Below are 71,734 nucleotides of genomic sequence, written 5' to 3'. Positions count from 1 at the left end.
ATAACCTTAGGGAATCCATGTACTCAATGTTATTCTAAAAAAAGCTATTTTTTCCTTAAGGTTGACTCACATTCACATTTAGTCACTTGAAATTACCATTACAGTAACTTAAGTATATATTTGTTTTCCACAATTCAATGATGTTTCTCTGAAGGCTCCTCTTTTGATTCTCAACATGATAAAGCACATTGCTCTTCACACATTAATAGACTTATTCTCAACACTTGTGCAAAAGATAGGAACTTACTGTAATATGTTTGGAACTGCAAAAATTTTGTAAATACAGAGAAAACAAATAATGTTGGTTCAGAGTAAACCACATTCATTGCACTTTTGTCAGATTTAATCCTTTTCTTCTTCTTTCCTGAAATTGCCTGCCATCAGGATGTAATAAACAGAAGCCTTTTGGATTCTGAAAATTCTTATGAACAAACCTAACTTCCAGTGCAATGGTACTTCTTAAAATATTTGGCTATTTACATACTTGCAAAATGAAACTTAAAACACAAACTTTTTTTTTTTAATCACCTTTTCAAAAATCATTAATGGCACAAAGACCTCTCTGATTTGCCCTAAACTTTTGACCCATCTCCTCCTTCAAATCTGGCAACATAGGTCCAGAAAGGCTATTGATGATCCTAACAATAATTTTGCTCTTCCAGCCCTTCCCTACTTACTTGATCCTTCCGTTATGCTACCATAAAGGCTGATAGGCAAAATAATCAACTAGATGAAAGAATTAATTCAGACTATAAATAGTCTTTATTTTTGCTGGGATGATGATGCAGTGTCTGGTCTCTGGGAGAAATCTCTTTCTGGCTGGCTCACTTCCTCCCCTGGAACCATGCCACCAAGTGGCCACTCTCTGCCCAGTCACCGACCCACACGGGCAGCGGTGCAGCTGGGGGCTGATCCCGACAGCGCACAGTTGGCTAGTGGCGCCAAGGGTTGAGGTAAAGGAGCAAAAGGGGTCCTTTGTGTGAGTCTTTAAGTGGGGTTATTCTCCGAAGGTGGTCAGGAACAAAGAAACACCTTTGGTACCTGTGCAACAACTTGTAAAGGCAGGAGGTCTTAGAGAAGGATACAATACATCAACCAATCAAGGGAACTAGGGGGTGGAGTACAGGGCAGGAATACATAATCTTGCAACCAATGAGGAGTATGAGGGGAGAAGAACATTTTCCAACAACCAATGGGAACTCAGGGATTACATAAATGACAGAGAGGGTTCTGGAAGGAGAGGTCAGATTTACATTAACATCAGATTTACATTTACATTTACATTTACATTGACGGGGAGAGGGGCAGGGTTACAGTGACAGGCATGGAAAGGTCAGGAACAAGGGGTAGTTACTTGGACTAACACGCAGGGAAAGGGGGAGGAAACAATGGTGGACGAAACCAACTGCATGGGGGTAGGTAGGATCAAACCATTTAAAACATGTTGAATACAACACAACAGCAACTGAAAGAACATTAGAACAAAAATGCACCACCACAGGATGACTTGAAAAAAAATCTAAATTTTAAAATTCAGGTTTTACTCACGCTGTTTTCCTGACCTAGGCAGCCAATCTTAAAGCCTTCAAACATACTACACCTCAGAAGGTGGGTGAAAGAGAGACACAAGGGACAAATGAAATCAGGATTGCCTCAGTTTCAAAGAGGTAGAGAGAGCCTCCCAATCTGTGGTTGGGAGTTTCAGATCAAAACATGCAGGGAAGGACTGTTTGTTTCACACTCCCAGAACTGAGAGGAGAGAGAGGTGAAGTCTAATGGATCTGGAGATAAGACTCCCACTGGGAAGCCACTGGATTCATGCTCATTTTGAGGGATGTCAAGAACTGATGCAGCTTCTCACAGAGTTCCTCAATGGTTGCCCTATTTTCTCATATTTCTCTTTTCTAATTTTTCTATTTGCAGATAGTCATGGATACCATGGAAACCTTCACTGTAGTCAGGTGATCCCTGCGGCTTTTGTTCTTCATTCCAGTCTCAGGCTGCTGGGAAGCCCGGCTAGCACTGCCCTTTGTGAGACCGAAGTAGCCGCGTGCACGGAGGCTCTAGCGCTGAGCCTCCAGTGTGGGCTTGCTGCTTTTGCAGCCGTACACTGAGAGGAGACAAAGGGATGAGGAAGGCACACCTTGCCTACGTGGCTGGAGAAAGTTTATTTCCTGCGTGGCCGCTGTGGTGGCTGGGGCGGCTGTCCCCAAGCGTGCAGGTGGACAAAATGGCGATTGAACAAAGGAGGCACAGGGTTAAATAGGGGGCGGGCAGACAGGGGCGGAAGCCCCCCTTGCCCAATGGGGACAGGCAACAGGGGAGTGACGTGGACCACGGCAGCCTACGGGAACATAACAGGGGTGGGTACAGGGTTCTGGGACAAATGGGATTGCAGGGATGGGGTGACTGGCACGGAAGTTTCAGGAATGAACAGGGAGTGGCTACAGGACTGACATGGGAAAGCTCCAATGGCAGACAACCTGGAGCGAACCATTGTGAGGGGAAAATGAGGGTACATAGATACGACTAACTAACATTTATTAAAACCCCTAACTGACCAGCCCGGCATGCAACAGATCCCTTCTTTCAAAAAAGTGTGTTACAGCATTATGGAAGACCATCAGGTTGCTTCAGCATGATTTATTTTTTGATAAATCTATGCTGACTCTTACTTACGAACTTGTACTGCAGAATTGTCATAAAGAAAATATTACCCTTTATCATTACAAAGTGGCTGAATATAAAATGATGCTATGAAAGTAGTGAGATTAAGGACGATTGTTTCCTGAAGTTTTCATCTATCTGTATTTTGAACTCTCAGTATAAAGGATCAAAAGTACATAGAATTAAAAAAAAAAAAGTTTTCTTGTTTCTCAACATGTAGTAAGGATTTTTAACAAGATCCATATAATTTTTAATAAAATCTGTATTCATAGAGAGCAAAATGCAAAAAAGACCTCATGCCCGGTAAGCAATTAGTGTATAGACACAGTTTATTGGTATTCCATTGTCATGTACCTGGGAATTTTTTCAGACTTACCCTGAGAGTCATGAAAAATAGACAATTTCACTTAAATAGAGAAGAAGAAAAAATATTCTTCTTTGGTTTTAAAATCCTTGCAGGTTGCTGCATTCAGGAACAAAACCTTTAAAAATACATAAAACATTGCAAGAGGCTTGATAACCTTATGAGTATTTCTAAAAACACAGGTACACATTTATGGTTCTTACTGCTAAACACATGTCTGGAATGGAGATATGCATTACCAGCAGAGTTCAAACATCCAGCCATCTTGTAAAAATAATTGTTATACATATTTATTATGTACCTGGTCACTACAAACTTGAAAGACTGTAAGATCACAGCACTACTACACTTATAAGAGAGAACATATGCTTTGCAATTCAAAGATCTGCCAATTGGTATCAAAAGGCAGACTTCTACAGATTTGAGCATAGAGTTTGGATGTTTTTTCAAACAACATAGCAAACAACCTGCATTAGCACTTCTCGCCCCTCTTTCTGACCTACAGCTGGTTACAAAACTTCTCCTTAACAGCTCAGTTGTTGAGAAGCAATTTTTCCTTGTGAGTTTACCTAGAATGTCAGTGAAAGGCACAGTGACTTCTTACTAAATATATTTAGCTGTATAGTGTTGCTTGGTCCTTATTGTGTCAAACTAAGCACATATCTCTGAAATTATGCTATTCATTCATCTGGTCATCCCAGGCAGCCAGATAACTAACTATACAAAAGGACATAAATATCAAATGGCAGGAAAAAGTTCAATGCAAAATTAGGATGTCACATCATCCTTAATAATATCAAGAAAATTTTTAAGTGAAAAATTGCTATTAATAAAATAGTGAACACTACTACATTAAAGATGGATAGCTTATAATATGCTGGACCACTGGAGCTCCAAATCTTTCAGATTTTTAATCCTGACCAAGGGAAAAAAAAAAAAAAAGTAGTATTAGTGAGGATGAGGATTTTTCATGTCTCATTTAACTTGTAATTTGACAAGTAGTTCAGTTATGAGAAGCTTTAAACATATTGCTCCTCCAAGGCTTAAATACAAAATCTTTAAGTATATGGAAAATTGAGCCAATATAACTAAATACTTGGAAACCCCCACTTAAAATTTATTAATATTCCTGATTTTTGGAAAGCCTTTTACTTTCAGAAGTCTGCACTTACAGCATTCAACATTTGATATTTGGTGCAAATTCAACATTCAACATTCAATATTTGGTGCAAAAAAAAAAAAATCAGTCCTGGTATTTTGCTATTTTTATAGAGACATCTGAGGAGAACTAATTTATACCAATTTCCTTTAACTTGTGTTTGGGAACTGTGATATGAAGACAAATTTTTTAGCAAGAAAATACAATAAGTGTTTTAGCAATAAGTGTTCCATCTTAAGAAATAAGAAAAACTTAAGGAGGAAGTCACAAGAGAACACAGGAAGAACCAGGTACAAGACAAGTGTCTGGTTGTGTCAGCAGTAAAGGACTTATGCTGCCAGCATGACAGAGAAAGAGAAGTTTACATGACAGAAAAAAGCAGAAAACCTACTTTAGAAGGATGGACAACATGACTCCGAAAGAACACAGAAGTCTGTAAGAGAATGGATATTTTTTATACTTTGTGTGTAACATGCATTTTTATTATCTAAATTCCAACTCAGATTGTAAAATATGTATCTCTGCTTTTATTATACATTAACAGGTAACTTGTAAAGCATGGCTTTCAAAATGAAATTGTAGACCTACATTAGCAAAAGATATTGCAGAATACAGTATGCACAAGGAACTGGATATCTACTACACTTCTATCACCTCAGAGGACAATGCCAAGACAAGCAGGCTGGTGTGGATGGAGGCAATAGCTATGTTCTGCATGACTGCAGAAGGATTACGAAGAAAGTAATCAAAAATTTAATACAAAAGAGCTAATCTTGCAATTGTGCTTAAATAAATTTTATTTACTCTCTCAAAGCACAGTTACTGTAAATACTGAGCTTTTAAACATGTTTACATCCTGACTAAAGCAAGTTAAAAGGTCATCTGTGTTTATGGAAGTATGGTTACATTCACAGGGAGTACTTGTGTCGTAAGACTTACCTAATTAGACACAGGACAAACTACCATTATGGTCATTTGCTGGAAACAGCAAGAAAAATTAAAATTCTGTGAATAAGTAGCTCTAATGTGTCCTGAAATAATTACCAGGAGATTAGGATGTGAGGTTCTGAGTTTTTTCTTAGACAACACAAGTTCCTTTCTCAGATTGGGCCTTTTCTTATTTTCTACCCTGTTCATCACAAAAGAACTTTCAACTTTCAAAATCTCAGATTGTTCTGATTTTATGGTTGATTGTGGTTTGCCTTTAGGTGGTTTTTTGTTTTGTTTGTTTTTGGTTTTGGGTTTTTGTTTTTCGTTTTTCCCTAGATGGAGAGTTATACACAGTTCTGTTCTGAACCAAAAGAGGAACGGAACCTGCCTGACATCACCTCTTTTTAAATCTGGATAGTAATGACACTTTAAAAGGATAATGGAAAATTTCTTGTAGTTATTTTCTTGGAAAGACTATATCAAATAGTAATTTGTCTCTCATATTATAGAAATGAATTTTTTCTATGATGAAACAATACACATGTCCTAAGTCCTCATATGTTATGTCAGCTAAATGGCAAAACAGGAAAATGTGTCTGCCTCATAATTTCAAAATACAGGTGCATTAGGGATCTTTCCTTGTACTATTTTCTACAGAAAAAAAAAAAATCTAGGAACTACTTTAGAGTTTGATCTATGCTCTCCTTTATTCTTCTTTCTCAGTTTCTTTATGCTTTTAGCAGGAAAAGTGCTCAAAATTGTTTTTGGAAAGATTTTCTCAATTATAGTTTCCCTTCACTTTCACAGTCATTTTACCAAAGCCTAGGAACCCGATGAAATTCTCATTAGAGCCAGCTGGAAGATTTCAACTGACTTCACTAAGCACTAGAAGGGGCTTCCTGTTTTCCAGATGAAAGTAAGCACCCTTTGCCAAGATGTGTAACAGCTATTCCTTTTGGCCACAATACATACTGCCTCAACCCCACTGGATCCTCCAAACCTGTAGAGTTCCTACCAGTATGCCTTGATGGCCAAAGTGTGTAGCTAATTCAAAACTTCACATAGCTGTTTTCACACTGGCTTTGAAAGAAACATATTTCACAGTGAAAATAATCTGTTTCCTTTCTACCTTGATTCCCCCTACCTCACCTTTCTCAAAGAAAAAAAAAAAGTACTGTTTTCCTAAATATACTCATTAAAGGGACAGACACTACAAGATGTTTCTTTTTATAAAAAACGAAATTAAAAAGAAACTACTGAAGGACAAAAAAGCCAATTTTTTTCAGAGCTTATTAAGCACTAACAAATGTTTTCACTTTTCTTACATGGCAGGCCTATTGCTGCAGGAGTCCACTCATTAAAACTATTTTACTCCTCCTATTTTTATGTTTCCAGATCAGAAAGTTTGTTATTGTACACTATGTGCTTGAGAGGTATTCCATATGAAAGTAACATCACAGCAAGACCTTGGCGAACAGAATCAAATTACTCACAAATCTGGCTTGTATTCTGTGGTTTCTTGAATGGTAAGATATGGGGCATACTGCTGTATAGTGCATACCATTTTTAGTTTTGGTATTCTTCTCCAAAAAGAAGATAAATATTCTACACTTTCCAAGATTTTGCTGCTAGGCCAGAGATTGAAGGTCATCTCCTCTTTCAAAATGTGAGGATTGCAGCTGTAGGTTGTAACCAGTGAAAGATTATGATGTAAAGCAAAAAACACTTAATATATACAAAAGAAATTACTAAAGTGTTTAAAAAACACATGGCCTTTACAATTTTGTATGACACATCAACTCTTGATGAGACATGGACAAAATTATGTCATATTAGTTAATAATGCCCTAGCTTTTTTCCTAAATTCTGATGCTGTCTAGTATTATATCCCACATTGTCCACTGGGTTATAATACATACTTACATTACACTTGCAAGGCTAAGAGATTTAATAGTACTAATATCTCATTATTTTCCCTTTAAATACCTGTGAGTCAAGTAATTTGCTGGAATAACTCCAGTGAGCTAGCAGACTTATGCCACCAAAGCATTTGGCCTAATTACTCTGTTACTCCTGCCATAGCTGACAGAACAAAGTAATCTGAGGTTTGATTACATCTGAAAGTAGATGTGGGAATACTTTTGAGTTAAGATTTGTAAATATTCTGAAGACAAAAGGTATGGAATAATGTCACAGCTGAAGTAAAAGAAGCTGTTTGCCTAGTAAGATGAATCTCCAGTGCTTTCTGATTGCTACAATCAGGAAAAGTTTCAATTTCAAATTACACTTCTATTCAGTAGATGGGAACACTGTGGAAAATATAACTATATAGTAGAGACCATGACTGGACTCTTGATGGTCCAGAATCCAAACATCTGAAAGCAAAGCAAAAAACCATCTTGTTAAACAACTTGATGCATCAGGGTAATACGAACACCAAAAACGTGAATGGAAGTTCTCTGTTGAAAAGAAAAAAAAAAAAAAAAAAAAAGAAGGAAGAGAAATTAGTTTAACTTAACTATTTGTTCCCAAATTTTCATTAATAGTTCTATCTAGAACTCTGATTGGCTTAATGTTCTCTTCTAGATGTTTTAGAAAGTAAAACAATGCAGGCATATAGATCTGAAAATTAACAAACAGTCCTGTCTCAAGAAGGTCAAGGTTTGTTTGCCACTTAGAAAATATCTGTAGAAAGAATGCAGTCAGAAAACAAAGCATTATTCCCATACTAAACCCCATTATACTAGCGGCTAGGAAGAAGCTTAACCAGGGCAAAGTATAGGTGTATGGGATAGAAGTTTGTGGCTGCGTTCTTCTCCCCAGTCCCGGGCGGCTCTGGAGCCCAGCTAGTGGCACTGCCCCTTGGCCTGACCGGGGTTGCCGCATGTTTGCGGAGCTCTGGGGTTCAGCCTCTGCGTGGGCTGTCTGTAACCGACACTGAGAGGAGGTAAATAGGTGAAGGAGGCACACCTTGCCCTGCGTGGCTGGAGAAAGTTTATTCCCACGTGGTGGCCGTGGTGGAGGGTGGCATCCATCCCCCCGCGCCAGCGTGGACAAGAGGGCGGTGAGACAAAGGGAGCATGGGGTTATATAGGGGGCGGGCAGACAGGGGTGGGAGCCCCCCTTGCCCAATGGGGACAGGCAACAGGGGAGTGACGTGGACCACGGCAGCCTACGGGAATGTAACAGAGGTGGGTACAGTGTTCTGGGACAAATGGGATTGCAGGGATGGGGTGACTGGCACAGAAGTTTCAGGAATGAACAGGGAGTGGCTACAGGACTGACATGGGAAAGCTCCAATGGCAGACAACCTGGAGCAGACCATTGTGAGAGGAAAATGGGGGTACATAGAACCGACTAACTAACATTTATCAGAACCCCTAACTGACCCAACCCAGGATGCAACAGAAGTTTAGAGATTAAGAAGGAAATATAGTCTATTAAACAACAACCAAAAAAAGCCATTTTATGCTCTTTCTGATACAAGTAATGTTAATAGCCAAAATTTAAATGTATATACATTTCCCACAATATAGCAAAATAGCTACATGATGTCACCTACATTGTCAATTCTTAAAAAAATCTTTTGAAGTTCATTGAGAGGATATTATAAATACATAGGTTTAAGTTTGGCTACTACAATGAAATAAACTTAACCTTGAAGCCCAGTTTAGAATGATTCCATTTTTTCAAAATTGATTTTAACCCATGTCAAAATCAAATTTAATTGATTATTGTGTTTGTGTGTTAATATATTTTACAGAATCTGCTTTTTTTGGCATTATTATGTCTCTATTTGATTTCCACTGTATGCCCTGAAATAGATCATGAATTACCCTTTCCAGAGAGACTCTGGCAAAGATGAAACCACAAAAAACTTGAAATCCCTTTTTAAAAATACTCTTGTGCCTCTGAGAAACTGTCATTTTGTGCTACTGTTTCTTTTGATTTCTGGAAGGAAAAGGAAGATGACTCAAGTAGTACAGATGGTCCAGTTTTGTGTGTTTCTGGCTGTCAAAAATTTCCTTGGTCAGAGTCTGGGTTTTACAAGTGATTGGAAACTAGCATTTATTTTACTTTTTTTTCTTAGATAAATTTGCAATATTCTGCACAGACACATTCGTATTGATAAATGTCTTAGTAAGGTAATTTTTTTTTATTCCAGTGTATATTATGAGCAAGTAAAAATTATTAAATTATTTTTTGGTAAGAGAATTAATTTTTGTGAGATTAATAAGCTGATGAGGCTCACAAATATGTCAAGCAAGCCAGAGCTGTTGCTGTCCAAGGTATCAATGGTGGGGAGTGACCCATCTTGTAGGAATCAGAAATCTGCCAATAGTCATTATCCCTAACAAAAACAGTTTTTGTACAGGAATATGAAACAAACCCATTCATTCTTCTCTTATAAAACACCTCTTCAGACATCCTGGCCATTTAAAAAAATACTTTTATTTCAAGGTGAGGAAAAATAATTCTGATTATGAATTTACAGGTTTAGATCAATTGATTTTTTTCCCCCTAGGCATGGTAAATAACAGGAACAACCTGTTACATAGCTTAATTTTCTTGTGGGTCAATTTAGAACAAACACTGAAGAAAATATGATACTTGGACTTTAGAGTCAGAAACTCCAGCTTTCAAATATTGGGATTTTAAATTTGGGTCTCAAAAATTACTGAAAGAGAAATCTGCTCTCTCTGATTAGATCAAGAAAATTACCTCTGTCTTCTTTACATTTTCCTTTAATGGTACATTCCCAGTGAAATTTCTCTCTTGTCAAAAACTGAATAGAGTCTGTTAAATGGCGGATAGTGTTTTCTCTACTATAGTACAGTAGAGTCTAGTAGAGTTATAATTCTATCATGTCTCTGTCTGCTTATGATAACCAGGGAAGATATTAATATTTAAACTTCTTTACTACATGAACATTTTTCATGCATTTATTCATTTAGAAGCTCAGAAAAACAGTGTATAAGGAGTAGGAAGAGAAGGGAAAAAAATCAAGAGAAAATCAAGGCACTTAAGATGTCGTGTTTTAAAACATGACAATAAATACACATCACGTTTTGCATTGAAGATCTTTATGTGAATAAGTTGGTATTTCTACAGCACTGGAATAAACCTCAGATCTGCATTGTCCTTTGGTCCACTAAGAAATTGAAGACTGCTTTTACATTAAGAGACAATACTAAAAAAGAGAAACTGCAGTCTAAAACATCAAGGGCCTGCCTCAGGAAAGGTCTCTACATTGGCAAAGATTAATCCTTTCTGCAGAAAAAGATCATAGCTATTCTGAGATAAGTGAGAGGTAAGTAGATCCCTATGTGAAAAAGAAAGAGACTAAAAAATAACTAAAAAAGAAAATAACTATGTAGATAAACAAGTCTGAAAGAGTTTAAAGGAGGGAAGGAACTACCCAGTCTACCGAGATTCACACCTTGGAATATCTAAGAAAATTCTTCTTCTTAAGAATGAATGAGATTTGTTTGTCATTTGTTTGTATTTCCTTCTGTAATTTCCTTTCCAAGTTTGTAATCAAGTTTTTTACACTTTTCTTCATTAGAATAAAACTTGCTTTCACTTCATGAACTGTGGTCAGGAAGGTGACTGAAAACAAAAATACCTCTTATTAAGCCTGCAATCCAACAGAATTTTGGGAGTTTTAGTGATTGTAGTAAGTTTTCCACCAGACTGCAAGAGTAAATTTGGCTGGCATTTGTGTCTATGTGAGGGCAGAGATCTCGCTTATGGTAACCAGTGCTATATCACCAAAAAACCAGGATGTAGTTGCAGATCTCATCTCAACACAGACTTGTATTTCTTTACATTTCTTCCAAAAAGTAATATTCAGAGATAGTTTAACTTGATATTTCAGATCTAGAAACATGTGGCATATGATTAAATATGTAACATGTATATTTGGTAAATAAGAATTCTGGAAGAGTGAGGATTAGATTTTCATCACTTAAATGCAAGCATGTTCCTGAGATGATTAAATTCTAAGAATATTGTCCCTAGACAGATTATCTACTAAAATGGCAATTATGAAACTGACAATTCACTTTATAAAAGACCAAACTGATGGCATCATCAGCATTCTTTTATACAATTACGTTCTCAAGGGTAGTTTCCAGCAGAAAGAAAGATACTCAAAGACCAATGAATTACCCAGTGATCTTGGGGTTCACAGTTATTAGAGTTATGTTCCAAGATAAAGGATAAAAGGAAGTAGACCCACCTCATAAGTAACACAGACTGTTGAACAAAATGTTCATAAACTTCAGCTGGAATTAGGTATACTGCAGATATCATTCTATCTCACAAAGACTTGTTGTCATGAAAATTTTAAGATTAATTTTAAAGTGTGAAGAAGTAAGATCTGAGATAAAAACATTAATGTCTGATACTCATCTACCAATGAAAATTAGGCTCACTTATCTAAATGGTCATCCAAACTCAAAATGAGCTACTGCTATACATGAATGATTTTTCTTCTGGTAGCTTGAATTACCACTTCCTCAAAATTAATATATTCTGCCAAATGAGTATTTATTTTGTACTTTGAAACATGGAATGCCTGTATTTCGTCTACATGCATTACAATTGTTTGAAAAGTATGGGTTTTTTTTTTTTTTTTGGCTGAAGCCTGAGATTTTGATAAATAATGAAATCTTTGAATTCTACAATAAAAATAGCAACTTTTTTCAGAAAGCTGATTTACTTCTTAAATATCATAAGGCCCTTAGACTTTCATGGGTAGATATAATATTCCTCTACAACAAAAGTTGAGCATTTTCATTGATTCAAACTTGGCAACTGTTACACAACAATAATGTAATGAATTATTTCTTAACAGCAGTTTTCTGTTACAGACTGAAACTGAATTGTTCCACTGATTTCACTGAGGAGAACAGTCCATTTGTAGGATGCAGGTCTACTAGAAAAGTAGGTTCCAGTAGAAATTTCTTGCAAGGTTGAACTGTTTACAGCTGAAGAGTTGTATTTCCTGAGGTTTGTTTTCACTGCAATGTAAAGAGTAGATATCAATTATATCAAAATTATAATAATATTCCTCTTAAGATATAGCTGGAAAACAGTGTGAATTGAGTCCATTACTCAGTTTTGGTATGGTTCTCAGCTTCGGAGCTAATGAGGAGGAATAGATACCACATAAAAGCTCACTCATGAGCTCATTATCATGGGATGATGTTAACTGTGACATACACAAAATTTTTATGTGAATTAAATTAAAGCACCATAATAAATCAAGGAAAATATGTATAAATTTGCCAGAAAAATCTCATTGTTATTAAATTCTCTGTATTGGTCCTGAAGGCTACTGAAAAATCGTTTATTTGTAAAATGATATCATGCTACTGCAGTAGTGGAGGAAATATTTCTTTTAGCTCTTCCCAAAATGCATCAGCATTTTGGGTTCTATTGTAAGTAATAATTAATTTCTGACTTCACCTTAAAATCCTGATTGCCAGTGTTCTGAATAGTTAATTTAAAAAAACAAAGCAAACACCCCAAAATTCCAAAACAAACAGTTGAAGATACAGTCTTGCACCTTGACTGAATATTTTTTTTTTCTCATAAAATTATGTCTTTTGACACATTATTTTACAGTCCCATTGCTCAGATTTGGGATGTAATTGCCTTTATCCATTGATTTCTATTTTTGTTTATTTTTAAGTTAACTTGAGATTTTCAGCTGTGGGGTTGTTTTCCTGAAGCTGTTGCTAAATAATCTATAATAGCTTAAGGACGAATAAGCAGAATAATTTAGGGAGCTTCAAGTTGCATATTTTTCTTACAGATTTATGTAATCTGCTTCTTTGTAAGTATGCACACCCTCTGTTTTAGCCACTAAAAATTTGAATTTACTGTAAGAGCTAATTGGATATACATCTACAGTGCAAGTAGTGTACAGTACTTTATCCCTATATCATGCAGACATGCAATGCCAGTCTGAGGCTGAGTGACTGACTCATGTCATATATGTCCATGATATCTGGAGCTGATGATCTCCTAGGAATGCACCTCTTGCCTGCACAGAGTAAAACTGAATTTAAGTTGGGAAAATTTATGTTGCCTGTGTCACTGTGCTATTGGAAATCAGAAAAAAAAAGGCCCTTCATATATTAAAAGCCACCTTCAGCTATGTAAGTAAGCAGAGTAAAGGGGCCTAAATCCTCTGGAAACTTCTGGTATAGAAGTATTTTTTTAGTATTGAATTAACAACATGGGCTGTGAGTCACCTAATAACTGAGCAAGAGCTCAGTTACCAAAATTCAGAGAATTGATATTGATTTTTGTTTCACAGAGGGTGGAACCAAAACTTGTTTATTCTTTAAGGAATTTATAGATAATTTTTGCTTTTAACAATTATGGATCACCATGCAGTGCAAATCTGATCCATGTTCACAGATTTACAGATTTATAGATTCAGAGAATATTCTGTTGGAAGGGATTAGTCAGGTTTGACCACAGAAAGGAAAACAGAATAGTAGAAGCCATATAACTAGTTTGTCTTTACTGTATTGCTAGACTACCAGCTCAGGATCAAGACAAAATGCAAGGTAATATGCTCTAGAAAATAACTATTCAGAACAGAGATTTTCTACATGTATTTCTGCAAAAGGAATGTAAAAAGCATTCCAATTGTGCAGAATTTTATAAGATGCTTATAAAGAATGGATAATGATATAAAAAATTTGTACATGGATGCTTGGATATCATAGACAATTGAAAACGAAGGCACAGTGAAGAAGTCTGAAAACTCTAAAGAACATGGGTTGCTATCTTTCATTCTCTTGCCCCACCTGAATGTACTGTTCCATTTTGATGAGGGCACATGAATAAACCAGGCTTCCCTTCCTAAAAAGGTCACCCATAGTTTTAAGGCATAAGTGTGATGATAAGGTAACAAAGGTATTATAATAAGGGTATATTAGTTTATTGAGTCTTAAGGCTTAATATATTGAGTCTTAAGGCTCAAGACAACCTGTACCAATCAGACAGTGAGATCTCCCTGGGGAGACTCCTTGGCAGTGCTTCCTCAGTTCCAGAAATATACATTAGATCTGAATTAGTTTAACTGAGTTAGTAGTCGTTGACAGATGTGTTCCAACTGGGTAGCCAGCTAAAACACAGTAGAGTTTGTGAAAAATGTGGATCAAATAAACTGCCAACTAATTGATTGAAATATTCATCAAGGGATATGATTTATAAGTGGTAGGCTCAAGGAGGATCCTCACAGAATTTGTTTTAGTCTTTCCATTTATTTGGAAATCCCTGGAGCTGATATTTCTGCTGATGAATAACATCAATGTTAGGAGAAAAACAAGAAGGCTGTATTATTGGTTAGTTGCTCCCAGTTCATCTGCATGGGTATTAGGAGAATAAGACCCCTTACTGGTATGAAGGAAATCTGTGCAGGAAGGAAATCTGATTATAAATCTGCAGTCAAATTTATGTATACAGTGGATTTTTTTTTCCTTTCACTTGTATAATACATTATTTTTTCCCAAAATGGACTTCTGTAATTATAACAGTGGATAAAAGAGAGGCATAATAAGTGGCTAGTTGCATTTCCATTGAATTGGTTAGAAAAGCTGAATATATTGACTGTATTAGCAGTGACATAGGGGATTAATGACAGGGACAGTAAAATATTTAGAAGTCAGTATTTAAATTTAACTAAACAAAATAAAATAGAAATTATTAAGAAAGATCTTGCAGATTCTGCTTTTCCTGCTTCTTTGGGTAGGTGACTAAACAGAGTGGTGACATGGGAAGACCTTTAGAATATTTAAATGAGGAGAGTGGATCCCTGTCTCTCTGCAGCGTTCACCTATTCAGAACTAGCTGTACTATCACGGCTTGATTCCTATGTTCAACACATTACCTTTTGATAAAAAATAAACTAATTAAGAGAAGAATTTCTTGAAACTTTCTGCAAAGTTTTCCCCTGTAAATTGCTTCCCTTCTCATTTTCTGTTCTTCAGCTGTGAGACTTTACATAGTTTCAGGAATATTGCTTTAAAGATACCCAATGCTAACTCCTGCCGAGTAACGTCTCTTTCTAGTTCGGTTTTGAAAACACACTGAAGGAGGGAGATTCCACAACTTTTGAATTGGTTGTAGAATTTTTTTAACCAACCAAAAACTTGGTTACCCACTGTTTTTTTAAGGAAAACAGTTCCAGACCTCCTTATGAAAAAGCCTGTCTAAACACTGAGTTTCAGCAGTACCATCTTTCTGGAATATGTAATAATGACACATGAATAATTTCTGGTAAACACAGAAAGTCCTCCAGGAGAACCTATGACAAAGGTAGAAATTAGAAATATATGACCTCTTCCTACACACCAGCCTTATAAAATTTTACTTACATGACTCTTCATAATTATCATTTTGGAACAAATACTGATTCTTTTATTCAACAAAGTGCTTTTTCTCCAGTGATGTGTGCAATAAGCTCAGGCTTGGTGAAAGAAAATTCAGATTTAACAGAAAACAAATTGCCTGGCCATGTGAATAAGAGGCAGTTCTATGCAAAACATAAACAGAATCAGCTTTCAATATTTGCTTCTCTCTAAGTGCTCTTTGATGATAGCTTATAATAAGGAACAGCCTCTTCTTCAAAATTTGGTTTGTCCCATCTTATGAGAAATTTCACACATTAAGAACTAGGGACAGCCAAGTTAAGATATGCGGCATCTCTGTAACACTGAAAGTGTTGAAAACTGAAGCTCAAAAAAATTAAACAAGGAAAGTTTTTGCAACATATATTTTGACAAGTTCTTTTCATTAAACTCCTCTTAGGGGCATTGAAGCAATTTTTTTCCATTCGAAGCATTTTTATTTTTAATTTTTTTTAAAATAACAAAAGGAAAAACTGCCTTTGGGCTCAACTCCTACATCAACTAAAACCAATGATTGGACTATTGGACTTGAATGAAAAGGATGTGTCTTTTAACTTGCTCCAAACAAATGCATCTAGAGCCACCAACACTTGAGCTTGTAGTGCTGTTAGCTGTGCAAAAACATACAATATCTCTCTCTTACTCATTGTGAACAATAGCAAGGTTTATTCATGGAAATATTTATGTATGAATCATATGTAGCTTTCACCTCAGAAGCACTATGGCTTTAAATGTTTCCCTTTGATTTGTGCACAGCAGGAGTCATAAAATAAAGCTTCTGGGATGACACTTTGACACTGAAAATTTACTGGAGTTCTGCTCTTGACCTTAATTTGTGTGCAGTCAAGGGGAATTGTAAAATCATAGATGTGTCCTCTTCTGGCTCTATTTGTGTCAGTAAAGATGCTCTACTTCTGTAACTTCCAATTGAAAATATCATAGGAGTTCTAATCTGCTTTAGAAAATTATCTCAAACCTGTTTCATTGGTGGGTTAATTTTTTAAATCTAATTTTACCTTTGAAAGGATTCAAATGAGCTCACATCAGTGTTTCCACTGATGGAAGGAACAGAAATTGGAAGCACAAAGGATGGACACAAAACAGAATAATTATTAAAAAGGTGAATAATTGGCTTTATCTGAAGACAAAGATTTGAGACAGAAGTTGTTGAGTGAACAGGGGGAAACTCTTACCTGGAATACAATTGGATCGATCCATTATTTATCTTCACCTCCAAGAAAACCAAGACTGGCTCCCCACCATCTTCCCCAGAGATATTCCAAGCTAAACTTTTACAGTTCCATCCAACATAACACTCTCTCTGTGCCTGCAAAGGTATTGTGAATTCCAAAAGAACCTGTAAAAGATACAGGTGAAATGACCACTTATATATCCAAAAATAAAAAAAAAAAAACCATAAGGCGCACCATGACAATTTATACTGTGAAAGCCTCACACTGACAATTTATACTGTGAAAGTCTGGAAATCTTAAAATCCAGGTCACAAAATGAATACCCGTATTACCAGAATAGACCAGATATTGGCTAAAGGTATTTAATCACCTAACATCTATTAAGTCTATGCCTAACATACATTTACTGATCTCCCCAAATACAGTTAAAGACTGTCTTCTACATTTCTAGAGGATATATTATTTGCAAGTGCATATATATGCACACACATGCATGAGAAAGAGAAATAAGGAGACATACACATATCTATCCAGCACAGCAAAACACTCATAACAACATGTTAAATTTTATAACAATATACAGGGGATTATGAACAGGCGTAGAATTAGTTTCTTGCATTATGACTTAATACTTGAATTTTTAAGGATTATACTACAGTCAAAAGGAGTTTGAGGTTCAAGGGTTGCCAGTGAGATCGCCATACTTTTAGAATCCAATTCTTCTTCAGTTTCCTCTGAAATGTCATTTTATAACCTTATGCTTTCTTTTCCCCTATCACATAAGCCCATTGGATCTAGATTGGCCTCAAATTAATGTCTCGTTACCCATGAGCTATGCTATCAAGCAGATTGGGTGATACAGCTAATGATTCTTTAGCAGATAGTTCTTCCTAGCAACAATAAGTTTCATTGTTACATTTATTTTTTCCAAAATCAGACAAGCCTTAAAGAAGTAGAATAAAGGACACACATGCTTGCCCATACACATATCCCTTATACTCTGGTTTGTCAAAAGTGGATTGGCCCAAGTTCAAGAGCCATTCTTGAAGCAGAACCTCTTTCAATCACATTCTATACAGTTGAAGAGCCAATCCAACCACATAAGTGAATGCTACCAGAGGCTTTTAAACTAGATAAAACTTCTTCACAAAAAAGAAAGAAAGAAAGAAAAAAAACAACCAAAAAAACTTGCTGAAATAGAGGGAAAAGTATGCCTCTGAAGTACAAGCTACTTTTATCAGAAGTCACATTTTTTTCTTTTATTCAGCTCCATATCCACTACTAAAAATAGTCCCTTACTTCTGACATTGTCAAGGAGGCTTTGAGATGTAAGAATCAGTACTACCGCAGACTAAGTATCTACAACTGTCTGACTTGGTAAAAGATCCTTAACTACTTCATTGATATGTCTGGAGTTTGAGACCACTGAAATGAGAATCAGGAGAAAAAACTGGGAGTTTCAAGTTTCCCCAGTTATCAGAAAATTACCTCCCAGAGAAATCAAAGTTTTATAAATTATGGTTTCTTGTCTCTTTTAATTTCAATAGCCAGTAACTAGATATTAAAATACATGGAGAGCTAGGTGTCTTGCCAGTGTAGAAACAGAGACAATAAATTATTTCTTACGTTACAGTGCAATTCTTTTTTATTTACACACATACTCCATCCTAAGAAGCAGGCATGAGTGCATCTATTAGATATGTTGTCCCTCCCTCCTTCTCTCCCTCTCTCCCAAAAAGGTTCTATCACAGCTTCCCTAAAGTGATGCTTGGATATGTTGATCTGATTTAAAAAGCCTAGGGCTAAAAATCCTGTTCTTGCTGGAAAAGATGCTAATTGTCACCTTCTGAATAAAGATTTCTGTAAATTTTGCAGTTAAACCACAAGAAGCTTCAAGATGAAGTGGGAATAGTATCGAGGACTAAAAAAATATTTAGGAAGTACATGTTTTTTGATAGAAATGCAGAGATTATTCCCAGAAGCCTCTGAAGCAGTCTCTTTTTGCACTCTGAAACCAAAATACATCTTGAAGCTAAGATTAATCTTACACCTTCATAATTTTTGTCCATAATATAGTTCTATCTTCATACATTAAGTCAGCAAGAATAATTTTTCTATACTATGGGTCAACTATACCTAGAGAAAAAGGTCTATATTGCTATATTCATAAGATTACAAGAGTGACCATGAAGTGATCTTCAAATTAGATGGAGATTGCATTTACTCTGATGAAAGAAGAGTGATAGCAAGAAGAAAAACAGTGATGTTCAGATCACGACTTGCTCTTGGAAATGGAAATACAAAATAATACTACCTCAGGAAAATTGATATAAAGGTGAAATTTTAGCATCTAAAGGTAAATTATAGCAAATATATTTACAGAGAAAGCTAGTAAAGTTTAGCAGAAAAAGAATGAAAAAAAGAACAGAGATAGCTCAAGTAGAACAGGTAAAGATTATTATGGGCAACAGAGGAAACAGTAGAATATTATCATAGGTAATATGTTAAAAGAGGATGTGAGTGAGAAAATCATTTAGGGTAGGAAGTAAAGAGAAAAATAAAAAGCAATAAATAGTTGAATGTATATACTACACAGACAGCTAATTAGCAGAAGTCTGAAAGACACGGGGGATGCCTTAGATGCTGCATTAGTAAAAATTTGAGTTGTGAAGTAAAGAGGAACTACTGTTTTCCCTGACTTGTTCACTTCTAAAGGTCACCACACACTTTTCAACTGTCTCTTAAAGCCCCACTAGTGATTATACTAGTGATTATACTTTCTAGTCTCTCTCTCTTTCTCCATATTTGCTCCTTCAAAATTTTTCTCCACTGCCTCCCTAAGTTTCCTCTCTGTGCCATGCTGCAGAGGCCATAGGACAACCATAAATCAGGAAGCAGGAGTTTAATTAAATGCAGAAGGTGAAGGGAAGCCAATATAGAGATTTGAAGTGGAGCCATAATATAAATGTGTGGTAACACTTGTCTGTTTTAAAAGTCAGCCTCCTGCTGTTCACATTTGTATTTAATTTGCAAACAGTAGGCGGAAATTTGGAACTTGTAGACTTTCAGTTCTTCCTGATGTGCTGCATGTTTTAGCTGAGGAAACACTTATTCAGACTGACAGTCTTCCTTAGCTGAAGGTCAAAAGAAGAGTGCTGAAGGAGATGCCAATGAAAAACACAGATACCTTACCCTATAGTCTGATTCCAAGTGTTCAGCTCCAGCTAGTGTTTCAGCAGCTATTTTAAATATGACTAGATCAACTGTAACACTTACAAATCTCAAAAGCATGACATTTAGCATGTACTCAAGTACCATTTTGTACATTTCCAAAAATGTTAATAGAAGTTATTATATAGAAGTCATCTTATTATATAAAAGTTACTATATTGTGGATAATATTTTTCACATGAATTTTATTTGAACTCCTTTTCTCTTTTTTTAACGTGTTTGTATTTTTCGGCATAGTCAAAAAATAAAGCTTCCATCTTCAGTTTTTCCTTGCAGTTATGTAAGCTCTCCTCCTCCAGTAAACACAGTGGAGTATTTTGAAACTATGACTTTGTTGTTCTCCTGCACAGTTATTTACTCTCATCAAACTTCTAGTGCTGGGGAAAGGATAAACATCACATGCATGAAAGTGTCTCTCCTCCTAGTTAGCTGTCCCAAGACAGTTCTAAATTTTCTTTCTCAAATCTTCACATACCATTAATCACTGGGATGATCAGTCTAAGAACAGAATTGAATTCGGGAATTCTCTGTATCTTGGCTGCTGGAGCTAGGGGGGCAGAGTAGCGGAAGTATTCTGCTTGTGCCCAGTTCCTCTGTTACTCTCTTATGACATACTAGTATGCTCTACAGACAAGAAATCATAGGCTAGTAGAGGTTATTGTCTGTCCTGCTGTATGTTTCAGAGTATACCATATGTTGTAACCTCATTAGCCTCCATTCCTCTGAGTCTCAGAAGTCTAGAAAGGGTCTACTTTTCTAATAAACAAGAAAGGAAAAATAATTAAAAACCCAGTCTTCTAGATTTTTTTTTGCAATTATTAAAACCAAACCAAACAAACAAATCTCCCACAAAACCTCAGTTAAAACTTCACTTTCATGTTAGACAACATTTAACAAGAAGTATACATCTAGTCAAGTAGAGTGACTTCTAAACAGAGATGTAACTGAGTTCTAGCTACTTATGTGTTGGACTCACAGCTACACAAGAATCCCAGAACGGTTGAAATCTGGAATACATTTATTAACTCTTAAAAAAATATTTTTCTTCTGGACTGAGATTAAGCATTATAAACTTAGCCCCAAAGTCATTGCTTCACACTGCTTTAAATGGCAGGGGGGAGTGGATGGGGAAGGAGTTGGAGGAAAGGCAGGGAGGACTAGAATAGGTCTGGCAATTTTACTTGTAGGGTGGCAGTAACTTAGCTGCTCTGTCCCATTTTTAAATGTGAAAGTGGTTGAAAAGATTTAATGGCTAAAATACAAAGTAGATTTGTTCTTAACAATACTTTTCAGTACTCTGTAATCAGTTGCTGCTATGAGAGATACGTACAATATCATCCAAATACATCCAAAACCTTTTTAGTAGGAAGTTTGACAGAGCTGGAAGTTATAGTCAGTGGTATCAAGTCATTATGTAAGAAACACCAGGATTTCCCAGGTCATCAAGAACTCAGACTCAAGCAACTCTGAGTACTGCAATGTCACCTAAACTCTTCAGAATACCAGTCAAATAATTCTCATCAGATTACTGTATTTGTACTGAAGGGCAGACCCCAGGAAGCACAGAAAGCATGTGGCTTTGCTTATATAGCACTGTATGCCCATATGACTTGGCAATGTCATGTGTGAGTGATGCTGTTGAGCAGGACAGGAACAGAGAACTCCAGATCAGAAGGCTAAGAAAATGAGCTCTCTCTTTATTTCAAATGCACCGCTCTATATGTAGAGAACATCGAGAAGACTAATTTCATTGGTCTTAGAGTAAAAACATGTCACACCATTGGTGTGCAGTGAATGATGCACAGTGGCAGAACATATCTATAAACAATGTGAATAACAAGATAGATCAGAGAATTATTTACATTCTTTCCCAACTGTTTCCCAGGCTCTTGCCTGGTTAGAAAACCTTTCTCTTTCTCTCTGACTGAGCTGAGAATATCCACATGTGAGGGAGAACTAACCTACATATTTTCACTCTTCACTGGCCAAGAGAGGTTGTACCACCTTTGCTTTCCCAGCCCCAAAATGCAGCATCACCTGAACACATGATCCTTCCTGGATATCTCTTCCAGCTTCCATGATATGAAGATGCTTCTTCTCTTCAGCATCTCCCTTTCTTCTCCTTCTCTTATTGCACCTGGCAATAGTATATATGAGCTTGGTCCGAACCGTCAAATAGTTTCTTCCAGATACATATTTGGACTAAGTAACTGTCATCAAGTTTGATATTTTTAGCAAAATTATAAGCAGAATTTGAACTTCAATAAAAAACTTCCTTCTCTGAGGAGAAAGAAAGGACTGTGAAGCAAGTTCTCTTTCCACTGAGTTTTTTGTTTGGCACTAATAAGAGATTACGCAGAACTGAATTCTTGAATAAATAATGAATTTGTACATACATATATCTGAAACTGACATTTGGAAAAAGCAGAAAAATATTATTTCAGCATGAAGCTTATTTTAAAGATATTTCTAAAAGAAAATATGGGGTTGCAACTTGTAATTAGGCAGTAAGTTTACAGGAGAGCAGCCAAATGTCTTTTCGATGTCTTTTTTTTTTTGTCTTTTTGAGAGAGGTTTTGCATAAGATGATGATTTTTTTTAAAATAAAAGTTACCTTTAAACCACATTGAACTATAAGGTAGGGTCCTGTATAGCACACATTCCATTTGATTTGAAATTACTGTAGTATGAATGCCTATATCCTGTATTGCTCCTTATATTCATAGATATCAAAGTAAGTTATTAAGAGAAATATTCAAATTTCATGAATATTGGTTGAGAAGTGCTGATGGTTCAGTAACTTACTCAAAGTTTGTAATTGTTGCCAAAATCAAGAGGCGTATTCTTATTCTTAACTCCAAACCACTGTCCTACATACCAGAATTTTCTACTCATCCCTGGATTTTGAACCCAAAAGGAACTCCTTAAATGTCTGCATCTTTCTCTTACTGTTATGATTGCATTCTCAGCATTGTAGTACCTGAGCAGATTTACATTATTCAGAAATACAGCAATCCTCCAGAAGATAGTTCTGAGACAATAATCCCATTTGTAAGCCTTGGACACAGATTATTTACTTATCAAAGCATCCAATGTGGAAAATCAATGACAAAACTGGAACAAACTTTTTTTTCCTGCAGTTCTTTGAAGTTATTTGTCTAACAGCAAACAGCTGCTTTCTGAGATACGTCTGTTTGTTTCTCAGGTTCTTATTTTCTCAGTACTGAACAACACTAGGTAAAACCATGCACATGATTAGCAGCATATTGGAAATTACAGCATTATCATAGTTGTGTATAGATTGAACAAAAGCATGATCATCACAGTACATCCTAAATAAATTCATCTTGAGCATTTTAGAGCTTTTAACCTTAAACTATTAATTTATGGAAATAATGTAAGGCATATTACAATGTCAGCAGAGCAGGTCGTGTGTCAAGATGTTAAATCTCTCAGAAATACAGAGCAGCGCATTTATCAACTCCTATATATTTTTACCTTTATGATCTTATCTGTAAGACTTTAGACAGAGAATGAGTAAAAAACTTGAATCATCTTCAACAGGGTCACCAAATTGTCAGAACAAAAACAAATAAAGGAAAGGGAAAAAAAAGTAATTATTAATATGAAAATATTAGTAAAAATGCTGTAGTGCTGATTTAACCTAGTAGGAGGTCTGGCTATTTTGCAGTATCTATCCATATTAACAGTGAATTCAACATTGGAGTGGACTTGGCACAGCTGGGAAGATACAAAGAAACAGTAAATTGAGCATATAAAAATATACTCTGGTAATATGTACAGGGATGAAAGCTGCATGCAAGAAATCCATACAATTCTGTCCACAAACTTAGAAAATATCTACTAATCAGGGTGATTCAGATGCGTCCTGAAAATAAACTTTCTGCTTAGGCATATTTTCCACATTATTTTATATGAACAGAAGAATAAAACAGGATTAAACTTTTTTTCTAATATGGTCCAGATTATCATGGTGTCAGCCAGCACACACTGCATATTCTAAAATGTATGTCCAAAAGGTGCGCCTACTTTTTATTAGTTAAATTCAAAAATTAGTAGTCGATATATGACATGTCTGCAGAGTTAGCTGTATTGACCTCCACAGATGAGTACATATCACTTACAAAGCTTTTATAACCTTTTCCAGAGAAGAACATTGGTCTTTTGTGAATAGAGTAAAAAAAAAAAAAAAAAAAAAAAAACCAAAAACTTTGCAGTGTTAATTTTCACCAGGAAGTTTAGAGACATTTTTAAACTTATTACACAGTCTGAGATCTGAAATTTGACTTCCAAAATGACCTATGAATTGTTCATGGTTCAAGCAGATATTACATTCATCAGCAGATCAAGAGGGTTTTTATTAACTTTTAATAATCGGCAACTTTAATAGTGAATGTTGTAAAAATATTTAGGGAGAAAGTTTGGCTTCCATTTCCTTCTAAGGGACTAAGTTTACTTAGCTTCAACTCTTTTGATTTCAATGATGCTTTTTAATCTAAATTCTGATGTAAAGTAAGGATCCTTCTTTGTCTGGAAGTCAGTGGCAGATATTTATAAAATCATATTAAATCAAAGTCTTTATATCTTTAGAAATGCCTGTACCATAATACCTAAAAGCTCATTATCGTACATTCCACTACCAGTGTAATTAAAGAAGTTCTTTCATTTGCTGCGCATTGGCTTCAAAACATTGAAACAACAGAAATTGCAGTGGTACAGAAATTACAGTGGTGCAAAAATTACGAATTTCCTCCAAAGGACTGAGGTAAAAAATCAACCACTTCTCCCAGCTTCTCAGAAATACGTAATCATAATAATGCAAACCTAGTCAAAGGAAAGCTTCAGATAATGTAAAAGATGAGTTTCACAGAAGGTAACCAGTTCCTTTCATTTTTCCCAGTATATTCTTCTTTTCCCCTTCTCAGAAATGTCATTTAGAAGTTGGACATGAGATACTGATGCATTGACAATAAGAGTAAAGTTATTATAATGTTACAATGAAGGGACAGTCAAGAGCTTCCTCCTTTGATAATGCATCTGCTGTTTCCTTTGAATTTAGCACATGCCTCCAAACTTGTGATCTGGAAATTTTCAGGAGCTCTGAGAACAATTTTGGTCTAAAGCACCTGAATTGCCCTGAACTGAAAATATTAATGTCGACTCAAGAAACCTTGGAGACACAGTTCTGGATACAAGATCCAGTCTGATAACTGTGTAGTAGTCTGTTTTCATTCTTTATATTTCATTGCCCAAGGTCATACTGATGCTCAAAAGGCTGTAAGGCCATTATATTAAATATTGTGAAGAAATAGTGTGAGAGGTCACAGAGACAGATGTAACATCAAAGTCTTTCCTATATACATATGCTTTTGAAGTAGGTATCTCCAGAAAATTTTAGCACTTAAGCATATCCATTTACTCCCTATGGGATGTAAATCTCCAGCATTTCCTTTTTCCAAATGCACACTGACAATTTTTGTGCATTTGGTAGAAGTCCTTAGGGCTGATACAACAATATTTTAGGAGAGTTGACAGATGGAAGAATGATGAAGAAAAACAAAAGCAAGTTAGAAATAAACAAACACTTGCATCTTTTTTAGAGGGTCTTTATATGTCCTGAAAGCCCCATCTCCAGTCTCTGGCTGTGGAAACACCAAGTCTTTTTTCCCACCATGTATATTTGATGTACATACTTACTGCTTGTGCCATGGAAATTATGGACTTAGACATAAGACTTTACGGACTTAGATATGAGGCAGGTTCATATGAAAATGTTTTCATGTGCATATCTAGGGCTTGTGACCCATGAGAGTAGGAGATATGGGGATGAAGGCTATTTTGATTCTACTCTTCTTTACTTTCAAAGTAAAGAAGACATTTCAAAGTTCATCTTGAACGTATAATTAGTTTTTTGATGTATTACCTCGTCTATCAACTTTACTATGTGCTATTCTAGGGAATGTGGCTTTTCTCATCTGTTTCTGATTTTATTGCGCTCTCTGAGATGAAAGCTGAACAGCTAACTCCCTGACTTCCTTTGAATGTTGGCTTGAAAGATTTTTTCACTCTATTTTGTAATTTACCCATATAATTCAACTTTAAAAAACAAAACCAACGTGTGCTGTACTAATTATTGTTTTTCTTATTGTGTAAAACCCTGATGTTTGCAAAAGGTACTGTGAATTAATAACAATATTACTTGGCACTTAAATAGTATTCATTATGTTTAATGTGCTTCACAATCATCCATCCCAATTAATTAATGATAATTACTGAACCAATAGGAAAATGTCAATATTTTGTATTGAAGCAGAAGGAAATTTTTCTCACTCTGTTAGAAACCACATTTTCAGTACTAACACCATATATGGAAAGTTTGTTCAGGAGAAACCCGTGATCTTTCTGTTATCACCTACTGCACAGTGAAACCCTTGATGTATAACTTGAATATTGCCATCATGCCACAGAATGAATACCTGTGTTTTGTATCCTGCAATTTAAGTGCTAAAGACATCTGAGAACTATCAAGGATCACTCTGCTATATGTGCTTTAATATGCATTAAAACTATCACATGATACCCATAGTTCATTATTTGTTCTATATCACTGTACCACATTTTGCAGATGATTTCTGCTTCTGTCTTCCTCTACTCCAGATAGTTTTGTTCATACTCTCCATTTATAGTTTTCCTTCCCACTCCCAGGAAAACTCTCCATTACCAGTGAAAATGAATGAATTTAAATTCTCCAGGGAAGGAACCATAATATTCCAGTTAATGGAAAGGAGTAGGAGGCAAAGGATCTGGATTCTGTTCCCAGTGCCAGTAAAAATCTCATATAATTTTAACACTTCATCTTCTACTCTTTCTACCTTAATTTCCTTGCCAGTAAAAGAAGATAATAATCTCATCATCCTAAACCCCTCCCTGTTTCAATGATAAATTTACAAATTTTTGGGGGGTTTATTCTAGTTTAGGAATTAATTTCTGGCATAGATGGCAGCTGAAATTCATGGTGATGAATAGCTATCCATGTTTGCCAAACAAAAGAGAAAAACTCCATTTTGGTGTAATGGCAACATAGCAGATTTGTCTGAATAAAATATATCTCATTACTGAGTAAACTGTATGTGGAAACCGTTCCTATTGGTGAGATTTGTGACTAGTGAAAATTTTACAAAATTGTTAATGACTAGTCAACAGTATAAATCAGAACAAGTTTTAAATGCTCTGAGTTTCTCAGAAGAGGAGCTATTCTTCTGATATGTTGGTTTCAGTATAGTTGGCAATGAATTATGGCATCCCACAAATTTCCAAACTGATATTTAGAAATTCATAAATTGCTAACCCACACTTGAATGGTGAGGACACTCTTCAGAAAAGAAAGGAGTAAAACCTCTGAGGCAACCATCCTATGCTTACTTCCCTTGTCTGCTTCAGGAGGCCTTTTTTTTGTTTACTGTGTTTTGTGGTTCTTTCAGTTTGGTTCAGTGGGGGGGGGGGTGGAAGGGGTGCAGTTTATAACTGTTGCAATTCACTTCTCTCATTTAAGGAAAAAAATATTGTATTTATTTACAGATCTCTTCATATACCTCTATTTTCTTTCTGAAAATTAAGTGCCTTAAAAAGCTAGTCAGTGAGGTGCTATTCAGAAAATTCCTGCATTAACCTACTGTGACTGCCTCTATTTTCAGTAAACAAAACAAGAAGCAGGCACTCCAGGCATTGGCTAACCAGCTCTTTTGCAGATGGTGTTTTAAGTTAGTTTCCAGCGCCTAAGGGACAAGACATGTTGAAAATAAATCTTCAGAAAACAGCTGGCTCCAGGTTTAACATTGTAATACCTCAAAGCAGTGGATGCCTGTTTTGAATGCACATTTACAGCACATTCCAGGCTAGGTTCATTTCAGTCCTGCACTACATTCCTATTTTAAGTATGTCCAGCATGTCAATTCACTAGCTCGCGGGCTTGCTGTGAGTAGTGATAGCGATTAATGCTGTCAAAGGAGCCCTGATCCCATCATGTCTAGCCAAACAGATGACAGATCTACAGCTAGCCCTGGAGGAAGGAAACTAAAAGCACCACATTTTGTGAGTGCATATGTGTTCTCATAGTGTCCCACCCGCTGAGACAGACAGAATGTATTGAATGATTTGTACAACTTGATCCCTGCTTCAGAAAACCTTTCACACTCCAGAGGAGGCAATGATCACAACAGAAAGCAAATCCTGAATATAAAATATTATCACTATAAATTCCAGAGAGAGAGATTATTAAAATTTCCAGCTGTAGAAATGTAGCTATTAATCATTTCCAAATTAACCTTATGGCAGCTAAATTATTATGAGTTCCCCTCTAAATTAAATAGTTATTAGTTCCACACTCTTGATATAGACATCAGCACTCTCAAAAAAAAAAAAAAAAAAAAAAAAGAAAAGAAAAGAAAAGAAAAGAAAAGAAAAGAAAAGAAAAGAAAAGAAAAGAAAAGAAAAGAAAAGAAAAGAAAAAAAAAAAAGAAAAAAAGGAAAGAAAATTTAAAAAACCACCACTGGTTTCAATTTACAGAGGACTTTGCAGGGAAAAATTCTCTTACTTGATTACAAAAGAAAAGCCACTTCACAGTATAGTATCACAGTAATTGTAGCCATATATCATAACATGTCATAACTCTAGGAAAAAGCTAAGCTGCCTTTCATGTGCAAAAAGCTAAGAATGCAGGCAGAGGCAGCTAAGTGGTGAGGTCATGGAATCTTTTCCCATATTCCACTAGAGAGCAGTATTCTTTTGTACAAAGCAGGTAGGTTATCATCTGAAAGGCAAGCTGTGGGGAATCTCTCTTGCTGAAAGAAGATTATGTGGTCATTTATAAGAACTTTGCAATAGTTCTGTAGCATCATATGCTCAAAACTAATAGTAGATTAAACATCCACAACAATAGTTTCTTATCTGTACTGCTTGATGTGGGCAGTTTTCTTATAAGGCTTTTTTGTTGTGAGTTGTTTTTCCAGAAAAAAAAAGAAAAGTAAAAGATGCAAATAGCTATCTAAAGGACTCAGCTTTTAAAAAGAATGAGCTCCTGTGTATCTACAATGAATTAAGACTCTAACCATCTCCTTAATAATAGAGTTGCAAAAATGTAAAAATTAAAATGCTTATAATGCAGAAAAATTTGAACATCTTTAAATATACTAGATTTAAGAGCAAGTAGATGTGATGGTAAACTATTTGGGGCAATAGATGGAAATGAAAATCCCTGCTGCTAAAAATCTAAACAGGTATTTTAATGCTGCACTAAAAATAGAACCCTACAGGCAATTTGCTAATACCTACTTTGCAGATGAATTGGCAATAGAAGACACAGAAATAAGTCTCTGATTCAGAAATGCAGAATTTATAAATGCTTTTGTTATACAAATGTCTTTCTAACCTTATGTCCTGATCACACATAAACAGAAATTGGAAAACAAACACTTTTAGGCTGTCTTAGTTGCTTGATAAGCATAAAACTCCTGAGCAATCCATTTAGTTTTCCCCTGAGAAGGAAATTAATATGTCTGCCAGGCAACAGGGTTCAATTCTGTTTTCAGGGCAAAGGTTTGTTTCTAGTGCCAATCAGCAACTGAAGTGTTTGTCCCCCTTTAAGGGATCACAAAACCATTTTTATCCAATTATGTTCAGGGGTTCTGCCCCCACCCCTGCATGCAATTACTGCTTTTGGTTTTACATTGTCTTGAGCTCTAGTGACAGCCAACAAATTATGTTTAGCTGGGGGCAGAGTGGGAGGGAAAAAAGCTAGTATGGTAAGATAGCAAAAGTAAAATCACTTTGAAGCAAAGGTAACACAAAAATGTGCATGTTTTGTGCATTTTAATGCAAGCAAAATTTATTTTCAATCAGGTTTAGGGTATTGATTTCTGTGCTTTGGCATTTGGTAATGGTTGTACATCATGACAAACTAGATTTCTTTCCACAAACATCTCAAGCTCCCACAGAGAAAACAAACTAACTCAAGATTGAAAGATCAGTAAAAGATCAGTTTTAAATGTATGATAACAGAAAATTTAGGTATTTGAGCAAAGTCAGGAGTGTTGGGGGAGCAAAGCCAGCATCTCCCTCAGTACCTACCAGCTTGACAGGTGGTTAGATCAGGACTCTTGAGTCCCACAGTCACTGAATTGCACTTGCTAAAACCACTTTCCAAATTTACTAGGTCCCTCCATCATCCATGCAGTCCCCCCAGATATGAAAATTTTCTCCAGATGTGCAGAGCTATTAGCAAGTTCCTAAACTTCTCATAAATTCTCTCCTTAAATGTACTCTGATACTCACCATGACTATGTAAATAAGCCTGGATTCCAAATAAATATGGAATTCACAGAGGAGAGGGTTAAAACTTGTGTGAGCATTTGAAGTAATGGATAACAAATAAAAATGTAAATTTATGGGACAGAGTTCCCTATGAAAACATATTTACACGAGAAGAACACTGGAAAAGTAAGCATCAATGAAAAAAAAAGAAAATACATGAAATCTAATTTGGTGATCATTTTTTTTTTCCAGTATTCAGCCTCTATGATTCTAGAATGAGCTTAGGAGTCCTGTATATAAATGCACCAATATGGAGCCACTCATATGGCAGCTTCCATGCCTCCTACTTCCAAAGAAAGTTGGACCTCTGTTATTTCTCACTGCATACTGCTGAAGTTTTATTTTGGCTCTTATGCAAAGGATGAATTATTATTTTCCTCTTACTATTTCTGATATTACAGTACTTTGCTAGCCTGTGCAATCTAAGGGTTTGGAAAAAAAGAAATGGGATGGGAAGTGTCTGTCCAAACATAAACAATTTCCATTGTTTTAAGGACAACTGAGAACATTTCCTTTTCCATTAGAACCTCCAGAGTCTACCTCTGTTACAGAGGTTTCTGACTTGCAATACCTGTACTTCACAAAAATGGAGGACAGTAGACAGCTTATGGAAGTCGAGGGTTGTTGTTTTTTTTTTCATTATATACACAAGAATACCACTTATCCCACTAATGATGATAAATCACTGGTAACTTAAACTACTGGTAATTTTATAATGTGGTACTGCTTTAGCCAAGAGTCTGGCATGTGAGCTTTTGTATTCATGATGCAAGCCTGAAAATTCTGCTTGGATCAAGCCCAGTTGCCTGCTTCATAGTTTTGTAAATCAACTTTTAACCAGAAAAAGACAGACAAATAATTTTCGTTAGTGCTGGCATTCACCTCGCTCAAGAGGTAGGGAAGAAATGAGACTGCAGCAGAAACTAAGGTATTTTTTTAGAGTATATTAAGACCTCTTGCTTAACAAACTAAATTGACTGTACCCTCATGTAAGTTTGCAGTCCTCAATATGATATTGCTCAGGTTAGAGAAAGAATGTCTGGAGCACAGAATTAGCATAGGTCTCTAAGTACTAAAGCTTACTTCATAGGGTTTTCTGTAAGATTCTGTCTCATGTAGGTTTTTTTTGTTTGGATTGTCTGCTTAAGAAAATATATTTTCTCATGAGTTTTGATTCCTTAAAACTACTAGTGAAAATAACTGTTTATATTCATTATTCCTTAAAATAAATCTGGTGTGAAGATACCTGAAAAAAAATTAAAATATATGAAACCATAGTAATACTTCATGTCATATATAAATTTCCTGTAAAATGAAGTTTCAGAAATTTGTATATTCTAATTCAGTGTTAAACTAAGCTTATAAAAACTTCTACAACCTACAGGCCTGTCAGTCTCACTTCAGTGCCCAGTAAAGTTATGGAGAAGATTATTCTGGGGGTACTGAAAAATATCTGAAGGACAACACAGTAATTGGTCAGAACCAGCATAGCTTCATGAGAGGAAAATCCTGCTTATCAAGTCTGATTTCCTTTTATGACAAGGTAACCCACCCAGCTGATCAAGGAATCCAGTGATCTCTTTGAATTTTAGTAAAGCCTTCAACACTGTCTCACACAGGATCATTCTGGACCTAATGTGCAGCCCACAGCTGGATAAACATATCACAGGATGTGTTGCTGTGAGCAACTGGGTCACAGGTCAGCTACAAATGATTAGAGTGAATGGGGTGACATCAGACTGGGGACATTTTGTTAGTGGGGTTCCACAGGGCCCCATCCTCAGCCCTCTGCTCTTCAACATCTTCATACATTACTTGGATGTAGGACTGGAAGAGATAATGAGTTCACAGATGATACAAAACTGGGAGGAGGTGTTGACTCCCTGGAGGGCAAGGAGGCCATGAAGAGGGGCCTTGACAAATCAGGGGTCTGGGCAGTCACCAACCATATGAAGTTCAACAGGGGAAAGTGCTGGACCCTGCATCTGGGATGGGGCAACCCTGGATGTATGGACAGACTGGGAAATGAGATGCTGTAAGCAGTGCCATGGAAAGGCACCTGGGGGTCCTGGCAAGCTGAACATGGGTCAGCAGTGCCCTGGCAGCCAGGAGGGCCAACCCTGTCCTGGTGTGCATCAGGCAGAGCATCGCCAGCCGGGCAAAGGAGGTTTCACTCAGTACAGGCTCTGCTCTGTACTAGAGTGGCCACCTCAAGTCCTGTGTGCAGTTTCAGGCACTGCAATATAAGAAAGGCATTAAAATCTTAGAAAGTGTCCAAAAGAGGCTACAAACATGGTGAAGAGCCCTGGGGGAAGCTGTATGAGGACTGGCTGAGGCACCTTAGTCTGTTCAGCCTGGAGGAGACTGAGGACAGACCTCACTTCAGTTACAACTTCCTCATGAGAGGAAGAGGAGGGGTAGGCACTGATCTGAGGGAATGGCTTGAAGTTGTGTCAGTGGAGGTGTAGGTTGGATATTATGAAGAAGATTCTTCACCGAGAAGGTGTCTGGGCTCCCCAGGAAAGTGGTCACAGCATCAACCTGACAAGAGTTCAAGAAGAGTTTGGACAATGTTCTTGGGCACATGGATGATTACTGGGGATGGGGCTGTGCAGGACCAGGAGTTGGACTTGATGATGTTTTTGGGTCCCTTCCAAGTCAGCATATTCTGTGATTCTGTGTTTTAAAATAACTAATGTATTTTAAAATAGACATATTTTTACGTATCCTAATTTTTTACACTCTCGCAATGTGATTTCTCAGTAAGTATAATACCTGTTCAAAGAAATGAAAAAATGCTGGCACAAAGTAGGCAAACGTAACAGCATCAGAATGAGACACACATGTGCTATCCACGGCACAAAATGCTGAGACATTTCTATTAGGAATTTCTGCCTTTAATATTATTAAAATTAATGAGAGCTAGCCCTATTAGGAGTAAAGCACAGCTTTAGAGTAAGGGCAGAGAAGGATATAATTTAAACGTCAAAGGGGCAAACATCTCTTACCGATAAAATATCATTTGAAATGCAATAGCATGTGAATGAATTTTGACAGGCAAGGTGTCCAGCTAGAATAAACATGCACTGAGTGGGCCATGACCAGTTTGAACTGAAGTTTTTAGTTACAAACTCAGTCAGCTGAAAAGGGAAGCTGGAGATGGAAGCCTGAAGAGCAGGCCACAAAGCACACCAAAGAGGTCAACAGCAAGAGAAGGCAGGGTTTGCCGTGGGAGCCTTTATCAGTCTATATGGATAGTACCAATTGCTGCAATCCCCATCTACAGAAGCATGCAGGACATAACAAGATCTGTGCGGGCCTTTTAGTTCTCTATTTGTAGTTTATAGAATGAGAATTTCAGGGGATTGACTATATAGGAATATTGTCACCTGCTCATACAAATTACCCTGCTCTGTTGAAAGTTAATTCAACTCCAAAGCTTTATGACACATAACTAAGTCAGTAACAAGTAACAGAAGAATTTTTTCCCATTGCACTAGATAAAAAATGGTGATTCAGTGAATACATTGAATAATTTATTTCATAAGACAATGGATAGATTTTTCCTGTGCAGGTACATCTCTTATTCTCCTTTGTTTTTTAAGGACAAATCCAGCTTCTTTTGTATTCTTAGTTCATATGTGTTTATAGCTGTCAGGTCAACACAGAAAGAAAAAAAACTTAGCAAGCAGTGTGACAGAGAATAGAAACTAACTGAATAGTAATACCAAGAGTTTGTTGGAACAGTATCTTGTCTTGTTTGTTAAGTAGCAAGTCTCAAAAATTTCAGGTTAAGGAAGGCAAAAAGAGCAACAGTCTTATTACTTTTAGGAAGTTAAACATAAATTTAATTTATGTTTAATTAATTAAACAAATTTAAATTTGATCACTTAGCAATGAAATTGTCCTTTTCCTGAAGATGGTGTGAGGCCAAGATTACAAAGTCATAAAAATGAGATCAGAAATGAAGGATGATTGCCAGTCTGACATCAATGACACTTATCATTCCCAGGATTCTCTTGTTTTTCAGAATTTATTTTAAAACTGGTTTCAGGGTCTTCATTCCCTACTTCCCAATGATATGTAATTCTGAACCTGTGCAGCTGCAATAGCTAAAGGACAGCATGCAAACTACAACTCATTCAAGGGTGGCTAATTTTGCCATTCAGGCCCATAACCTTGATTCAAATTTTATATGATCACCCCTTTTGTTACCTTCTTAAATACAATTACACGAATGAAGTAGCCATGTCTCCTTTCCCTGTTAAATGATTTCTTACTGTTTATTTGAGCAAGGCTGCAAAATTAATTTTGAACATGCCAAAATTTTGTGCAGGAGAGAAATTTATATTGGTAGTGGCAACAGGCAAAGCAGATTTCTCAGTAAAATGATTTTTTAAGGAAAGTGTAATTTAATTTGAACTTTCATATCTGAGTAAAACTTTGGTTAAAATGCACTTTTAAATCTGAAACACATTTGTTCAAGGACTGTATTGACCATGCAGCATCTGTTACTCTTTTGCTGTCATTTGCTAATTTAGTGTTGAAACATTTGGAAAAAGTTACAACTAAAAAATCCTGTTTGACCTCCAGTGTGGGAAAAGTGTAACTAGTTTTATACCTCTGTGTTTACTGTGAATGTTGAAATACTAAACTTTCAGTAAGCTACCTGTATGGAGAAAAAGTAAATACAACTCTTGGCTTAGATAGAGAAACAAAACTCAGAAATATCTGTACAGTATATTCTCTCAATTAACTGAAACACTGTAGTTTCTGTGTGGTAAATACTCTTCAAGAAAATCTCTAACATTTGTTCATTGTTTCCTCTTCTCCATTTCTGCACTGCAGTTCACCTTATCCTCTGCTGTGTAACTTTGTGTTACCATGTCTACTACAGAAAAATAAACAATTAGATTAATAAACAAGTAAATTAATAAAAAGTGGAAAGAGGATTACAAATTTACTTAACTGATCTTGTTTATAATACTTTAATCCCCAAAACATTATATTTTTGCATTTAAGAAGCTGATGCAGGTACAGGAGTGGAAAACTGAGGTAAGAAAACAACTTTAATTAGATATGGTGTTTGGAAAAAAAAAAAAAAAAACAAATCCCAAACCTAAAAACACTCCCCCACAAAAAAAATCACATAATGACAATAAAAAAATTAACTTCACCCTTTCCCTTCCCCTTTCCACCACCTCCCCTTTCCATCACCTCTTATATTGCATTTACATAGAAAGATTAAAAAAAAAAAAAATTAAAACTATTATTTTCTGGAAAAGAAGTAGAAGATAGTTTGGCAATGCATTAGAATTTTTAGATTGATAGGTGTGCAACTACCCCATGGATATCAGGAAAGGACTTGGTATAGTCAGAAAAAGAACTCTATTCATATATACAGATATAAATCATATATATGAATCAATGTATCAAACGTAGCAAATGATGCTGTACATTTTAGAAACAATATTTTATCTAACAAAAACTCTTCATTGCAATTTTTGTTCTAATGTGGGTAATTTCTAATTAGAGGTTATTCACATTTCTTCAGTTATAATACAGACACAATCAAGAAATTCTGTCATTGTTAGACATTCATGATCTCTTTCTGACCTTGAGCTGAACACTCTACTCCTAACACAGGTAAACTCATAGGAAAAACAAATTATGACTTCACATAAGAAGTCATGGGTTCTGAACTGACTGTTATCACTCAAATGCAAGAACCTGAGTTTATAAAAAATGACTTCATGAAAGTAACAGTAGCCTAAAAAAAAAGAAAAAAAAAAGTCAGGGTATTATTGGGAAAATAAGAGGGGAAAAATTATCAGAAAACATCGCTACGTCATCATGTAAGTTTGCACTTCCTTTTGAATCTTATTCATGATTTTGGTCAGTTTTAAATGCACCTGCTACATTGTGCTTAAGAACTTCACTGGGCTGGAGATGAAAGAAGCATTTTAGGAGAAAGAAGCATATAAGCTAGCCATAGGAAAACTCCTCCCTACACGAACAGATAGTAATAGTCATAGCTGGAGTCAAGTCTGTCTTGAACAGGTGAGGTTGGTCTTATCTCCTGAACAAAAGGCATTGCCTACAAAATAGAGCTGTTGATCAAAATAAGGAACACATGAGATAAAGAATAAGAAAGGTACATTGCAGGAGGATCTCAGAGGGAAACTTTGCATAAATCTGTGAGCAAAGCAGCAAAATACTGGCAGAGCCTGCAACACTTCTACAAAGCTTTTTTCTGTTATGGCTCTATTATTGCATGATACATTCAGAGACTCATGCAAATAAAATATGTTACTATGCTTTTTAGATGTAGGTCAGAGTTATTTTATTTTATTCGTTTAGTTCATTTTTTTAGCTGCCTAGAAGCATATTTGGTGATATTTTTGAAAGCCAGAAGTATAACTTTCTTGTGAGAGATTAATAAAAACTGGGTGGTACTTGTTGAAAAACACCACATCTTTGGTCCTGCTGTTCAGTAGACATTGATGATAGAGGAGGACATTTCAAACAGATAAAGCTGCATTAGTGCTTTTAAATTTGTCCCTGGGAATATGCTCATCTGGAGCCATTGTTGAAGATGCAAAATCAGATAAATGCCCCATTCAGGACAAAACTACTAGTATAAGAGGACAGCTCTGAAAGAAACACATTTGAAAAGCCTGAAGAGTAACTTCAAATAAAACAAATTGTTCAGGCTTTTTTTCTTTTTTTTCCTTTTTTTTTTCTTTTAATCTTTTTTTTTTTTTTTCCTTAAGGGAACGAAATACAAGATTTTTGAAAATACTGTAAAACTCTTACAGTTAAATACATTTTTTTTCACTTCTGGCTTCTGTTATTGACAACAGAAAGAGAAACAAAACATATACTCTTCTATATATAAACCCATACATTCTAAATGCTCATTAGATTTATTAGTTACATAGGAGAATCAGTTCTTTTTTCTCATTATTATTTTTCAATCTGAATTCAATTTTAATTTTAGAAGGAAAATTCTGGGTTTTTTACAGGTGTTGTAGTTATCTTACAAGAGTTGTCTCTTACCTCCCTTACATGAGGGATATTTTTAGTAACAAAAATATATTTCTAAAACTAGTAACATATACATTGTCATTAATAAAAAAAGTAGAATTTTTAATCTATAATATATATGTACTTAAGAAAATTACATTTGAGAAATTTTTTTTTCTTTTTTAATGTCATCTTTTCTTAAAAGTAAACCTGCCACTGTATCAAGCTTTTCATACTGTTGAAATTTATTATTGGTTAAATCTACATCAGGGTAAAAAACCAAAAGAATTAAACATATTTCCCTCCTGTTGAATGATGATATCCAGCATGACAGAAAGTATTAAAAAAAATTTAAAAACAAAGATATGTGCCTGAATGGTTCAAGATGTAAAGGGAATACAGTTAACATTGCCATGACTGAACTGCTGTCCTAGAGTGACGTTACGGTGCTTGTATCCCCAATCGTGTGTTCTGTTTATGCCTGATATTATTTTCTGTGCCTTCAGGACTGCCTCGGAGAAGTGAAGGTTTGTTTTGTCTTGTTTTCAGCCGGCTCACCCCCCACCATGGTCTGTGTCTAGGAGAGGCTAGGCTTGCTTGCTTGCTTGCTTGCTTGGTTTTGCTTTTGCTTATTAGTTAGTTTAGCTAGGCAGTACAGTTTTTACCCTGGACTGTTTTTTGTCCTTTCATTTTCCTGAATATCATCTGAACCTGCTCCAGACTGGGACCTGGGAAACACCAAGAAACACAGAGTGCCTGCATTTTGTGATCTGTAGCAGCCATCCCCAGCGTGGGAGACTGAGAACTGGGCGACCACTCCCAGGAGAGACTTTCTGAATTTGTCTTCTCTTCTGAGCAGTAAGAGCAGAGAGTTTTGTCATCTGTTTCATCTGTTTTTTTAGTTGTTGGGTTTTTTTTTTTGTTTGTTTTTTTTTTTTTTTTTTTTTTGTTTTTTTTTTTTTTTGTTTTTTTTTTATTATTTGGTTGGGGTTTTGTTTTGTTTTGTTTTGTTTTTTTGGGTTTGTTTTTTTTTTGGTGTGTGTTTTTTTTTTTTTTTTTTGTACTGGGGAGTGTTTTGCTTGTTAAATAAAGAAGGGTTTTTTTCCGCTTCTCTCCAAGGAAATTCTTCCCGAACCAAGTGGAGGAGGGGCCGTGGGGGGGTTTGCTTTCTGGGGGCTCCTCCCAGAGGTTTTTCCAAAATTTGGCCTAAACCAGGACAGCTGCAAAAACCCATTTTATCTCCAGACTTCCCAAAATGCAGCAAGCAATTCCTTTGTGGCAATAATCTGTTATTTTCTGGGATTCAACTATCAAAATTTGCAGAAATACTTGCCCATCTATAAACCACTGAAGTATTTAATTTATTCTGAATAATAAGAGCACTGAAAGAATTTATACCAGCAGATTCAAAGAAATTATCTAAAAATTTAAGTAATAATGTAGTAAAGTTGTGCTGAAGAGCAAACAGATCTGCAGTAACATTGTGGATTAAACATCTTAATAGGTAAAGAGAAAGCTGTGCACAAAAGCAAAGGACAGCAAGGAAAGAATTCATCACTTCCCATGGACAGGCAGGTATAAGACCTCAAAAAACTTGCTCAATGAGACTTTTAGAAGGGCTTACAGCTGTCCAGGTACTCTTATTTAGATGCACACGGGAAACAGTGACAAGATATTCTCAAGAGGTGAAAATAACATAGCAAACCCTTTACAGGCAACTTTGGAAAATCTGAGAACTTAAGCAAAATTGTAGAACAGCTTTCAATCAACACAGAGCACCTCTCAAAGCATTAATTTAGCCCATACAACTTAGCAAACTCTAAGCCATCTGATTTTAAGTTACTCAAAAAATTGGACAAGGGGAAATTAGAAAAAGAATAAAGGGGAAACGTTAGAAAATATGTAGAAAAGAACACCTATAGCTACCAGTGCTGGTTCCAGTGGTGTTCAGCCGATAGAATTTCCAAGAGGAGGTAGGGTCAGGACGTGTGCTTGCCACAGAATTTGGTTTAAATAGCCTTTGGCCTTCCTGGGCCCTTCCCCCAGGTGGGACCTGCGGTCACTTGGCCACGGCCAGGCCAGCCCGGGGCTCCAGGGTGGGTGTGAGCCCGGCCTCGGGCGGGCCAGGGACTGGCGGCCACGGCGGGGCCGGGACACGGGCCCGGGGCTGGGCTGTGCGCGCCGGGCCTCGCCTCAGCAGGGCCGGGCCCGACCCGCGCTGCCCTCGCACACAGCGAGCGCTGCCAGACACCCGTCCTCACAGTCTGTCCCAGCAGGTATTCAGCCATGTCCAGGAAAGCAGGTCTCCATCACGCCCAGTGGTTATCTGGGGAGACAAATACCATCCCAAACGTCGCCGTTACTCCTTTCCCTCAGTTTTTACTGCCAAGAACAAAGCCATACGGCATGGCCACGGGTGAGCCCAAACACTAATCGTCTGTCTCAGCTGTAGTCCCTCCCAACTCCTTGTGCACCTCCAGTGCACGTACTGGCAGGGCAGCATGAGGAGCAGAAAAGGTCATGATGCTGGACAAGCTCCTCTCTGCTATGATTAAAGTACCCTGAGCAGTACCTTAAGAGCAGATATAGAACACAGCACCACGTGGTCTGCTCTGAGGAAAGTCAACTAAATCCTACACAAAATAGCACAGCTAATGTTCTTCAAAACAGGTTTTGACAAGTGTATTTTATTCTTCACATGTGACAGATATCTTAAATAAAATTGCAGTTTTCTGTTTTCATATATAATGTTAGGTGTTTCAATTCAATTCTTTTAGGTACTAAATAATGGAGAAAGAAACTGCATAAAATGGAGAGTAAACTAAATTGTTATTTTAGTAAAAATCCTAACATAACTATGTATTTGTAATATTTTCTTGTCTTCTTTGATGCTGTGAATGGAAATGCTGTGGATTTGGCTGTGTATATAGACCACTGATGAAGTTTTACAAGCAAGGTGTTTGGGATTTTATTTTTTGCTACTAAAAAGATGAAAATGAAAATGTACACCAGTGCACATACACAAAATATTTGCCTTTATTTACTTTTCATTATATGTTTATTATACTAAATTTAGTTAGCCAAGGAACATTAGAACTATCCAGTTGTGATTAGAACTGAGATAGATTAAAGACACTTGAACCTAAAAGATTCTTTTACATATGTATCACTTCAGTTGAGCTCTTTTTGGGATTTAGACAAAACTGTGTGCCAGCCATGCTCATCCTTAAATTGAAAATTTGTGTATGAGGTCATTAAAACCAGCAGGACAACTTCTGTTTCCACAAGCAAGTCTCTACATAGATCATATTTTTATGCACGTCTATGTTATTCCTGGAAGCTATTTCAAAGCTACTTAACAAAAGAATTTCTTTGCACATTGCTGTTTCCAGGACCAGAGAAGGAGTTCACACCATTTAGCAGCATCTTTCTTTAAATATTAGTGCATTTTTAATACTTGCATGTTTCTAATTTGTGAAATGTTTTTCACAATATCATTACTTCCCTAAAAGTACAGCAAACAATATAAATATTCTTACCACAGCAAATTTTTTTATTTATTTAATGTACACTTGCACACACATCCTCTAAAAAGTGTATTTGGTTTGAAAGCTGTCAGCTCATTGTGACTATGTAAGATTTTAGCAGCTAGCCAGAAGAGATATAGATTTATTAATATTTCAGTACTGTTTTGCATTTTCATTCAACTTGACAAATTTATTTGCCATCTAAGAGTGATAAGATCTAAAATTTCAATTACATCCCATAGAGTGTTGTGTTTTATTTTGGGGTATTTTAGTGGGTTTGTTTTGTTTGTTTGTTTGTTTGTTTTAAATTATTAGCTATTTGCTTTTTGAGCAAACAAACTATCACACAAAAATATATTAAAATATCAAACAATTTAAATAATCCTCTGAGAACCTCTGTAATTTTCAACATCAACTTTACCTTGTAAATTATTACGATTTTTATGTATATCTCTCAATTCCAAGCACAATGGGAGATCTGCCTAGCTGGGCTAACCTAGGATATATGCAATTAGCTAAGACACAGAGTGATACTCGTGCTGAGTAGCCAATTTACTTCTCCTGTTGTGTTAATAATCCTCACATAATTATAAAGTAGTGAGTCATAGTAGTTCTACTTCAATGCATTGAGAATACCAGTAGCCTGCTTAATGTACTATTACCATGAAACAAATTCCAGAGATTTACAACCTTGTTTACTACTTTCCCATCCCACACAATAATTGAAAAGGATTCAATTCTTCAATGAAAATAAAATACGCAATAGTAATACAGATTTTATTTGCTACCGAGGTAACAAATATTCCCTTTACAATAACTTAATATATTTTTCTTGTATGGAATTTTTATTACAGATTTTAATAAGCATGACTGTAAATCAGGTACATTTGGCATGATGGCCTCAACATGAACTTTTTAAAGCTAGGGTTTGTAGTAAGGAGCTACACAACTTGTCCATAGTAATGAAATTGTATCAGAGAACACATAAACTCCAGGAACACTTTTTCTTTCTTTCATATCCTATACCTAATCATTGCCTGTTGAAGTGAGCAGTATTTTTTCTACAAAGTGGTGTGGTGCTAGGTTCTCAGAATTTTCTGTGAAGCTCTTGAAGTATCTGGAATAAGGCAGACCAGTGGATCAAATAGTCATGGATTTTAAAAACATTAGTACCCTGTTTCTAAATCTGATGAGCAAGTCAGTAGAATTATTAAGATTTAATTATTAAGTTTTTCAGAAATATTTTATATTTGAGTAGCCCTTTCCAACATAACAAAGGGCTATGGTGCAAACAGTTTAGTATAATTCTAACTGGTATCTTAAGTTTTATTTATTTAATTATTATAATAAAACTTCCAAATCCTAGGAAAAGTAGAATTTTAAAAAGGTAAAATAACAACAAAAAAGGGCATTCTAATATTCTGTCTTTAACATCCTTTATGCCAGGCTCCAATGGGGAAGGGCACTAGCTGAGAGAGCTAGAAATCCAAAACATATATTCCAAAATTTATCAGTACCCTTTGTTACGTGAGTGTTTTAAGTCAGTCTCTGGATACAGGTGAAGGACGTGTACCAGCTCAGTGTTTCACCGGACTATAGTGTAGCTTTTCCACATCCAGAAAAACTAGCAACTTGGAAATTTTATTTTTTTCCTACGTTATATTTAGTCTGTTTTTGTCTGTTGTGTTATTTCATAGAAACGAAATACCTAGATAATTAACTCACTCTTCAGTGTGTCAAATATATGAATATTAGTTTTTTCTAGCCACGTCCCTGCTTTAGCAAGGAGCTGGACAAGATGGCTTCCAGATGTCCCTTCCAATCTTGACCATTCTGTGTGATTCTGTGAATTTGGCAGTGATTTCAAGAAAAATATATGTGTAGACAAAACAATTTAGAGAGATACTATTTTTTAAAGTAATGAATATTAGTGCAGAACTAAATTTATTTTAATGAGTTAACAAATCACTGCATACTAAATTTAAGTAGTAAGTTTTACCAGATACAAAAGTTAAAAGTTTTAAGGAATTCCCCACACCAAAACAACACATCAAACAGGTCTACAGACATAAACCCATTTCAAAAGAGACATGATTTCTAACAAAATGATGAGATTGTTTGCAGGGATAGTTTATGATTCAAATTAAACATTTCAAAGGAATTCAGAGTGGGCAGTCAAGCCTTTAAAGCTGTCTAGAGGTAACAACTGAAGATTTCCATTTCAAAGACAGTATACATCAGGGTCAGAATGGACCTAGGCACATAGGACACAAATTGCAATTTAAAAGTCACTGAGCAATTTACACAGGTTTAATCAAAGCTATTCATATAATCCTATAGCCCTAATCCTTTGCAATCCTGCATTTTTTCCTGAAAGACTAAAGACCTCCAGATTTTTTACTGCATACATAGCTTCATAATTAAAACATGTTTAAAAATGTAAAAGAGGTGTCAAAAGCCAAATATTCCAATTATAACAAATCTTACATTTGTGGTTGCCTGTTAAATCTTAATGGAACATAAATTCTGTAAATGGACTTGGACGTACATGGAACATATGGCAAAGCAAGATCACAAACACCTGAGTTAGGAAATGTTAGTGTTTTCTAACAGCTGAGCACTTCTGTTATCTAAATGCCAATCACTTACTATAGATATTTTCCATTCATTTTCCTCCTTTACAAAAAATGAAAACAGAGGAAAGAATTTACTGTGAGACATCAGGATCGAATAATGTTATGTGGCTACTGCAGGAAATCTTAATTCCCTAGGAGATATGACAATCTCTTCTGTGTCAGAGGGATACATACTCACTCTCTCACTCTTAGCCATTCTCTTTACCTGAACAATTGAAGACAATTCTTGCATCTAGTGTTGCTAGAGGGTGGTGGGAGATTAAATCTGGGAGCAAGGTCTTTCTTTGCACACAACATTTCAGCTGCTGTCATGGTCTCCTCACTGCATCATACTAGGTCTGGTTAGCCTAAAAGTGGTCACATTCCCTTAAATTAGATAAAGCTCTGTTGAAGACAATTTCCTTTTTCTTTTAGAGTTTTTTTCTTTTTCCTCAAGATTTTTTAATATTTTCTAAATAAGCCTGTATTCAGGATAAAAGAGAAAAAAGTAGGGGCTGAGAAAAATGTGTCACAACTGAGATGCAAAGACATAAAGTCATTAAGAACTTGATGTTTCCTTCCTCAAGAACTTTCCTTGATGGTTTTAGTTAGTTGTCTGTCCTAAGTTGCACTACAGACCATCTCAGGATTTGTGTCAACATAGTTGCCTTTGTCACCATTGATGAAAACACATATTTACTTCTCCAAAAAGAAACATTTGATCATTACATCTGGATAAAAACAGAATCTTGGAGCAAGGTGTCCTGCGTAGGTCATTCTCACTAGGGCAGTTATTTTCTCAGGATGAGAAGTCAGTGGTCTCCAGAGATGATATTGATGTTTAGGATATGTATGGTAAATATCCAACATAAAACCACCTGTGTTAAGACACTGTAATGCAATAAAATCCAAAGTTTTTATGTGTATGTGTGTGTCCACTTGGGCCAACTTATTTAGAAAAAGAAACCCAAATAAACTAAAAACAAAACAAAACAAAACCACACACGCAAAAAAGCCAAATGCAACACCAAAACCAAAACCAAAACAAAACCCAACTAAACCTCCCCCCAAAAAAAACCCAAAAAAATCCCAAAACAAAACAAACAAACAAAAAAAAATTAAAGAGAACTATTTAGCAGATGATAAAACATAAATAGAGCTAAAGTTTTTTTTTAAGTCCTGTCTTTAAGCAATACATGTTGCACCAAACATTTCAAAGGCCTGACAGGAGGCATATGCCAGATAATTTACAGAAAATAGTTTTTACTTTCATATTTACAGCTAAAGACTTTATCTGACTGTTCTTGAACATATGCAGTTTTTAAAAGCCTTGTTTTAAAAGGAGACAAAATACAAGGATGAGAACAATACTTGACTAGAATCTACATCCAGCTAAGCATGTAGTCAATTTAAAAACAGATGCTATTTTCCCTGATTTTCCAAGGAAACTTCTGTTTGTTGTAGATTTTCTTGAGTATTTGGTTTCAAACTGGACTTCAGCCATCCTTTCTGATGGATCATTTAGAAGAATAACTAATAGTAGAGGCCATAGTATATAAACATTACAGAAATTCAGTAATACTTTTCTGGTTCTGCATTATTAGTTTCTAGCTCTTTAGCAAAAACTATATAAATAATATCACCAAGAGAGGAGAATAGGGAACCAAAAAAAAGAATTTCACTAGATAATACTGTGATGTTCAAGGATTGAGCCAAACAAAATGGCTTTGCATTACTTCAGAGTTCTGAATTAAGTGTAGAAGGTATAGACCTTCATTTGAAAGAGTGATGTGCTAAAGACAAAAATATAATTTGGGATAATAATGCAGGAAGTAGTTCAGGCAAGAAGTAGTCATATCAAAGACAAAGGAAAATCAAGGAAAAATGGTGAAGTTATAGACTTCCAGAATTCAGAAAGGGTGATCTCTTGCGATTTAGTAAAACAAAAGAGAAAGAAAAGGGCAAAAAAATTGCCCCAATTACTGTTGATTAAAGGACTTGAGAAAAGAATGAAGTGTCATTCATCACAAAGGTATGGAGAAAGAAGAATGCTTATGACTGTTCCGTAGTAAAGTAGAGAGACACTTTATAAAATATATATATTTACATAAGTATACACCATATATATATATATATATATACATAGTATGGGAGCTGACCTGCTGGAAAACAGCTCTGTGGAGAAGGACCTGGGGGTCCTGCTGGACAACAAGCTGTCCATGAACCAGAAGTGTGCCCTGGTGTCTAAGAAAGCCAATGGTGTCCGAGTACATTAGGAAGAGCAGTGCCAGCAGGTCGAGGGAGGTGATCCTGCTGGTCTACTCAGATGTAGTGAGGCCACATCTAGAGTGCTGTGCCCACTTATGGGGTCCTCCTTTGTTACATTTGTTTGTTTCATTATGTCCATGGAATGAGAGAACAGGATTAGAGTATCAGTATATTTAGATATTTATACCTCTCCACTTGGGGAAGCGTCATTTTCTTTTCTAAAGTACTTACAACAGGACAATTGATTATATTAACATAGCTATGTCTCAAGAATTTTCAATAAAGGAATCATATGACACATAAAAATTCACATTTACTTTTTTTTAAAATTTGCTTATTTGGCTGAAATTGTCAGATAATTTTCCCGCAGTAAATATCTACAGTCCCTTCTCCTATTGAGATAATGTGGTCAATATTACCCATAGAATTACCTGTCTAATACAAAAAAATTGTTTTAAGTGAATGGTGGTAAAAGAAAATTTTTGCATTAGGAATAAATAAACATATTAATAAGGATGTCACTAACAAAAGAGTATATTCAATATTTTCCCAACCAGAATATCTGATCATCTTTGCTAATAAATTCTGAAGGTTCTCCTCACCACTATCATTTTGTAATTTTTGGTTTTGAAGTAAATTAAGCACAGAAGAAAACTGAGTATGTTAAGGCAATGCTCTTCTCCCTTTTTTGCTTTTGAAGTCTCAGAGTATCAAAAAATACTGAAGATACCCTATTGAAATTTTGGCTTTTGAGGTATATTTGACTCTTGGGATACACTTAATTTAATGTGTTTTGTTAGTTATATGTTTATTGAGGGCACCAAAACAAGAAATCAAATCCTGAATTTTGAAACAAAGCATGCAATTAGACAATATACAGGATTTTCACCTTTTATTGTCATCTTTAACCTAGAGCTAAATTCTTTTTGTCAGACTACCTACAGGAACTAAACTTGCCCTTTCAATTCACTTAAGTTAACTGAAAGTAAACTGTCCTTGATCTACCACTTCAAACATAATGAATTATATTTTTCATTAATTTCTAATGAACGGTTCACGGCTAAATACTGCATAGAGAATATAAAGCCAGAGATGTATGTGAGGAAGTATCTCTGGGATTAGATGTATTCTGCTAGCTGTATTATCAAGAAAGAAACAGCACACACTGCTTGTTGCCTCAATATCCTGCAATAAATAGTTTTTCTGCCTCTTCTCATTCCCATACAGGACAACACTATTTATAATCCTTGAAAATGGCGACATTTTTTACAAAAATTACCACACTTTTATTGTTGGTGGGGCTTTTTTGTTTGGTTTGGTCTGTTTTTTTTTCTTTTTCTAATGGTAAAAGCAAAATTAAATAAGTATAGTGAAGGCAGATGCTAGGTACCTTTACCAACCCTGTGATCAAAATGCAGATTTTTTCCAACCTCAGAATTTTCCAAAATCCCCAAAAGGCCTAAGATTGCAATCCAGAGAGAGGACAGCTAATGTCTATATTTTAAATGCCAAATTGAACCCTTTCCCCCTTTCCCTCACCTCCCAATAAGAATAGGATTACAAAAAGAAAATACTGAAATTTTCAGTTTTAAGGTAAAAGAAAGGGATCCCTCAACAAACAATGTAACAGCTATATATGAACCTTTTTCTTTGTATCACAGTAAAATCAAACCACGTTTCAAAACTTGGTTCTTTTGTCTGATTTTATCTAAATGTAAAAAATCAGAGTGTGGGAAGGATGTCAAAATATATTGCACCTAGGGTCTCTGATAACAGGAGGTAACCAGAAGAGAATGAATGGCTGTCACACTACAACTGTCAAACCAATATGTAATTCTATTTTGGATGCTACTATTTGGCTAAATATTTTGACTTGACATTTTCTCCTGCAGGGACTTAGCTGTAAAGCTGGTATGTGTGTAATCTTGATGCTCACTATACAGAGCCTCATACCTGGCCTATTTGAAAAGCAATGAGCCTTACAAGGGGGAAGAAAACCTATGGTATTCTCTTGGCAGGAAAAAACTAAAATTTAGATTGACTTTCCTGCTGTATGTTGACATAAAGTGGCATGACATTATAGTGATTCTCTTTCTGTGTAGTAATGGGGTGTATTTAGCTGAGACTGAAACACAGATGAATCCTGTGCTGCCATTAACTTAATAAGCTGTGGAATTGAGGAGAGAGAAACCTGATGAGGTTCAGCAAGGGTGAGTGTCAGTGTGGGATCCTGCACCTGGGCACGAACAGCCCCAAGTGCCAGCACAGGCTGGGGCTGCCCTCCTACAGAGCAGCTCTGTGCAAAAGGACCTGGGACTGCTGGTGCATCACAAGCTGTCCATGAGCCATCAGTGCCCCCATGGCCAGGAGGGCCAATGTCATCCTGGGGTGCATTGGGAAGAGTGTGACCAGCAGGTCGAGGGAGGTGATCCTCCCCCTCTACTCAGCCCTGGTGAGGCCACACCTGGAGTGCTGTGTCCAGTTCTGGGCTCCTCAGCACAAGGGAGACAAGGAGCTACTGGAGAGGGTCCAGTGGAGAGCAACAAGGATGATCAGGGGTCTGGAGCTTCTCATGAGGAGAGACTCTGGGAGCTGGGCCTGGAGAAGACTGAGAGGGGATCTCACCAATACACAGAAATATCTCAATGGTGAGTGTCAGGAGTATGGTGCCAGTCTTTTCAGTGGTGTCCAATGACAGGATGAAGAGCAATGACCATAGAGTAAAACACAAAAATACTCATCTCTGGAGACATTCAAAACCCACCTGGACATTTCTCTGTATAACCTGCTTCAGGTGACTCTGCCTTGGCAGGGAAGGAGGGGTTGGATTGGATGATCTCCAGAGAGGGCCTTTGGAAGGGCCCTTCCTACAACTCTGTAGTTCTGTGATTCTTCCTGATGCTTATTGTTCAGGCAACAGTTACATTAACATTTAACACCAGAGATTTTCAGACATGGGCAGGTTTGCTCAACCACTGTAGAGATCTCAAAGAATATATGGCATTATTTTAATGATGAAAAATGACAGGCTTTTTTTACAATAAATAATAAATGGGTTTTGTAAAAATATTAGTCCTATTTTTGAATAAAAACATTATTTCTGTTCCCCATTTTGACAATTAACTTTCTGCAAGAAGAAATGGCAAAATATCGTCATTTGATTTTGCCGCATCTGTTCAGAAGCCTAGGGTTTAACTAGGTTCTGATTTATCAAGTAATCAAAAAGGGGTGTAGGATACGATCAATGGGACCTATGGGAACCACCTGTAAATTATAGACTTATTAAAGCCAGGTACATGTTCAGAAGCCTTGCTGACATCTTGCTTTATGCATTACTGAAAATATCTTAAGATATGAAATAATTTTTTTGTAGATGAATGAGGGCCATGGCATCAAAATTTATCAGTCACTAAAATTTAAAATGGAAAAGGAAAGGAGGTTTAAATATACACATTCAGCAATAAATCAGAAATCATACTAAGCAACTAAGTTAAATTAGTCTTTGCTCTTACTTAAGTAGAATAAGAATATCATTAAGATAAATTGTTATATATATGAAGAATAAAGAAACATTAAACTGCATAAAGCTTAAAAATGTAATAAAGTGCTTTGTATAATTTCAAAATTTGTGAATAAACAACTGTAACATTAACAACCAACTAGTTTGTACTTTTGGTAATTGTAGCCTTTTTCAGTACATGGAAATACTTCACGATCGGCTTCCTTTGCATTTTTTTTTTTTAAATTTGTGGCAACTCCCTGTAAAGTGATTTTTAGGGCCATGATTACATTGTAAACATTTGAGTGTACTCTTATTGAAGTCATTAGAGCTATTTCTGTATATACAGGAAGTGTAGAACAATCTTGGAATACGGTGAAAGGCTTCAGCATTTTTATTGCAGAATCCTGAATGTTTCGTTCTAGATACTTGATATCATGTAAAAACCCCATAGACAATATCAATAGTAAAAAAAAAAAAAAAAAAAAAAAAAAAAGTAGGGAAATTTCTAGAGACATTTCTTGGGACCCTTTATTATGGTAGGTTAATTTTGTATTACTTTGAATTTTTGATCACTATTTTTATGACGGTCCTTAAAGTTTATCTTCAGAGAAGCTATTAAAGAATTTTGGCAGACATTCTTTAGTTGGTTTCCTGAAATAGCTGAGGGTCTAGCAGTGACATAAATAAACAGTCAACTTGAATTCAGGGCTTTGGCTAGTCTTTCTTACCATCTGTGGTAATAAATCAATTTGATGGTGTGGATCACCCTGATGCATTCCTTTCCTCCAATGCTGCTAACTTGGAAGGGCTGTTGTTTTACTGTTGAACTTTCATTTGCAATACTGGCCAGCTGTTCTATAAACCCAGATGTTTGAACAGAAAAGATAAACAGATGACCTAACTGATATAAAGAGTTTACAAAGAGCTTTAGTTTTTCCTCTGCATAATTGATCTTCAGCATCAAAGCATTGTATGTCTGAAATTGTATGAAGCTAAAAATATTTCAGTTAAATCAGCCCAAAACGGGTATAAAAGCACATTTACTATAATTTAAATTATTTTTCCAGTACCTTAAATGAGGCCTTAATTACTACAAAAGAACTTATACAGTGCTTTTTATAGTTGGAAACATTTGTTTCTGAAACATGCTTTCCTGCTTTCTTGTGTTTTACAATTACTATGGATGACACAGGTACAGGGTCATGTTCTGACTCTATTACTTTCACACTCATAAAAATTAAAATGAAAATACTCATGTATAATTGTTTTATGGAAATGCAAATCTCTGGATTTTTTTTGTAAGAGGGTACACACGCTTACTTTACTATGATTTAGGAAGTCTCAATGACTGCCTTGATATTATAAGGCTCAAAGTTTCTGTGAAAGTATCTATGTGGTTGCATATACACAGCCATCTAAAGTGCAAACAGTGTAACAGTGTAACAATAATTGCATGCATTAAATCAGGTTTATCTCTGTACGTCATTTTATACAAAATGCAATGTGTGTGGTGCATGACATTCCATCATTCTCTTTTCCATTTAAGCATCTAAATGGCCACTAACTTTGTAGCACGTGAAAGTTTCAAAATGATCAATAGCTTCACCTCCCTAATGGTAAGTATTTGCATTACATTTTTATAGCTTGGGAACCAAACATGACTGTGGCAGAAATAATTTGTAGGCCTTATGTAAACCAAAAATGAGCTGCAGCGGATAACTGGCTGCTGATGTTGATGGTGACTAGGAATTTTGTATGATTTATGAAGTAAGGGGGGTTTTCTATTGTTTATCAACTTGTCCCTCAATCAAAACGCTTAGACAAAAGCCAGTGCTTTGGTATGAGTTTTGGACTTTAGAGAGCTCATGTTTATGTATGAGATGTATTATGCTCCACGGCAATAGAGGCTTAGCCCTCACAGAAAAGAGACTATGAAAAGCCAGTGCAGAGAGAAGCTACTCAGAAAGCAATTCAGAATACAGATCTTTTTTGGTTCTCTGGATCACTCTGTATAAGGAGAGCTTTGTGCCCCAGTGGTAGAACTATAGTGCGTCACAGTTATGCAGGTGTAACATTAAGCCCTGTAGTATCAAGCCAATTTAAGAACCTAACAGCTTGTTTTAGGTTAAATATACCATAGGCTAGCTGTTAATACCTGAAACTGTAACAGTGCCTTAGCCTCAGCTAAAACACAAGCCTAAATAAACAATAATCTTGACATTTGTTTACCCAGCAAAATTACTGTAGAGTGAGCTGGGATAAGAATTTATATTATCATAGATACTTTATAAAAATTTTCTTTGTGGTCAATTCCATATGATTAATCACCATGATTACTTTCTCGCAGTAAGATTATTTTATTGTGAGACAGCTTATTCCCATAGAAGAGTGGTAAGTTAAACTTTGAAAACAGTCAACAGCTGTTAGCTATTCCCTGCTCAGTGAACACTAAATACCTAATAAGGAGCAGTGTTATGTAAATAATGAAGAGTTGTTGTGATGATATGACTAGGTATGAGTTTACATGTAGACAAGTCTTCTAACTGTCTCTATAAGATAGCTTACATTGCCTTTTTTGTTGTCAAAATATGCAATGCTGTAAGTCTTAAGGCTAATTCTTGAGGAACTATCATAGACTCTTTTCACTGTGAGATATATCCTTTCAGCAACTTTTTTACCCTGCTTTCAATCATCTTCTTCTCAAGTTTGGTTAGTAATTTTCCCACGTGTAGGAAGAGTTTTACTGAACTCCAAAGAGATCAATAAAGTCTTTAAAAAGACCATGAAGAAAGGTTGGCATAAGTTAAGCAGTGGGGAATAGGAGACTACTGGATGCAGAGACATCCTTTAAGAAAGAGAAGCCAGTTCCCAACAAAGAGAAGACAAGAACATACAGCCCGGTAGAAAAAAATGTTAAATTGCCATCAGAATAGCTGAAAATTATAGTGACCATTCTTCAGCATGCTGAAACCATGAAAGCTAAAAAAAAAAAAAAAAAGAAAAGCAGTATTTTCAAAAACCTGCCATATATGTAAGACAAATACTTGATTAAGATGTAGATGGAATATTAAAGAGTATTGATACATAGCAGAAAAACCAAATCAGATTTTTGTGTGTGTCTCAGTATCCACTATAACAATGTTTTCTGAAGTTTCCCAACTAATCTGTTCTTCACAGAAGACAAGGGATAGGTTCATTCTATAATGTCAGTATAACAGAATTTAAAATAAACTTGTAACAGTAACAAATTGCAAAAATGAGATAGTATTTTCCTTTAAGTGTTCCAGAGCTATTAAAATCCTAAATTGCTATCCTGTGGAACCCACCCCTATCATTACTGTCTGTACCAAAAGAACAGAAAATAAATCAAAGTGTAACATCAATCTTTAGCAAAGAATCTGTGAAAATTAAAGAGAACTACATCCCTTTATTTATAACCTCTGCAGGGAGCAGAGTACAATTTCTTGGTGTATTAAAGAATTTAATCACCTTGATTATTACAGTAGAAGAATGGTACTTGCATGAATTTGCAATAGTGTGGTGGGTTGACCTTGGCCACTCTATCACCCCTTTCATCCACTGAAAGGAGGACAGGTTGCATTTGGACATGCAAAGGAAAAAAAAAATCCCAAATGTTTTATTACTGTATCAGCAAGTGGTATCTGGTCACATTCTTGGAAGCAGGGCTCCAGCATGTATAGTCATTGCTATGGAAAGTAAATGTTGTAAATAGTAAATGCCCCCATTTGCTCCTTCTTTTCTTAGCTTTTATATCTGAAAAAGGTATGTGTAATCCCTTCAGTTAACTTGGGTCAACTGTCCTTATCTATGTCCTTCCCCAAGACCTTTCCTACCCCTAGCCTATTGATGGAGGAAAATGTTGGAAGAGACATGGCTGATGCTGTGCCAGTGTTGCTCAGCAGTAGCCAAAACACTGCTGTGTTATCAACACCTTTCTAGCCACCAATGCAAGGCACTGTGAGGGCTGCTGTGAGCAAATGAACTCTGTCTCAGCTAAATTCATTGTATTCAAAACTAATGCAGGAATGATCTGTGATAAGTTATGAAATTTGCTCAAAAATAATATAACCCAACTGAAATTTGACTTTGAAGAGTTCCAGAAAGCTCTTACAATGCTGAATGCATATATTGAAATTATTTGTCAAGATAAAGTCTATGCCAATATAAAGCAATTTACAGAGGGAAAAAAAGCCTTAAACACACAATTATACAGTCCGACTTGCCAGAAAAGAGTAATAGTAAACAGTTTTCTCAATGGTCAATTCAAGATTTAACAACACCTAAAATGCCATACAAATTAATAGGAAGCAGCAGAGAACGGAGACTAAATTAGAAATCACTGTCACTCTGCTACTGTACAAATTCACATTTAAAATACAAGATAAGGTTGAGGTAATTTCAACTAAACCAGAAAGCAGCAGAACTAGGAAAACACAGAAAATAGTGAAAACAATGTTCAAATGAGAAATAGGCTGCCTACAAAGAGAAATTAAATAGCCAGGAACCTTTTATCTTGGAAAAAAAGTCAGCAGATAGAAATTTTCTAGAGGACTGTAAAATCATCAACATAAAGGAGACACTGAGTAAGAAATGATCAATTTTTTTCCTAGTATTGAAACTGTGTGGCAGGATTTTTGCTAGAGGGGGTGGCTGTAAGAGGACTTCTATAAGAAGACGCCAGGAACTGCCCACATCTCACTCAGACAGAGCCAGTTCCAGCCAGGTACAAGCTGGACCTACCACTGGCCAAAGCTGAAACAATCAATGACATCAGTAGCATCTCTGTGATAAAATATTTAAAAATAAAAAATACAGTGCAGCAGCTTGTAAGACAGGGATGAAAACATGACAGAAGCATGCAGACACCAAGGTCAGGGGACAAGGAGTGGGAGGTGGTGTTTCAGGTGTTGAATTCTAAGGCCATCATGCAGACTATGGTGAGACAGCTGTGTCCCTGCAGCCACTGAGGTCCATAGTGAAGCAGATATCAATATCAACCTACAATCTATGGAGAGCCCTATGGTGGAGCAGGCAGATATGCCCTGCAGGAAGCTGCAGCCTGTAAAGTGCCTACACAGGAGCTGGCACCCAACAGGACCTGCACCACATGGAGCGAGGCACATATAGGTGCGGGTTTTCTGGCAGAACCAGTAGCAAGGACTGATTTTGAATTTAAAGAAGGACTGTATACCATAGGTGGCACCCTACATCAAAGCAGTGAAAAAGTGTGAGGAAAAAGAAAAGGCAGAGATGAAGAGCTTTGAACTGACTGCAACTACAATTTTCCCATCTCCTTGTATGACTTGGGACTAGGGAGAGATAGGACAGAGTTGAGCATGGGAAGAAGGGAGCGGTGAGGGGAAGATGTTTCTAGTTTCTCACCATGCTTCTCTTTTACAATTAATGTGTAATAAATTAATTTCTCCAAGTGAAACATGTAACAATATTGTTAAGTGATATTCTTGTTGAACACATTATTTTTTAATTGAATTTTCCCCCTCTGTCCTTTTGAAGAAGTGTAATTATAGAGTAATCTGATGGGAACCTGGTGGCTCAGCCAAGGTCAACCCATCACATCCCAACATAAACAGTACTGAGTGTGCTTGTTCAATTATCAGGAAGCAGGTTTAAAACAAAATCAATAGAACATTTTTTGACACAATAGCTATCCTTCAAGTCATTCAGAAGCAGCAACATACAACCATTAGCCGCATTGTTGCATCACAACAGCCTGGCCCTTCAGGACAAGAAGCACAAGTACTGTATCAGCACAGGCATGTGGTTCCTGTTATCAGGGATCAAGTTAATTCCCTGGTGGGCTACTACCCAGGAGCTAATTTGCTCCTATATGCTGTGACAGGTAGATATGCTCTTATTCATTCTGTAATTTCCTAGGTACAAAACAAGAGGAAGACCTACTTGTTTTGCTTCAGAATATAGAAAGGATTAAGTTTTTACTCTTTGTACAGTGAGTTTACAAATACGAAAAAAAAATTGCTCCATCAAAGTTAATGGAATTTCTGTGGCTAACTTCTGTAAGGCCAAGTTATTTATCCATACAAAAGTTGTTTCCTGCAAAAACTGAACTGTACTGATTTGCACCTTTTATCCTAAGTATTGGTGAGGGCTTTTTCTGGTTTTGTTTTGTTTTGTTTTGTTTTTTTTTCACATTTTCTGACTTTCCTGGAATGAGCTTCCTTTGCTTGATCTCTACTCAAGGATTCCAAATTTTTTTATTTGTCCACAATGAAAAAATATATTTCCTCCATATACTCAGATCAGGAATTTTCCACTTGAATTACTGAAAATTGGTTTGAAATAAGGCGGGTGGAGGGGAAGATGAAGTAAAATAGTAATTTTTTTAATAGACACCTAAAAACAAAATGTACTTTTTCAGAAATTGTTAATGTTGCTAGTTTTATAAATATGAAATACAGTTTGATGAAGTTCTGTCTTCTGATATATGTATTTTATTCATTCTGCAAATTTATCAGTATTTTCTGTAGTTCCACAGTTATTGAATGGATCTTTGTATTTCAGATATATAGTACTCTGAATGTGTACTTCATGACTATTATTCTACACTATTCTAGAAAATCATTGAAAATTCACAAGTATTTAGGCCTGAATATAAGTAAGGATTCATTGCAAGCCCTAACACAGAACAACTTATAGTATTTGTGTGCATTACAATGAAACTATGAAAACAGAATGATCATTCTGATCATTCAGTGATCATTCAGAAGTGTAGACTATGGCACAAAATAGTAACAAGTAAATAAAAACTGAGTTTTCAGATCCATTGACAGAATTCCAGTCTAGTAGATTAAATTAATCAAGAAATGACAGAGGAAAAATGCAGAGGTTGAGAAAGGGAAGGTGAGAGATCATCAGTAAACTTTGAGCTAAGCAGTAAGCACTAAAATAATGAGTATACAATAAGCTGCTTGAATAGCAAATGCTACTGGCAGAAATATAGGGATATCTGGCTTGCAGGTATTTGGATGACATCTGTCCCCATCTACTGAGACATTACACTAGAAACTAGGATGAATCCTATCACCTACAAATTTCTGAAACTTCACTACAGATGGCATTTTGTTATTTCATTATGTGATGACTTACAGTTGTGCCGTCGTGTCCACTCGGCAATCGCTCGAGTGACCCGGCTAGGTGACACGGCGACGGCAGAGGGCACCCCCTTTGGGTTCCCCGAAGGGCTTACCAGGGGTGCCTCTGGAGGAGTGACGGGACGGCAAGACCACTGAGAAAAGAGGCTGACTCTCCTCGGGGGCAAACGTCAGGTTTTATTGATAGCTCCAAGAGCTCCAACAGCTCCTAACTCCAGCCGACCGACGAGAGCCCCGAGAAAGGCTCTGCGGCGACTTATAAAGGGGGGAGTGGAAGGGGAGAACAACCAATAGGGACAAACCGGGGAGTGACTTTCGGGGAAACAGACAGGGATGACAACCTATTAAGGGGAGGTAGGGGAGGGGTCCCTGGTCCTGATCCAATCACTCGACGCCCTTGATGGAAGTTTCGAGGTGGTGGGAATGGGCTGCCGAGTGATGGACAGGGCGCCAGGGAGGGGACACAGGAATGACTCAGCAGTTCTGCTGAGTCCAGGGGTCGCCTAAGGGAAGAGTAACAAGGAAGGAACCAAAGGGATGTGGGGGAGCAACAGGGGCAGACCATCTTAACAACACGGGTAAAAGCAAACACAATACAACACAGTTGCACTCTGTAACTGTTATGACAGATTACATAAACAAAATAATGTGGAATATCAGCAATTTAGAATAAGTTTTTTGCTTGAAAGTGCCCTGGATTAAAAAAAAAAAAATTCCAATGTGAACACTAGTTTGCATTTAAGTAAGTTTGTTCCTGGAAATGCCCTCATGAATTTTCAAAGAATCATAAAATGGTTCGGGTTTGAGAGACAACCTAGTTTCAACCTCCCTGCCATGGACAGATTCACCTTCTACTGGACCAGATTGTTCAAATCCCCATCCAGCCTGGTCTTGAACACTCCCAGAGGTTTTGCATATATGTGAATATATATACACATACAAACTAAAGAGAACAAAACCTCTTTTCTTAGATGAAACAGAAACATATATTCTCCTTCCAGCCTTATTTTGACAGTTAGATTCCTGAGAATTTTTATCTTTAATAAAGTACTAATGAAATCCCTTGAAAAGTAATGTACCTCACAAAATAGTAAATTATAACAACTAAAGCATAACCCTTTGTGATTAAAGTCTTACAGATAAAATCAAATCTCTAATCTGAAATGTACTGCGCTATGTAATACTCTATTACTTATGTAATACTATGTAATTACTATTACTATGTAATACTCTTACTTAAATAACAAAAATGTAGTTTTTACCTTACTGAATGAAAAAGTATCAGTTTTGCAACTGCAGAGTCTTTTCTTTCCTTATCAAAAAACTTACATTTATGTGAAGCTTTACAGGCATTTTAGAGGAATAAATGGGTACCCTGCAAATACTAATGTCAATGCTAAATCTGAAAGCAGAACATCCATAGCTGTGTGGTTCTGCATCTGAGTTAATTAGCCCTGCTGTTAGAGCTAATGAGCCTAGGCAGTGTGCTGCAGAAATGCAACCTCCTTTTTTTTGCACCATGAAGTGCAAGCATACCCTGATTAGCAGGCCAGGAGGTAAATATAGTATGCCTATAAGCCTGCCTTTTTCCAAGGAAATGGAGGTTTACACATTTTATGTGGCAATTTGAAATCATATACTTTAACCAGTTTGTTATGGCCATTTTTGAGGAAACATTTAAACATATATAATTTGACAGATTTAACCATCACACATGGTTCAACTTCCCATGCCCTTCCTTATCATTATTTTTTGAAATTTTTAACTGGACAGAGATGTCACAATCATGTCTCAGTAGTGGCTGAAAAATAACTGTACCTCATCAAATAAAAAAATTAATAGGGAAGACAATTTTGGTAATTAATACAGTTTTCAAATATTGTAAACACTTTTGAGACAATTAGTATCCAGTGCAAAAAGTCAAATTACTAAGATTTTGCATAATAAGGCTGAAGTAGAGGAAACTTCAAAGTAGCTTTAAATACAAGCATAAAGAGGAATTCTTCTTTATAGCATAATTAACTGTATAATTGCATTTTCTATATGTTTTATGAGATTTATATGGTCATGGGTGCTCAGGTCCAGCTTTCGTTGAGCATCACGAATTGGCTAGATGCAGTGATTGCTCCAAAGACTAAAGCAAAATATAGAATTCTAAAGCTACTTCCAGGCAATTAATTTTGTCTGCCTGAACACTAAATAAAAAATAGCTTATTTATTAATATAATAATTATATGCTAAGCAATTAAACAAGGATTTCAGTTATAGTGTCGTGCATGCAGAAAAAGTTTAACTTGAGTTCTCTTTTGATAACTGTACAACAATGTTACTTAAGCAGTCTGCTTGTGGAAGAGACAGATTGAAATCTGAAAATGATAACTATATAAAAAGTCTAATTATGAAAAAAAACTCCTGACAAATCATGATGAACAACACTGGAAAGCTGAATTGATTAAATATGATATTTAACATAAGAAAATATTTATAAAATATGAAGTACTATGTATATAATATATTCTTTTATTTATATAAATATTTGACATTTTAAATATTCAACTTAACAGTGTTATTTAAGGTAAATACTATTTTTTTGTTTGCATGCAAATATTAATTTATGAATTTTTATATTGGAGAAAACAACTTAATTTACTAGCTATGTGATAAAAAATGTGAATATTTGGATTTCTCATATAATTTTTCCTTAATGTAGAGGATACAAACACATTGATGCACATGGACATGGTCCTCAGCAACAGCCTGAAGATGGTCCTTCTTGAGGAAGGTAGTCAGGCCAGATGATCTCGGAAGTGCCTTTCAAACTCAACCATTACGAGATGCTGTGACATGGTACTGTTGAGATGGTCATTTAGCATTTTTCATTGTCTTTCTAGTACACTGAATGTCTTCTCTCAAAACTTTCCCATTGAAATTTTCTGAAACACATTTCTGCATGAAATTTAAGTATTTAAATATTTATTCTATTTTGCTACAGAACAAATTTCAGAGTATTCCTTTCCACCAAGAAGAAAATTTGATCTAAAATAATATCTCTAAATAACATTAACTACTACTAAAGTATAAGGATTAATTTTTTAAAATAATGAGGAAAAACTCAGGAGAGTTGTTCATGCACAGATTGGTGGATGCAGAAAGAGAGTGGGCCTTCCCTCTTGCTGTCTACTCCACATTTCTTTCTGAGACAGAGCTGATATTGTATAACCCAGCTGGAGCACTTCTGTCAACACCAGGACTGGAGTGGTTCCTGCAGGGAAGGCTGTTTTATTTGCTGTGGACAGGGCAACTGCTCAAGTCATAATGCATGTACAAGGTGTAATGCCCTGGCCTACTCAGCAGGTTTAGGGGGAGGTAGTTTGATTTAGTCTGGGTAGGGCCTGAGAGAAACAACGAAATTCTCAGGAGGTTCAATACTTGCAAGCTTTAGAACATGAAGAATAAGGTACTAGAGAATTTTAAAAGAACATCCAGACAAAGTAAGGCCCTTCTAACATAAAAAGGGGAAATTTCCTAGACTGTTAGAGCTGGGAGATTTCCTTAGCCCTTAGTATTTAATTTTCTGTCAGGACCTCATGAAAGCCAAAACCCTGGTGCCTGACCAGTCTGTCAGCCTCCAATTAAGGGGGCTCTTCACTGAGCAATCCTGCTGGACTGAGGGGTGGTTTGACTGACTTAGGGAAATACAGCATCACAAGAGAGAGCCCTCAGCAGGTCTTCCCAGTTTATGAACCCTCAGGGGGTCTTCCTCTTTATGTTTTACCCTTTGCCTAGTAGCCTTGAAGGACTAACACCAAGTGTTTCCAGAATTACACACTTTATTAATATAAAATCGTGACAAGTTAATGTTTGACAATTGCCGTTGATAGTATCTGACTGCAAAAACATATTCAAAGCAATATACAGACAAGCTCAAAACCCCAGTAAAATATTCACCCTGTATGGGTATTTACCCAACAGGTGTCCTTACAGGGAAGAAGACAGATTCAGCCTGTTGACTGATCCCATCTGTTAAAATGGAGTCTTCCCTAACTTCTTCCTTATTCTTGACTTATTTTTTAACTTCTTTATGTTTAAGTGGAGATTGAGTGACTCTAGTCATACATACCCCTTTTACCAATTGGTGTAAAATTCTCTCACTTTGCTTTTAAAGATACAGTCAAAAATACAGAATGCATGCCCAGTGGGGGGAGATTGTACCTTGGAGGCTGGTTGCGGCTTTGCTTTGTCTTCCCCGGTCCTGGGCAGCTCTGCAGAGCCCAGCAAGGGCATTGCTTCTTGGCAAGACCAGGGCACCGCTTCCTCCCGGGCACGGCTGCGTTCCGCGCACCGGGGTGGGGCTGGTTGCGCTCTGCTGCCGTGTGCGAGGGGCAAGACAAAGAGGGAAGGAATGTCCACTCGGTCCACATGGTCGGCTGGAGAGGGCTCTGAGATGAACGGGGACGCGGGGATGGGGTAACTGACAAGGAAGTTTCAGGAAAGAACAGGGGGTGGTTACTGGAGTGACATGGGGAAGATCCAATGGCAGGCAGCCTGGAGCGAACCATTGCAGGGGGAACAGGGGTGTACAAAGGGGGACACAGAACTGGCTAACTTAACATTTTAAAACCCCTAATCTGAACACAGCCCGGGATGCAACAGCTGGTACCTTTGGCATGGAGGCGTGCCAAATACCAACTGTAATATACTTATATATTATACTTACATATTACAGTTAGGTTGTTCATTATAGGATGAAGGTTGTTCATTATAGCCTAACTGTAATATATAAGTATATTACAGTTAGGCTATAATGAACAACCTTCATCCGAGGAGAAAGATTTTGGCACAGTGGGAAACCTCTGTGAAGTTAGAAAGCTGTTACCTAGCTGCCATCAGTTAAACTTTGTGGGATGAAACACACAACTGGAATGCTGCAACTCATGGCTTATAAGTAGATAAAACACAGGGGCTCAAAGAAGGGGCAGGGGAAAGAGTTGCCCCATAGTGAGTGTTTCCACCAAGCTGTCTTTGGAAAACAGTGTGGAACAGATTGAGAGTTTATGGATGAAAATTGGAGGCCAAGCCAATAACTGAAACCTCGCGGCTTGTGTTTACCCCAATCAAAGGTAGTCTGTCAGCGAAGTTCAACTACAGGAAGCATCATGCTCATAGGCTGTACCCAGTCTGGGCACTTCTCTGGGAACAAAATAGAATTGCAAGCTGTAAACAGCCCCAAAAACCCTTGGAGTGCATTGAAGGTGGAATGCAGGTGGAATCCCAATCAGAGGCAAACCTTTATTGGATCTGTTGCTTCCCAACACACACAAACTAACTAGAGAGGTCAAGGTTCTTGTCAGCCTGGGTTTCAGTGGTCATGCTGGTTTTTGCTTCAGTTTTCAGTCTTCACACATCCCTGAAAATCAACTCCTCTCCATAATAAAGGAACACCAGATTCATGACACCCTGAGGACCCTGAATAGACATAGGTCTATGGTGAAATGAATCTGGTGAGATGCATCCTGAGGGAATTGGCTGATGCTGTTGCCAAGCCACTCACCACCATATTTGAAAAGTCATGGCAGTCAGATGAAGTTCTTGGTGACTGGAAAAATAGAAACATGGCACCCATTTTTAAAAAGAATAATAAGGAGGACCCTAGGTACAGTCAACCAGGCAGCCTCACCTCAATGCCTGATAACATATGGAACAGATGCTCCTGAAGTTATGTCAAAGCATATGGAGGGCAGGGAGGTTTTCAGAGATAGTTAATGTATCTTCACTGAGGGCAAATTAAACACAGCCTTAAGTGAGTCAACTACTGAGCAATAAGATGTTTCAAAATAATTTTTATCTTGTCTTCTAATTTGAAAGCCTAGACCTGTACTCTCACATACTGAAATATCAGTAGATGCTCCTGATAAAAGGTCTTAACCTTTTACGCAGAGGTAAAATCTTGCATTTTATGAAATTTCTAGAAAGGAAGAAAAATTTCAGTTTATGCTTCTCTGAAACAGTTTTATTTATACTATTTTGTTGTTCATTCTTCTTTCCCAATCTGTGCTGCTTTATTTTTCAATGTAGCATCAGAATACAAAATTCAGTCACTCACTGTGCTGTAGCACATACTTGGGTTAAAATTAGTCTCTTCATGAATAGTCTTATATGAAATATTTTTGACTGATCTCCTCACTGTTTTTTTTTTTTCTTTGAAGCAAGTTTAAAATTACTGTTTTCTGAAAGAGAGTTCTTCCATATTTTTTACATAGCAAAATCTCCCATTTAGTGAATGTAAGGCACTACTGAATATTCTTTTTTGTCTCGAAAAAATTATGCTAATTCCTTCATCTACAAATTGCTGCCAAGTTCACAGGATATGTTCTGGGTGTTGAAAATGTACAATGAAGCATGAGAGAGCATAGATATTAGCATTTGTCTTCTTCACTGGAGTTCATTTAAAAAATATTATGGTTTATTCATGTAGCACTTTGAAGTCCATTCTAGAAAGTGCCATAGTATTAGTTAAGGTTAAAGGTCTGGGTTTGGTTGAACATTCATTATTTTTATTTTATTTTATTATTTTATTTTATTTTATTTTATTTTATTTTATTTTATTTTATTTTATTTTATTTTATTTTATTTTATTTTATTTATGTAGGCAAATGCTGAAAGCATGTGCAAAAGAACTGAAGTTATCATTATTGAGCTTCTATCCCATAAGACTTCACTGGATATTCTATTATATTATCCAATTTCCCATTGACCTGATTTTGTTCCCCTGACTATAACAGTCAGAGTATTGCTCAGAATGCTCAGGATGGCTTCTGTAATAAAACCAGTTAAACCTAAAACCTCCCCCTGTGCTGTTTAAAGTATAAGCAGGTTTTAAATTGATTGACTAAAACAAAACACCCTCCTCCTCCCTCAGGGAATTTATCAGTTGAACTCCGGTCACAATGTGAGTTCTTGCTTGGCTGTCCAGGGATTCAGTGTTGAAAATGATGAGAAGTGATGAATCTTGGTCATATGAAAACCCTGAGGGATACAAAATTTTATTAGGTGGTGGATGCAAAACACAATGAGCCCTCATCCCAGCCATTTTATTCCTAATAAAGGGTCTATCTGAGTCAAGCTAATTTCCCCCACTTATCTGGGAATCTATGTAAAGATCTCTTGCTCACAGAAATTCTGTTAATTTTTTTTTTTTCCACTTCTACCTCTGACTTCTGTTATGGTCACAAGTTAACACAATAAAGTCTGAATGAGATAATTTCAGGACAGACTTATCTTTCTTTAAGTTACATTAATTTGGGCCTGTTCCAGTTACCTGCCTTTGAGGAACAGGACATGTACAGTCAATTAGAACAAACTTACATCTATTGATCTTTGTACAGCTAGCTCTGTATTTTCTTACTGCCAGCATATTTTATGCATTTTGAATATTTAGAGTAATTTAAATTTACTGAATATTGCACAGCTGAAAGACTGGGGCTGTCAAATTCTTACTTCCACTATAGGAGGAATTAATTAAATTCATGCAATCAACTGATGTGCTTTTTTTTCACATACAGAACAATCTACATGCATGAAGCCATTTAAAAAAAGAATATCACTGTGATAATTTTCATAGCTGGATAAGAACACTTTATAATATAAGAATACTTTATAATTACTTGTGTTGCATATGTATGTTTGGTTTCTTCTTTTTTTCATTAATCACCAGAGGAAAAATCCCACACTGAACAACACATTTTTATTCTGAGATAAAGTTATATTTGAGGAACCACCATTTTCAAAACAGAAAACTTTCCCAAAAATTAAGCTTCAAAACCTTCACAAGAATTGAAAAGTAAAAAATACCATTCATGGAAAAAATGCTAAGTGAAAATTAAAATGCCTGCACTTCCTTGTGCATCAGTTAAGACTATGTGACTAACATGAATGGGACTGCTCAGCATGTTAGGGATTACCCACCAGAAACAGTCAAATAATCCTGAGGTAAATAGTCACACATGTACACTATGAAGTCACAAACACTTGTAAAAATTACTGTGAGCTGCTACCAAACAAGAGCCATTTACATATGCCTTGAACCCAAGCTCAGTGGTTGCAAAGGCCAAGCCTGATATTTAGGGAAATGATGGGTTTCCTACCCTGATAGGTTGTTTTGTGCTACCACTTACACAATTGGCAACAGATACAACTTTCTGCATTTCTAATCTAAACTATAACTAATCAAAAATCAAGAGACAAGTATCATGGATTACCTTTCTTATAACTTTATATATATATTGTAATTTTTTTTACACCTACCACATTCATGTGTTTCTTGATTGTGAAACTTATCCAGTAATAATAAGAAAAGGATAATCATGGAATTTTATTGTTTCAGCCCATTTATTCCAGGAAATATAAAATTCTTCCTTTGTTTTGATAAATAGCAAGGTCAGTCAGTCACACACTTGTGACATGCCTGGGATCTCTTAGAGGATGCAGGGCAGCTCACTTGACTGAAGTGGTGGACAGACACAAGTCCTTCAGGAGGCACACACATGAAAGGAAGGAGAGGGATGGTCTGTGTGCAAATGAGCAGTCAGATGTGTGGAAGAGTTGGCAGGTGGAGGAGAGCCTGTGTGACGGGTCAGACTGATGAAGCTAACAATGTAGTGGGAGTGAGTCACAGACCAACCAGTTCAGGTGAAGAAGTGGACAAAGTCTTCTTTAAACTGAGAAGGTGTCTCTTGCAGAGCCATGACATCTCCTAGAAGGACAGTTTGGCAGGTCATCAGTAATCAAAACTTCTGCAGAGTTTTAGAGGGAAATTCCCCATTAAGAAACTGGATGTGCTAAACGGGGGGACACACAGCTGGATCTACTGTTTGCTAACAAGGAGGCACAGGATGGGCATGTGGTAATAAATTGTATCCTCAGCTACAGTGACCACGAAGTAATGGTCTTTGAGCTCCTGAAAGGAGTGAGAAAGGAGCGCCCAGAACCTGAGCTTCACAAGAACAGATTTTGGCTTATTCAGAAACTTGAAGATGGTATTCCAGTTTCTGAAAACAGTTCTGAATGACAAACCAGAACAGTTTATCCCAATACTCAGAAAATCAAAATTGCTTTGGCTAAGTGGGAAATTCCTAGCATAGCTCCAAGGGAGAAAAGGCAGCAAAAAGGGGTGAAACAGGGACAGGTTACCAAAGAAGAATTCAAAAATCCTTGCCCTTCACAGATGCAAAAGATGGCTTCAGGAAAGTCAAACTCAGCTGAAGTTGGAGGCATATCATAGGCAACAAGGATCTCCATTGCTACGTGAGTAGCAAAAAGCTAAACAAAGACAAAATGTCAATGCTGCTGCTGAATGAAGGCTGTTGATTTAGTGACAATGGAGAGAGAACATTGAAGTACTTACTGCCTTATTTGCCTCAGCCCCACTGACAAGCTGTGACAGGCTTTGCAGTTTAGTGACAGGGCTCAAGGAGGAGGGGAGCTACCAGGCAAGAGTGAGGGCTGAGTCAAAGATTGCTTGCAAGACATCACCCCTCATGGGTCTCTGGGATCTGATGGGTAGTACAAGGAGGGCTGAGGTAACAGGCCAATGTGCCTTCTAGGTAATTTTGTGTTAGATTTGAAATGTCATGGAGACTGAATAAAGCCCTTGGCATCTGGAGAAAGACAATTTTTACATTCATCTACAAAAACATAGGCAAAAAAAGAAAAAAGTGAAACTATGGACCTCAGTTTCATCTCTGAGAAAGTCATGTTTTGTAGCAGGCAAGTGAGAAGAAGGAAATTTGGCATAGCCAGTGCAGATTAGCTAAGGGCAAAATAGACCTGCCCAACCTGACTCCTTCAGTGATAAAATAACCAGATATGTGGATGTGGGTGGAATACTGGTCATTATTTACCATTATTTCCATACTCTCTTTTTTTGGTTAGCAATCTAGACTATAAGCACTCAGTAGCAGAGAATTTCTAACACTGTCCAATGAAGCAGAACACAAAACAGGTTTCCCTGAAGCCACACTGCCATATTTGGTTCTGCAAAGGAGTAGTTTTAAAGTAAAAAACCAATGTCTGACTGCACCAGACACAGTGAATAATTGTACTATTCTTTTTTTGTTTGTTTACATTGTAAATTTCCCCTTATATATCAAAAGACATTTATCTACTTGAATTTCACTTGAATGTTCAAGAAGATATTAAACTCTAGTTTTGGTGACTTCAATGAATGATATAATTTATTCCCATTTCATACTTAAATCACAAATGGTGTGGTGTCTTTGTTCAAAATTTATGTGAACCTTCTTCTGTTCTTTAGCTTTGCTATCACATATTTAAGATGTTAAAGAAAGAGCATGAAGAATGGAGAATGAAGTCTTATTCATATGCTAGCAAAAGGCTGAATTCTGTCACTTTATAAACATGTGCTAGTCCAATAGCAAAGATAAAACATTGTATTATTACTTACAGCGCTAGGGATGGTAGCTTGGGATTTATTTTTTATTCAATGAGAGGAAAACATTATAAAATGTTATTGTTCAGCCCACTGGTGGCCACCAAATCAGGAAAAAACTTTATTGCCCATCTGGTCTTTCAGATATGTTCTTGCTGTTATTCATGTTTTTTTACATAAATGCTAAACTCATCATGCAAAAACAGAGCTACAGTGCTAAGATCCTAAAAGCTTTAACTAAGGCTCACCAAGTCTTTGTTTATGGGTTCAGACAAGATATAAAGTTATGCATTTGACTGTAATCTCACATGTGTTTGGGTTTCTTTTCATAGAGAAATAAACTTTATTAATTTATTTTACTTTTAGTTTAATTTTCCACTTTTAAAACAAGAGAAGAGCAAGAGAAAAAGATAGTGTACTGCATTCCTGTTTATTTAAATTCAATGGTGGTTATTAGTTCATAAAAACACAGTTCTGAAAATAATTAGTCCAATGTTGTCACAGAAGAAACTCTGGTCGAATTTTTTAGGTTGTAATAACAGCTTTATACCTTCAGTAACTATGCTTGTGAAGTTGGGTTTTATTTGGCTGTTAAATGTGACTGCTAAATTGACACACTACAACTCTAAGTGCACTGTGACTCTGTAATATTGCACATTAAGATAAAAAAGCACCACTGTGAATTTAGGCATGTATTTAAAATACTCAGGATTCTCAGAGCAGTTGCTATGCAATTCACTGGTCAAGTAAATAAAACAATTGTGAGAAATTCAAACACAACCTATAATGTTAATTAAGCTGCTGTGGGCAATTCCTAAGAAGCCGTGGAAAGACTCAAATTTAGTGTGCATTTCACCAAGACATTGAAGCATCATAGACTGGCATGTCAGTGATCACATAATTACTAAAGAGAAGACACTTGCTAGGTTTCTGTGTAAGGTAACTAAAGGAATAGTTGATTAGCAGCACAGAAAGGTTGCATGATATAATACATATCAGATGTCACATTTTCATTTAAGTCAAATCTCACAGATCACTAACCTCCAGAAAATAAATCTTCAAGTCACAAGCATAGGCATTAGAGCTCTGTCTTTAATATCTTTAAAATACATTTTAAAAGTTCATTTATTTCAGATGCAAACCAATGCACTTCACCATATAATTTTTTCCTCAAGAAAACCTAAATAACCATTTCATATTTGAAAACACCTATAGGATGTACAGAACTTATACTTGTTCACATTTGTGAACATGAAAATTCATAATTGCTTGAAATGACCCATAAGCAGTTGCATTCCAGTAGTATATACTGTATAAAACTCAAAGTAAGCAACACAGATATGTAGAAAGTTGCGCTTTGATAGCAGTCTCTATATGATAGCAATCTTAATTTTCAATGTCATTACTTTTCAATATTATTTTATTGTCAGCAAATTGAACATGCCTTCTTGCCACATACTTTTCTTTCCTCACAATTAAATGCTTTGCATTACAGTTATGTCCCATGCAGACATTAGAATAATAAAGAATATATAGAATTTCAGGGAATTTTTAAGTAAGTGTTATGATAATGGAAATAATTAATCTTCTTTTTAATTTTCTGTGAACTTACTTAGCATCTGCTTTTGTCTCTGAACAGATCATCCCATGAAGCTGTCCATCTGTGGATGGTAAGGAGTGGATTTCAGAAAGGAAACTTTCAAAATCCTATATTCTTATTGTTAAATAAATGTTTTCTCTTTCAAGGTTTTCAAGGGTCTAAAGAAGTCCACACTTTTAAAAAGTTCTAAGTGTTTGATATTTGCAACAGTATAATACATGGAATTAAATATTTTTATTTAAATAATAAGTTATTCAACAGAACTGAGCAATTTTTTTAATGGTCTCCCTTCTCATATCTTAACAAAAAAGAATGAGATCACATGTTCTGTAGGGATTTTATTACATGCACCAGAGTGACATTTGTATCCCTGAATTATACCCAGTACAATTTTAGAAAGCTTTGTTCAAAGGAAAAATTAAAAGGAGGGAAAACAGCAATAATTTAGTCCTTTAGGAGATTTAGACTTCATCATTTAAATTGTAAAATAACAATGCTAATCAGGTTTGTGTTGTATTGGACAGGAAATTAGAAACAGAAAGTGAGAGGCAGAGCCCAACAAAAGTGTGGGAGGATAGCCAGACTCTTCAGCATGGTGATACTCTTTTATTAAATGAAGAAACAAACAGATGAGGAAAACCTAGTAGTGCCTCACAAAATTTAAAGGCCAAGAGTTTTATTTGAAGTTAAAATATAACTGTCCAGATCAGCTAAGGAAGTTAAAAAAGCAGCAGTAACTTATTTCAGTCCTGTACTCCTTAGTCCCTCAATATATGCTACAAATAAGACAAATTTTACCCATCTGCTTTTTCAATTTTGACAATATACAAAAGATACATTATTAGCACTTACAGATGAAGTTCGACCCTGAGTGGAATCTAGAGTCATTTTAAAAGGCATTTTGTCCAAGTGAGTCCCCTCAATTCAGCAGGATTTGGAAATGTTAGTTATGTCTAGAGTTTATCCGTGAAAGACTCCTGTGGCACTTGGACTATGCATGACCAACAGACTTCCCCTGACAACTTATAAATAAGGACATCCTTTCTCTCATTGGACTTGTACTCTTTCACTACTAGTTATGGTTCTATAATTATTATACAGCTTATTGTAATTATAGTTTTAAAATAATATAAATATAATTTAAAACTCTGATCAGATTTGCTTTCCTTTAAGTTTGCATCTCTTTATTAGGAGTATGTTAGTAGGGAAGATGTCTTTATATTTCCATTAATATTCTTAAAAATAAATAATTTATCCCACCAGAATTTCACCATAAAATATCAGAGGAGGTCTTAATTCATGCTTCATCTCTTACTTATGTTCTTGAGCTGAGAGCCCACAGGACATACTATTATCTCTCTGTAAAATATGTATCTAAGGCCATAAATATATGAGGTAAAATGATGAGTTCTTTTCCAAGTGTTTTGAAAAAATACCTTCTTCCTTATGGTGTGCTTACTAATAGTGTTTTCTGACTATAAGTTTCTTTTGAATAAACCAACTTCTTGTTTGTATATGCTTGACATTACTGTAAAGGTCATCAAATACTAAATAGAAATGTATTGTCAGCTAACACTTTTAAGCAAGTCTTTTAATATACTTGTGCTTGAAATATACTTGAAATAATTTTTCAGAAACCCTTTTCCTCCTAACAAATAAATAGCATACTGATTCTATTGGGAGACTCTCAATTTTTCTTTTTATTAGTTTTTTATCTCTTTTTCCTGAAACAATCCAAATCATTAATTCTTCATTCTTTGTCTCCATTCTTCTTATCCCATCAGCTGTGACTGATGTACATGCTTAGCTTCAAGGCTCCTTTTTTACTTTCAGGACAATGGTATTAGTAATAAAATGTAAAGACATATTTCTAATCTTTTTTTGCACAAAGTCAAGGCCTAGCAATATTGTCAAATATATAGGAAAATACTGGAAAAATCCCTTCTTGAATCAATCCTCCTACATTCTTAAGTGCTTCTAGAACAGAAAGTTATGAGTACCTGAGTGTATTCTTACATTGTAACATCTTCAGAAAATAAGCATATTATTTGGATCCCATATATCAGAAATTTAATGTTATTTCCTTCCTAAAAAAACATGAAAAATTAAGGGAACAAATCAACAAGAAACACTATCCAAATCTGAGGTTATGCTCAAATGCTTTTCCTGGCTTCCTCTTCTTATGGGTAAATTTTGTGTTTCTTTCAGGCAAAATTTTGAATAGTACAATAGACATTATACATATGTACTATGATGCATGTACAGAGAGATTAAGACAAATTAACTCAATTAATTACTCTTCAAGGAAAATCCATTTCTTACTAGTAGAATAAAAACACAGTGAAAGATGTCATCAAACGACCAGTCTCTTATGGAGTATCTTTTAATGGAAAACATTCAATGAATTTCCTCCATCATCAGTCACTAATAATGCATCTCACATATCTTCAAACATTGTGTGGAAATATAAATAAAACTTATTTATTATACCTTCCAATAAACAGGGACTAGACTTTTTTCCCAAAGAGTCATAAAGGGTGTTTAATCTCTCACTGTAGAGCTAACTATGTTTTTTAGTTGAAGAGAGTGATGTTTTAATAGGAACTGAGCATTTCTTACAAAGAAACTGATTGGTTGATCAATTAATCCAAATACATAATCTGGTTCTTAAATATACACAAGGATTCTTAATTATGTGTTAATAAGTGAAGGGAATAAGTAAGGGGAAAAAAAACCTTCCTGAAATTAATGGAAATCCTAATTTTGTTTAACACATTGATGTTGCCTCTGAATATCTTTAACATCATCTTGCTAAAAAACGAAGAAAACCTATGTAAGAAAGGTTGAGTAATAAACATTTCTTGATGTTTCTACAACTGCATATGTTGATGTATCAGTAAATACTGAAAAAAAACCCTGCTAATGCGATGATGCGTTATTTTTCCCGGTCCTGGGCAGCTCCATGGAGCCTGGAATGGGCGCTGCTTCTCGGCAGGGACCAGGGCTGCCGCGAGAGTCCCAGGCGCATCTGCCTTCCACGCCGCGGGGCGGGGGCTGGCTGCACTCTGTCACCACACACAGGATGAGACAAAGAGGCGAAGGAATTGTCCACTTCGTCCGCGTGGATGGCTGGAAAGCTTTAATGGCCGCGGGAGCTGCGGTGGAGAAGCTGCAAACTGCTCCCAACGCCGCATGGATGAAAATGGCCCTGGACAAAGGAAGGCATAGGAT

The 71,734-nt window shown here is 36.2% G+C and overlaps 1 long non-coding RNA gene across 1 annotated transcript; it reads right to left on the bottom strand.

The window, feature by feature from the left end:
• Window positions 1–11,908: 11,908 nt before the first annotated feature.
• LOC128781944 (uncharacterized) lies at window positions 11,909–39,941 on the bottom strand. The gene is made up of 3 exons (XR_008428578.1): window positions 39,320–39,941; window positions 16,747–16,910; window positions 11,909–12,145 (listed from the first exon to the last, which is right to left on the bottom strand). It is a non-coding gene; the product is annotated as an uncharacterized LOC128781944 (long non-coding RNA).
• Window positions 39,942–71,734: the final 31,793 nt, after the last annotated feature.

The sequence above is a fragment of the Vidua chalybeata genome, chromosome Z (genome assembly GCF_026979565.1).
Source record: "Vidua chalybeata isolate OUT-0048 chromosome Z, bVidCha1 merged haplotype, whole genome shotgun sequence".
Taxonomy (NCBI): Eukaryota; Metazoa; Chordata; class Aves; order Passeriformes; family Viduidae; genus Vidua; species Vidua chalybeata.
The sequence above is the reverse complement of the archived record's forward strand: the minus strand, read 5'-3'. Positions and strand labels throughout refer to the sequence as shown.